Raw genomic sequence first — 67,322 nt, 5'->3', positions numbered from 1 at the left:
AGGCAGTGGTCAGAGAGATCTAAAGCTGCTCATTTTGTTACCTCCCCTACCTCCCACTTCTTTGCTTTTTTTTTTTTTTTTTTTTTCCCCACTTCTTTGCTTTTAATGCAGAGGCTAAGGCAGGGGTGGGAAGTTACCCATTTTTTTTCTTTTTTCTTTTTTGTTTTTTTGGCCATGCAGCATGTGGGATTTTGTTTCCCAACCAGAGATGGAACCCGTACCTGCTGCATTGTACACGTGGAGTCTCAACCACTGGACTGCCAGAGAAGTCCCAAGAAGTCACTCTTGCCTCACTCCTAACTTGGCCCCTCCTTTTTATTTCTCTATCCCCCTTCTCTCTTCCCCTCCACTTCCAGGACTAGATGGGTCCTGCTGGACATGTGTGGCAGGCGTAACATCAGCAAGGAGTCATAAGTCTTTTGGCAAGAAGAGATGGGAAGAAGGAAGTGAGCAGGATGGAGACCAGATGCTAAGAGAAATGACAACTTTGGGAAGCTCTGTACCAAGAGATCTGGAGAACTAGAGAGGGAAAGACAGCTGGTGCTGAGGAAGTGATCAGCAGAGCAGAGAGCTAGCCCAGGGACCCCTCGGGGGAAGTCTGGTTTTGGCCTGAGAGCCTTGGGTACTGGTTGGACCCTGCCTTTCCATTCTGCTCTTCCCCATCACATGAGGGAGGCTTACAACTGAGCTAGACCTGGGAGACAGAAATGTTCCTTCTCTCTTAATTTTCTACTTTCCCAGTGGGAAGGGTGATGGGGCTGGCGTGGCTTTGCACCCTTCTCATTTCTTGAAGTCTCCACAACAGTCCAGATGGCCTCCCCATCCTCCATGCTGGGGGAGGGACTGAGGGACTGCAAGTAGGATGGGGAACGCATTGCACAAAGGGCCTTGTCTCTCGTATGGTCCTGGCACAAAAATAGAAATACAGATCAATGGAACATGATGGAAAGCCCGGGGATAAACCCACACACTCCTGTTCGCCTAATCTATGACAAGGGTAAGGCAGCACCTCACACCGGATGGAATGGGCATCCTCAAAAAATCTACAGACAATAAATGCTGGAGAGAGTGTGGAGAAAAGAGAGCCCTCTTACACTGTTGGTGGGAATGTAAGTTGACACAGCCACTACAAAGACCATAACCGAGTTTCCTCAAAAAACTAAAATTAGAACTCCCACATGAGCCAGCAATCCCACTCCTGGGCCGACACCTGGAGAAAACCATCATTCAAAAACACATGTAGGGGACTTCCCTTGTGGTCCCTCGGCTAAGACTCCCTGCTCCCAATGCAGGGGGCCTGGGTTTGATTCCTGGTTGGGGAACTAAGATCCCACATGCTCTAACTAAGGCCAAATACAGAAATATTTTTCAAAGACACGTGTACCCCAATGTTTACTGCAGCACTGTTTATAGGAGCCAAGACAAGGAAGCAACCTGAATGTCCATGAACAGAGGAATGGATAAAGAAGATGTGGTAAAAAAAAAAAAAAAAGATGTGGTACATATATACAATGGAATACCACTTAGTCATGAAAAGGAACAAAATAGTGCCATTTGCTGAGACATGGATGGACCTACAGACTGTCATACAGGTGAAGTCAGAAAGAGGAAAGCAAATATCATCTAATAACACGTGTGGAATCTAGAAAAATGGTACAGATGAACTTATTTGAAAAGCAGAAATTAGAGACACAGATGTAGGAACAAACATGAACATCAAGGCGGGAAGCGAAGCTGGGATGAACTCAGAGGTTGGGATTGACATGGATACAGTTTGTTGTTGCCATTTAGTTGCTAAGTCACGTCTGACTCTTCTGTGACTCCAAGGACTGTAACAGGCCAGACTCCTGTCCACGGGGTTTCCCAGGCAAGAATACTAGCATAGGTTGCTATTTCCTTCTCTAGGGGAGATATATAATATATAAAATGGGCTTCCCAGGTGGCACAGTGGTAAAGAATCCACCTGCCAATGCAAGAGACCTGGGTACAATCCCTGGTTGGGGAAGATCCCCTGGAGGAGGAAATGGCAACCCACTCCAGTATTCTTGCCTGGAAAATTCCATAGACAGAGGAGCCTGGCGGGCTGCAGTCCATGGGATGGCAATGAGTCCAGCACGACTGACCACACATACACACACACACACGTATAAAATGGATAACTAATGAGAACCTAGTGTATAGCATAGGGAACTCTACTCAATATTATGTGGTGACCTAAAAGGGAAAGAAATCTAAGCATGAGAGGATATAGGTATATGTACAACTGATTCACTTTATTGTGTAGCAGAAACTAATACAACATTGTAAAGCAACTATGCTCCAATAAAACTTTTAAAAATAAAATGGAGCGAAAAAGAAAAAGAGTTGTCTCTCTATGCAACCTTGGACTAGTCAGTTCACATCTTTGGGTCTTGGTCTCCATATTTGTTTATTCAAATAATATTTCTAAAACACATATCGTGTGCCAGGTGCACCAGAGGCACTAAATAAATATTATGAAGGAATAAAAAAAATGACTACGGGGAGAGCCCCATCCTCAGGGAGCCGATGGGCATGTTGGAAGACAGAGGTGGAAACCGTAGAATGCAATTGGTGTAGAGACTTGACCGGGAACTGGTTCCAAATCGGGAAAGGAGTCCGTCAAGGCTGTATATTGTCACCCTGCTTATTTAACTTATATGCAGAGTACATCATGAGAAACGCTGGGCTGGAAGAAGCACAAGCTGGAATCAAGATTGCCGGGAGAAATATCAGTAACCTCAGATATGCAGATGACACCACCCTTATGGCAGAAAGCAAAGAACTAAAGAGCCTCTTGATGAAAGTGAAAGATGAGAGTTAAAAAATTGGCTTAAAACTCAACATTCAGAAAACTAAGATCATGGCATCTGGTCCCATCACTTCATAGCAAATAGATGGGGAAACAGTGGAAAGGGTGACAGAGTTTATTTTTTGGGGCTCCAAAATCACTGCAGATGGTGACTGCAGCCATGAAATGAAAAGACGCTTGTTCCTTGGAAGAAAAGTTATGACCAACCTAGATAGCACATTAAAAAGCAAAGACATTACTTTGCCAACAAAGGTCCATCTAGTCAAAGCTATGGTTTTTCCAGTAGTCATGTGTGGATATGAGAGTTGGACTATAAAGAAAGCTGAGTGCCGAAGAATTGATGCTTTTGAACTGTGGTGTTGGAGAAGACTCTTGAGAGTCCCTTGGACTGCAAGGAGATCCAACCAGTCCATCCTAAAGGAGATCAGTCCTGGGTGTTCATTGGAAGGACTTGTGCTGAAGCTGAAACTCCAATACTTTGGCCACCTGATGCGAAGAACTGACTCATTTGAAAAGACCCTGATGCTGGGAGGGATTGAAGGCAGGAAGAGAAAGGGATGACAGAGGATGAGGTGGCTGGATGGCATCGCTGACTCAAAGGGCATGAGTTTGAGTAAACTCCGGGAGTTGGTGATGGACAGGGAGGCCTGGCGTGCTACAGTCCATGGGATCGCAAAGAGTTGGACATAACTGGGCGACTGAACTGACTGACTGACTGACGTGATGAACTGGGGTGAGGGAACAAAGGAAATTGCTGTATGTTTAAGTTTGGGCCTTTGTCCTCCAGGCAGCAAGGAGCCTTGAAAAGGTTTTAAACTTAACCTACGGTAACCAGATCAGCTCTGCATCTTAGAAAGATAGAACTCAGGTGGGGTGGAGAGGAGACAGTCAGTCATGACCTAATGGCCGATGGGGAGGCAATTGCCACCTCAGAGGTGATGAGACTGGAACCTAGGGGTGGAGAGGAGGGAAGAGTATGAGAATACTTAGGGTGTATCCATTCCAGGAAGAGTGAGGTGTGAGAGGAAGGAGGGGCAGGGAAGACTCCCATACACGTGGCCTGGCCAGGGCAGCGAGGGATGGTGGCCCAGGGATGCTTAATGTGCATGGCTGGGGATCACATTTAGAAAGAGGATGCCTGAAAGGAGTGGATAAGGGGGACTGTGAGCATGGACTAGGTCATTCAGGGAGAGAAGATAGAGGATAGAATAATGAGCTGTTCCCTTCTGACTCTCTGGGTCTGTGGTTTGATGAGCAACTTGCAAAGAAGCAGTCGCCTGACTCGCGCTAAGAAAAGGGGCTGCAGGGGGCGCAGCCACCAGGGGGCGCTATTGCCTCAAGCAACGCTACATTCCTTGGGGAGATCCTGAGAGCGCGCGCAAGGTTTCTTTTTAAAATTATAATATTTAGGTAGTGAGGCAGGTAATATTATCATTGTCATTCATGATTTCCTACAAGGGAAACAACCCAGAGAACATAAGTAACCTATCCAAGACCGCACAAATAGAAATTGAACTCAGAGTTCTGACTCAGCCTGTACCTCCCTATGGGAAAAAAGGTGATGATGCGGGCAGGGGGGGATCGTGGGGTCCGAGGATGAATCAGAGAGAACCACGTGGGGAAGACTATTTTTTTTCACAGACAAGTTTGTGATTCCTTTATTTTTTCTTAATGTACATGATAAAATAATTTTGATACAAAACTTCAACCATGCTGCTTCCATGGTAAAATCTCATCGGGCTAGAATGCATAATTAGTATTTTTTCAAAATTTTATTGTAGTTGCTTTATTTTTTTATTGTAGTTGCTTTACAACGTTGTGTTCGTTTCTGCCGTACAGCAAAGTGAATCAGCTAAACATTTACGTGCGTCCCCTCTTTTTTGCATTTCCTTCCCTTTAATTATAAGGTACCGCTGAGCACTGTTCCCTGAGCTATACAGGAGGTTCTCCTTGAAAGAAAGTGTTAGTCACTCAGTCATGCCTGACTCTTATCCTACAGATCCACCAGGCTCCTCTGTCCATGGAATTTTCTAGGCAAGAATTCTAGAGTGGGTAGCCATCCCTTCCTCCAGGGGATCTTCCCAACTCAGGGATTGAACCTGGGTCTTCTGCATTGCAGGCAGATTCTTTACCATCTGAACCACCAGGGAAGCCCCCAGGTTCCCGTTAGTTATCTATTTTGCACATAGTGTCAACAGTGTTGTCAACTTTTTAAAAATGCACTACAGGAGAGTTGCGAGTTAAGTTTTATTTGGGGTAAAATGAGGGCTGCAGCCCGGGAAACAGCACCTCAGATTAGCTCTGAAAAACTGCTCCAATGAGGCAGAGAGGAAAATGTCAGTATATATGTGATTTTGGTGAAGAAAGAATACATGCCACCAAGCACATATTTTTCCAGAAGGTTTCTGCTAGTCTTGTGAAGCTTTGCTAGTCACGAGGAATAGTCATCAACATGAAGGACTTTAGTGCTTTTCTAGATATGGGGAGATACAAGAACTGGGCTCATAAAATGCCTCCTGAAAATATCTAACTGAAGACCTGTCGTGCCAATTTCCCCCCTCGAGTGCTCTATACCCTGAGCTCGTTTCAGGGGTGTTGAAGGTGAAGGTCAGCAGCTTCAGTAGCGCATGATTTAATCCTTTTCGAGGTATATGGCAAGTGCCAATTTGTAGTTGACAGGGTATATATGTCAACACCAGTCTCCCAATTCATCCCATCTCCCCTCCCCCTTGACATCCATTTGTTTGTTCTCTATGTCTGTGTCTCTATTTCTGCTTTGTAAATAAGATCGTCTATACCAACTTACTTTCATATTCCACATATATGCATTAATATATGGTACTTGTTTTTCTCTTTTTTAAAAATTGTTTATGTATTGGTTGCGTTGGTCTTCACTGCTGCCCGAGGGCCTTGTCTAGTTGCGGCAGTCCAGAGCTACTCTTGGCTGCGGTGCACAGGCTTTTCACTCTGGTGGCTTCTCCTTGCCCGGGGGAGGCCACAGGTTCTGTCACATGGGCTCAGTAGCTGCGGCACACGGGCTTGGTTGCTCCAAGACATGTGGACTCTTTTCAGACCAGAGATGGAGCCTGTGTCCCCTGCATCGGCAGATGGATTCTTATCCATGGTACCACCAGGGAAGCCCTGTTTTCCTCTTTCTGACTTACTTCACTCTGTGTGACAGTCTCTACAAATGACCAAATTTCGTTCTTTTTTATGGCTGAGTAATATTCCAGCGTGTGTGTGTATGTGTGTGTGTGTGCACGCCATGTCTTCTTTATCCTTTCCTCTGTTGATGGACACTTAGGTTGCTTCCATGTCTTGGCTATGTATTAAATGGAAGTTTTTCATCTCTACCGTCCCTCATGCTTCTTCTGGCATCTCACTCAGAGCCACCTTGGGCCACATGGAGCTGGGAAATGACTAACTTTAGACTCAAACCTCTCTCCCCTGGTTAAAATCATCCAGTCTTCACCCTACCACAACCCACCTACCTGGTTTGAGAAGTGGGCAGAGAAAGCCATCGGGGGCTGGACTGGAGCTGGAACTGGGGGGCCAGGGTTGGGACTTCCCTGGAGCCCCAGAATAGACACTGCAGATGCGATCTGTGTTTGGCGGCTCCCCGACGCCCTGCCTGCACTGAGGTCCCCTCAGGTGTTTGCTGACTGATTGTCTAAACCCATGTTGGTCTGGTCACACTCCATAGCTGAGTTTGGCTCCGGGCGCCCCTCTGAAGGGGGGCACAGACACTCCTTAATGTACCCATTGGGTGGCAAGACGGCTAACAGCACAGGCTCTGTGAACTTCCCTGGTGCTTCAGTGGTTACGAATCCACCTTGCAGGGGACGCCGGTTGGATCCCTTGTCAGGGAACTAAGATCCCACGTGTCCACGAGCAACTAAACCTGCTTTCGTTTAGTTTAGACTCTCAGAAGTAGAGAGTGTGTAGGCTTCAGTAAACACAGCACAAGGGTTAGGGTAAAGGTTAGGGTTAGGGTTAGGTACCACCCCGAGAGAATCCATGCACTGTAATGGAAGGTTCCATGTTCTGTAACTAAGACCCAATGCAGACAAACTAATTAGCTGACTGTAAAAAAGAGCACAGGCTCTGGTGGCAGACTTGAGTCCTGGAGAGACCCTTAACCTCTGGTTCTCAGCTTCGTCATCTATAAAATGGGGGCAATAATAACCCCCCCCACCTGAGCACAGAAGTCACCTCTCAGTCTGCCCCAGCGCCTGATCCTCCCAGGTGTTCAGTGTGTGTCTGTGAAATGAATAAATGAATAAGTGAGTGGGTTGTTACCCCCCCACCATGCTGCTGCAAACATTCTTTGCTGGGTCTCCTAGTGCACTAGTGTGTCCTGCTCTCTTGGGAGCCGACTGGAAGGAAATCGCTGCTGGGAGGGAAGGCATGTCTTCACCTCCGCTGTACACTGTCACATCAGTGGATTTTCATTTTGTTTTGTTTTTGGTAGTGAGGCTTGTCTGATCCCGACTAAGCATGGAGGGTTAACCCCGTACCACCAGGGAATTCCCGCCACCTCATTTCATACAGTGGGCATGCTAGCTTACTCTCCACCAACAGTGTATAAAATTCCCATTGCTCCACATTGTCTTCGTACGATCAGATTTTTAAATTGTTCACAGTCGTGAGGTGTGTTCATTCAATGCAACTGTGGAAAGGCATAAACGTGGATGAACCTCACAAACATCTTGTTAAGAGAAAAAAGCAAGCTGCAGTAAAACCTGCCCAGTAAACAGTGTGTTATTTAGAGTTATGTACATATGTAGTAAAAATATTTTTGAAAGGCAAAATAATGGTTTAAATAAAAAAGGAGAGGATAGTAGTTCCCTCTGGGGCGGAGGGAGGAGATGTAAGGGGAATGCAAAGGTACACCTCTGTGCATAAGGTAATTCTTTATTGATGGAGTACGTGAGGGGCTGAGGGGCTCTTGGGTGAAAGGGCCCAGACTTTTCTTAGGGGGTCCAGAAATGAGAACCAGACCTGATGGGTAGAAGCTATGGGCCCAGATGCCAGCCCAGACAAAGGAGGTGACCACAGGACTTGTTTCTGTCCTGGAAGAGGTTGCCACCAGAGGAAGTGTGAGCCCCGTTACTGGGAGACAGGACACTCTAGGGTGATCCATTCTGGGCTCTGTCCTAGAGGACCTTGGTGGCTTCTTCAACCCCGGGGATTCAAACACTTCAAGAATGAAAAACAATCTGTCTTCACCCCAGGGCCCCTCCCATGTCCTCTCTGGAAAGCTGCAGTTCCAGCCAGGAACAATTGTCGGTGGGTTTTTGTGGGGGTTTGTTTCTTTTTTTTTCTGGATGTGCTGAGCAGCTTGTGAGATTTCAGTTCCCCAACCAGGGATTGAACTAGGGTCGTGGCAGTGAAGGTGCTGAGTCCTAACCACTGGACCACCAGGGAACTCCCTGCCAGAGTTCGGTGCTTTGAGCCAAAGCAAGAGGCCTGGAAGTTAATTCCAGGAAGAGCTTTTCTGCCTTGTGGGATCAAGCAGAAATGAAGTGGGATAAGGGGGAGGAAGAAGCAGTGGGCTCTTGGCCACCGGGCCCCCCCCTGGCCAAGTAGAAGAGGGGTCCCAGGGCTGAGGCTGGGGCCAAGGAGGGCCTCCTGGCCAGAGCCTCCTTCCCAGGGCTTTCTCTGAGTCCTGCAGCCTCCTGAGGGCACGCTGGGTGCGATGTCTCAAGAAGGCCCTAGGTGGAGCCGGGACACCAGGGCACCTCCCACCTCATCTACGGGGTTTGGGGGTCAAGTTGTCTTCCTGCTCGGAGCCTAGGCTGGGGAGACCCACTAAGAGGGACTGTCAGGGGAAGGCATTTATCAAGTCTGAGGAGACTGGATAAATGGTGGGAGAAGGAGGGAATCTGGAGGAGGTGTCGGTCTGTCTCGGGCTGCTGGGGGGAGGGGAGGTATATTTATCTTCCGAGCCAAGGGCATTAAAAATAACCAGGGCCCCTGAGTAATCCAAGCTCTCCAGGCTTCTATGGCAGAGTAGAGGCCCACCAGTGGGGACTAGAAGGGCAGAGCAACGAGGAAGCAGAGGATGGAACCAGAAGGGTCTCCTCCCACCCCCAGCCTCTAGGGGGGCAGGGACTGGGCAGGCTGGTGCCCCTTGGACTGGCTGGATGGGGCAGGGAGGGAAGGAGGAGGGGAGTGGGGAGCCAGGCAGGAACAATGCTGGCACCCAGCCAGAAGCTGGAGTCGGGGGCTGAGGAGAGAGGAGGGAAGGGGAGAGGATGCAGGGTGGAGAAGAGAGAAGAAAAGAGGCTGAGAGAGGTGGAGAAAGTGTCCCCATGGGGGGGGGGGACTGCCCACACTGCTCCCCTATCAGTCTCTGAGCCCACTTGAGGAAAGGAGCCTGTCCTCTGGGTTCCAGCTCCAAGTGAGGAGTTGGAGCTACAGCAGGAGGCACTTCAGTTAGCCTCTAGGAAGGACTTCCCTGGAGGAATGGGGGCAAGAGAAGGAGTGAGCCAAGGAGGATCGTGGGAGGGGGGGACTCCCTCCTGTTCTGTTAAGTCCTGGGACTCAGCTGGGTTGTGATCCATGTTCTTGCCTTGACACAGGTTACTGGAAGGATGACCTCACCTTTCTGCCTCTGTTTCCTTGTCTGATTCCTGAGTCAGGGCTGTGACGACAGAAGGACAATTGCAGGAAAGTTTTACTGAAAGCTTTAGCTTCTAGACACACCTGTGAGGAAAGGGGCTGGCGCTGAGACGCGGGCAGCCTAAGAATGGCAGAGGCTGGCTACAGGAAGAGAGGGCCCTCCCTTGTGGGGATTCCATCCTGGCTGCAGAGCTGAGGACAAGGAGCCAGAATGATGTGCTCGGCACCTCCGAGGAGGTCAGAATATATTTCCTCAGTGGGTGAGAGGATGGTTGAAAACCCAGGACTACACTGACCCTGCTCAGCACAGGGTCTGGCACATAGCTGATGTTTTATAAATGTTTGTCAAGGAAATAAACGCCGCCCATCATCCCAAGGCCAGGCCCGGGCCCTGCCTTTGACAGCATCTGCGGAAACAGTGATGACGCCCGTGCCATAGTTGACCCAGCAGGAGGACCGTCTGGCCCATGGGTCCCCTTACACTTTGGTCCAACCCCCTGGGTGGCATGAGATGTATTGGAGTTGGATGATCAGACCTCTGAGGAAGCTCCAGTGCCCCATCCCAGAGCCCGGCCAAGGGAAGGTGACTGTCCCTCTCGGGGCAGCTCTAAGCTGAGCCCAGGAAGATCCCCTCCCCTTAGGCTCCTGCTGAAACTTTAGCCCATAATCCCCCACCTGAGGCTGATGGCCTGCCACACCTGTCCTGGCCTCGTAATCTTCAGCCCAGAAGGAGAGAAGAGGCCCAGCAAGGGGCAGATGCTTGTTCCCCGCATGGGTGAGAGATGGAGGAGAGCCAAAGGGGAAGCCTAACACCTCTCCACCCTGGAGCACGCACGTCCCCAGCTGTGGAGAAAGAGGGTGTGGAGGGGTCGAGCTGACATCCGTGGAGATCAGGCATCCCCCTGTTACCAGGACTAAACAATTCCCCTGCTGCCTGAGAGACCCCCGAAGTGGGCCACACCACTTCCTGGTCCTCAGTTTCTTTTTGAATAAAAGAGAGGCGTGATCCCCGAAGGCCCTTCCTTCTGGGACTCTTTTCTGTGGTTCTTGAATTCCCAGCTTCTAAGATTCCACCTCGGGGCGGCCGGAAGGGAGGGCTCACCGCCGAGGACCATGCAGCTGTCGGGCCGCTCCAGCTTGAGTCACCAGCCTGAATCCCAGCCTGACCTGACACACACCTGCTCACCTCCAGAAGTGGGAGTGGGAGCTGAACCCTGAGTCCAGTCTCCTTCAGACGTCCCCAGATTCCCCGGTGGCTGCCAGTACTGCCTTCTCTCCTTTTTGATCTTCCACTCCCCTGCAAGTGGCTGGATCCCCTGGGGAAGCTGGGAGAGTCTGGCCAACTCTGTGGAGGGCTGGGACACGAGGAATAGGGTTTCTAGAGTGCTGGGTAGGGGCAGAGGTCAGGCAGATGTTTGATGAGCAGGCAGAAGAATGGAGGGGATGACCTTTTAAAGTCCCTTCCAGTTGGAGGAGCGGGGACATGAGGCTCCAAGGGACGAGAATGTCACGGGACATGAATGATGGCTCAGGAGACCAGGGGCTGGGGTTAAGTGGGGTCAGCCCTATCTCACCCGACCTCTCTTGGTGCCAGTGACCGGGCAAGGGGCGGACCCTGCTGTCAGGGAATGACTGTCACAGTCCAGTGGGGAGCGGGTGGGGCGTGGAGGGAGACGGGGGTAGAGACAAACCCCACCGACCCGAACGGAACGGGGAGTGTGGATGGGAGGAGGGGAACCGAGGGCTCCTGGGAGACCCAAGGAAGAAGACAAAGGAGGGACCCTGCCCCCTACAAGTTCCCACTCTGAGGATTTTTCTTTGAGTGGGTATGGGGCTGGGAAGGAAGGTGGGGCTGGACTGTGGGAGGGATGGTGAGGAAAGGCCAGGCCGACCTCAGGTGGGTCTGGGGTGGGGAGCTCTGAACAGCCCAGGCTAGGAGTGGGGGTGCTGTCAGCCAGCCAGGTTTCTGCCTCTGCCTGGGAAGAGCCCAGCCCAGAGATCTTTATCCAGGGCAGGAACAGAACTGGTTTCTCGACTGGCAGCGCCAAGGGGTACAAGGACAGGAAGAAGCCAAGAGGTCAGGAGGGCAGCGGCAGGTCTGAAGGAGAGGTGGGAAGACCTGGCCCCGGGACCCTTGAGCTTCCCTACAGCAGCCGTCTTACCCTCCTGACGCCTCCTGGCACCTCCGTAGGCATCGCTTTTGCATCTTATTCGCACATGATGGATTCACTTTCTGGGCTTCCCTGGTGGCACAGATGGTAAAGAATCTGTCTGCAGTGCAGGAGACCCAGGTTCCATACCTGGGTCAGGGAGATTCTAGATGGGCCGAAGGACTTTTCCAGGTCCCCTGGCTGTCCGGCTACCCTGTCCCTCATCTTTTTCAGGTATGGCTGGCCCACCAAGAGAAATGCCTGGTTGGACTCCTCTCCCCCACCTTGCCACTCCAGTCTCTCCCTTTCCGCTGACCCTTGAAGGGTCCTGAGGTCACTGTGGAGAGGGGTAGGGGAGCCCACAAGAGGTGGGGGACTCTGGAAGACTCTGCTCAGAGCCTGCTCCCTTTAATCCTCTGCCACAAAGGGCCTGGAGGCCACAGTCCCATCCATCTTGTGCCTGTGGTGGTCCTCATGCAGACCTTTGTTGGGACCTGGGGTCAGAGGCCCTGACCAGCATGCCTCCTCTCCTCTGACCCCCAGCCCTGGGGCCCTTTCTTCCCGGCCTCTTCCCCTCCGCTTGAGCATCTCAGCCTCTCCAGCCTAGCTCTCCTCCTATCCCTGCCCACTGCCTTCTTCCCCTCCCCTGGTCTCCTCCCTCCCCTCCCTCTCTCTCCCGCTCTTCCTCTTCCTCTCCCCTCCTCCCTGCTCCACTCTCGGGGCTTCCTGTTAGTGACCCCATTTCTGCCAGACCCTCCCATGTGGGTTCAAGTAACTGGGCTCCTACTGGCACACCTGGGCACAGAGCTGCCCTTAGGTTCTGGGGGCCTCGGTGGTACCCCGGGCCCTGGCTTCCCCCAAGCTTTCTCCTCTCTGGTCTCAGCTGTGCCCTGACTCTCTCGGTTTTGAGGCCTATCTAGGCCTTCCTCTCAGCTCCACGCTCCTGTTTCTTGGTGTATGCGTGTGTGTCTGTGTGTGCGTGTACCTCAGTTTCCCTGAGATGTTGGTGTAGACTGCCTCGGTGCCTATCAGTGCCCCCTGGTGCGTTGAGCGCAGCCCCGACCCCAGGAGAGAATCACACGTGTCTTTGCCTTCCTTTCCTCTTGGGCCCTGCTTGTCCTGAGCCTTGCAGGGGCTCAGTGACCCAGGCAGGCTCCTCTGTTGCTGCCTCAGAGATTTCACCCTCTCCTTCCCCTCTGAGAAGCTTGGACTCTCGAGAAGACACTGCCCAGAGAGATTTCTCAGAGTTTTCAGGATACAGGCAGGAGGTGGGGGCTCCTATGCCTCTCCCCTCAAATGCACCACTAATACGGGCAGGTAACGGAAGAGGAGCCCAAGAGGCCTTGGGGTGGGAGGGGAAGCTAGAGGAACTTTCTCACAGGTTGGGCTGGGCCAGATGGGTGAGGTGGCCGCTCCCTGATCCAATCTCCTATGTCCAGGGCTGTAACTTCCTTGTCATCTCAGGCTGGCAGGCAGGGAAGTGCTGGAGAAGCGGAGCCAGGGGGAGGGGCCCGCCCAAAGTGGGGCCCCCGTCTCAGGGTAGACAAATAGCTACTGTTTTCAGAGAAGCCCCATTCTGAGGGGGGAGACACAGCCCCTGCCCTCTGAGATCTTCTGGGAAAAAGAAATGTGTCTTCTCACTGCCATTTTCAACAGCTGTATTCAGAGACAAACCAGGCAGAGAAACAAGAGCAGATGCCCCAAACAGACAGACGGAGCGCCAGCCACAAGGGCCTGGGAAAGGGGCAGGAAAGGCCCGAAGAAAGGTCTCTCCAGGGTGGGAGTGAGCAGTCGGGTTGAGGGCGGATGGGTAGGCTGGGGAGCCAGCAACTGGAGTCAAGGTCAGGGATGGAGCCAGAGTCAAGGACGGGGTGGGAGGGGAGGAGGTGATGCGGAAAGAAGATAAAGGAAGGGCTCAGGCTGACAGTTCGGGCTCTTCTGGATGAAACCAAGCACAAAACTAGTGTCCAGAAGGCCCAGCCTGATTCAGTTTCCATTTCTTCTTCTTTTAAAAATTTTTGGCTGCTCTGGGGCTTTGTTGCTTTGCGTGGGCTTTCTCTAGTTGTGGTGAGTGGGGGCTACTCTTCATTTCGGTGTGCGGGCTTCTCACCGCAGTGGCCTCTCTTGGGGCACACAGGCTCAGCGGCTGCGGCTCTCAGGCCCGAGCGCACACGGGCTTCAGTATTTGTGGCTCACAGGCTTAGTTGCTCTGTGGCATGTGGAATCTTCCCGTACCAGGGACCGAACCCATGCCCCCTGCATTGACAGGCAGATTCTTATCTGCCTTACCAGAGAAGTCCCTCATTTTTCCATTTCTGAAACCAGCACAAGCAGCAACCAAAGCCAGACAGCCATTCTTTGTTTGTTTGTTTGTTTGTTTAGCAGTATCTTAAAAAAAGGCGTTATTTATTTGGCTGTGTACCGGGTTTTAGTTTCAGCATGGGAACTCTTAGTTGCAGCAAGTGGGGTCTAGTTCCTTGACCAGGGGCTGAACGCTTGCCTTGGGAGTGCAGAGTCTTAACCACTGAACCACCAGGGACGTCCCCAGACAGTCATTCTTGACACCTTCCTTTTTCTTCCCCCTTTCTAACGCACTGCAATCTGCGCCCTCCACCAAATTTCTCGCCACCTTCTGCCTGAGCATCTCATCTGTCTCCTGATGGCTTTCCTTCACTCCCCTGTTTCTCTGATCTATCTACCTGGCTGCTAGAAGAAGCTCCTTAAAACACAAATGGAATGCCATTCCCTTTAAAAAGTCCTTCAGTGACTTCTTATGGCTCTCAAAATAAGAAATACTGGGAATTCCCTGGCCGTCCAGTGGTTAGGACTCCAAGTTCTCACTGCTGAGGACCGGCGTTCAATCCCTGGTCAGGAACTAAGACCTCACAAGCTGCAAGTCTCAGCCAAAAAAAAAGAAAAAGAAATACTTACTGTGGCCCTCATGTCCTTCAGGTTCTCCATAATCGTGTCACCGATGGCCCCCTGCTGCCCTGCACTCCAATTATAAGACCTTGAACTGCCCGAACTGTCCTTAGGGGCTTTACCCTGTGATTCTTTCTGCCTAGAGCACCTTCTCCTCTTCTCTACCCCACTGAGTCCTCCAGAGTATCCCTAAGTGCTTTGTCCTCCAAAACACCTGCTCTTCTGACACTCCACCCACTCCCATTCTAAGTGAGGTCTTCTCTATGACACTCTCTTCCTCCTCTCCCCTTCTCCTTCATAGCACTTACCACAACAGGTGATTGCATATTTATCGGTGCATTTATTTTGAATCATCTTTTCCTACTTGAGATCTACTCCCCCTACCCCCCACATGCCCCATAAGGGCAGAAATCTTGCCCATTTTATTCATTTCTGTGTTCTCAGCATCTAGTGGAGTTAGCTGGATGAATAAATGAACGGGCCCCTCCCCTCCCCCACCCCACACTCGGCGAGGGGACTCACTTGCCCAGGGACTCTGTACACTGTTTCCCTGCTCCCTGGCTCCGGTCCTCTGCCCTCAGCTGCAGCCTGTGGCCTCTAACGGGGCTGTAGCAGGAGGCCCTGGCCCCAGGGCACCCTGGTCTTGTAGACAGAGGAGGCTCCCCAGCCAACTCAGAGTCTGTGAAGCGTGGCCGCTGAGTGTCAGCACTGATGGGAGAGGCTGCTTCAGGCTATGTGAGATGCTGAGCTTTGAAGAAGCATCTGGGTGCCAACGGCCGGTTGAGAGGGTGGCATACGTACCCAGGCGAGGTGGGAGCAGAGGCCTGCCCTGAAGAGCACACGCAGGAAAAAGCAGAGGTCATGTCTTGAAAGGCTTCTAAAACCTGTTCGGACTTTATTTTGGACAAAATGAAGGGCGGCAGCTAAGGGGATTTTGTACCTTGTTTTATTGTTTTTTAAACAGGTAGTGCGCTCTGAGTCACTTCAGTCGTGTCCGATCTTTGCGACTCTATGGACTGTAGCCCACCAGGCTTCTCTGTCTATGGGATTCTGCAGGCAAGAATACTGGAGTGGGTTACCATGCCCTCCTCCAGGGGATCTTTCCCATCCAGGGATCGAACCCGTGTCTCTCACATCTCCTGCATTGGAAGGCGGGTTCTTTACCACAGGTGCCACCTGGGAAGCCCTTTTAACAGGAGACTGACAGAAAACATACTGGGTTGGCCAAAAAGTTTGTTCAATGTTAGAGGAAACGCAAATGAACTTTTTAGCCATCTCAATTTTTTGGGGGGGAGTGAGGTTGTTAAAGTTTATATATTTATGGTTGCGTTGAGTCCTCATTGCTATGCACAAGCTTTCTCTGGTTGTGGAGAGCAGGGGCTACTCTCTAGTTGCAATCTGCTGGCTTCTCTTTTTTCTGTAGCTCCCTTGTTGCAGAGCACAGGCGCGCGAGTGCATAGGCTTTGTTGCCCCACTGCGTGTCCTACTTTCCTGGGCCAGGGATTGAAGCCATGTCCCCTGCGCTGGCAGGTGGATTCTTAACCACTAGACCACCAGGGAAGTGCCCCAGTATGTTTTGAAGGATCTCCTGGCAACATTGTGAAGGATACGTAAGAGACACCAAGAGTTTACTATTGCATTTAACTATTACAACATCCTTGTGAGGTCGATGTTATATATAATTGCTGTTTTCTAGATTAGAAGCCTAAGACTCATAGCAGCCCTCTTCACTGGATAAGCGCTCCTTCCCATCCCATGGGATCCTGATGGGATGATTAATCGCCTTGCCAAACCTGTTCCTTGGCCATGGGTGTGGTGTGAGGTCCAGGCCTGGCCAATCAGTGGGCCCCTTGCCCTGACAACAGCAACTAGTCCAAGGGGCCAAAGGATGGTCATGTGACATAAGCAGAAGCAAACTGAATCCCGGGATGTTCAAGATAAAGACTCTGGGGGAGAGTCCCACTTCTTTTTGGACCTCAAGCTGTAACCATGTAAGCCGGAGGCATATGAAACCCATTTCCTATGACTTAGAGGTCACTTCTATGTGACAGGATTGAAGGGGACCAATGCACCAAGAAACAGATGAGCAGGATGTGGATGCAAAGGGAGAGGCGGATGTAGGTGTTTGAATCCCTGGATTTAGCCACACCTGAAGTTAGACCCACCTGAAGCTTCCCAGTCCTGGTACATAAGCCTTCAATTACATTGTTTTGTGTTTTGTGTTTTTAAAAAGCCAAATAACTGATTCCACAATCCCACAATCCCATACATCCGGAAAAGATGAAAACTCTAGTTTGAAAATATACACATTTCAAAAATATACATGTACCCCCTACCATGTTCAGAGCAGCACTATTTACAATAGCCAAGACATGGAAAAACCCAAGTGCCCATTAACGGACAACTGGCCTAAGAAGATGGTACATATACATATATATATACTGGGCTATTACTCAGCCACAAAAAAGAATGAACTATTATTATTTGCAGCAACATGGATGGATACAGAGATTGTCATTCTAAGTGAAGTAAGTCAGACAAAGAAAAATATTATATCTCACTTATATGTGGAGTCTAAACAGTAATATAGGAAATTTCCTGGTGGTCCAGTGGTTAGGACTCGGCACTTCTACTGCAGGGGCCAGAGTTAGACCCCTGGTTGGCCCGGAAACTAAGATCCATAAACCACAAAGTGTGGCAAAAAGCAAACAAAAACAAATGAACTTGTTTACAAAACAGAAATAGACTCACAGACACAGGAAGCAAATTTATGGTCACCAAGGGGAAAGGGGTGGGAGAGGGATAAATGACGAGTATACTAATGTGCGTTAGGCGCTTAGTCGTGTCCGACTCTTTGTGACCCCACGGATTGTAGCCCACCAGGCTCTTCTGTGCATGGGATTCTCCAGGCAAAAACACTGGAGTGGGTTGCCATTTCCTTCTCCAATGATGTTAATAGATACACACTAACATATATAACATAAACAAGGATTTACTGTATATTCACTATCTTGTAGTAGCATGTAATGGAAAAGAATTGAAAAACAATCACTTCGCTATATACCTGAAACTAACGCAATATTGTAAATCAACTACGAGTGTGCGCGCATAGCTGTGTCCAACTCTTTGCAACCCCATGAACTGTAGCCCACCAGACTCCTCTGTCCACAGAAGTTTCCAGGCAAGAAATACTGGAGTGGGTTGTCATTTCCTACTTCAGGGGATCTTCCCTAGCACAGGGGTAAAGAATCTGCCTACCAGTGCCAAAATCAGCTATACTTCAATTAAAAACAATGACCCAGATAACTGAGGCTCAGGGAAACTAGGTAACTTTTCTGAAATCACAACTAGCAAGTGGCAGAACCAGGATTTGAACCTCTCTTATCACTTGTGCTCACTTGGCCCCAATCACATCATGATAACGTGAATTGCAAACAGGCAAACCAGTTAGGAGTTGCTGCTGAATAAACCAGGTGAGCAATGAGAAAGCAGGGTCTAGTGCAGTGGTGTGTGAAAGAGATCGTGATGGAATTTGGGAAGACAGAGAACTGAGTGTGCAGGCTTAGGGAGGTGCGTGGGAGGAGGACCTAAGGGGCCTGGAAGATCCAAGAGCCCGGGGAGACGGGGCAGAGTGAGAGATCTCGAGGCAGAGATAGGCTTGTCTCAGACACAGAGACATGGGCAAGAGCAAGGCCATCCTGTGGGTGGCGATGAGTCATTGGGAGCCACGTGGGAGGCCAAGGCCAGGCCTGGGGTCGCCCACAGATTGGAATTGGAAGAGAGAGAAGGAACAGTCGCAGGAGGAGGAGGGAGCCATGTCACCATCACAGGAGAAGGTGGGAGTCGGCTGCTCAGCACCTGCTGAGAGTCAGAGGATGAGGTCTTAGTAACTTTGGAAGCCAGAGCTGGGGACGAAGGAGGCTGGGGGAGGGGGAGTGAAGGTGATGGTCATGGATTCCGCAGCAAAGGAAGGGGAGGTGAGGAGGAGGGGGAAGCTCAGGTGGTTCCCTCCCCCTCGTGAACCCTGCACCAGTGCTGCTGAAACATCGGACTCTCTCACAGTGCCTCTCAAAGGCAAAGTTGGACTCAGGTGACTTACCCAGCCCCTTCCCAATGAGCCAGAGACAGGTTTTATTTCCTAAAACATTTTAATAAAATTAACCAATAAATATTCTACACTGTATGGGCTACAGGGACAAAGAGTGGAAGACAGAGGGCCGGTCTTTCCTACTTAGGCCCTCGGGTCCCCTTGCAGAAAAGGAGGGAGATGGTGCTATGGGCTGGTTCGGGGCTAGGACTGGGGCGGGGGCGGGGGAGTGATCCTGGAATCGGTGATCTGGGCTCCATCCATCGTGTTGATATATGGGAGGAGAGGAGGGGTCAATAAAAGGAGAGCCCCTGCAGAAGGCAACCCAGAACCCCCAGAAGTGACTGGGGTGAGGGGAGAGCTAGCCTAGAGGAAGAGGTGGGGGAGGGGCAGGACGCAGGGAGCTTGGGCCCGTGGTGGCTCTGGCGGCTCTCGGGCCACAGCTGCTTACTCCCGGACATAGACCCTGGTGCACACGATGTCATCCGCCGTCATGGTCTGAAAGGAGAAGAGTCACTGTTAGCCTGGGAGGCCCCTGGTTCCTGTGCTTGGGAGCAGGAGGGCTGCGTGGAAGTACTCTTCTTGGCCGCCAGGTCCAAACCTACTTCTTGGCTCAGGATGGTTCACAAAATGCCTGGGCATCATGTGATGGAGGACAATAGAGGCCCATGGTCCATTCTATGTCTCCCTCCCCAAGCCAGGAAGATCCCCCCAGAGAACTGCTGGGGCCTTTCAGAGCAAGTCCTTTGCTCCACACGGAAGGGACACTCTTTTGCATTTGCACGAGGGTACTACATGGGACAGAGACAGCCTAGGTCTGCCCCAGCAGCTCCATCAGGAGACAGAGAGACCAGCCACCGTTGTTCTTAAATTTCCCGTACTGTGGAATGTCCTGGAAAATCTCTGAAGGTAGCCCTGGGCTTGCTCTGTCTGAGCTAGGAGAAAAGCAGGAAAAAGCCTCACCAGGATCAGCTCTCCATCGTTGGTCAGTTCTCTGGTCCAGGAGGTCTTGGGACCCTCTCCCTTCAACAGCCTCTGCTCGCAGACCATTTTGTTCTCACTCTCCCATTTCACCAGGCTCTGCACGAGAGGGTGGCCAGGTGAGTTGGGCCCACAGCTGGGACAAGGCCGTGAAAGGGACAAAGGAAGCGCCACCTTTCTACCCACCAACACTACCTAGGGGCTCTCCCCACCGGAGCTGGAGGAAAGACTCGAGGAAAAGATTGGAAAATGCCATGGTGAGACACCAGGCGATGGACCCCGTGACCCTGCGGGACCCCACCCCTGCACGCACCTTACAGGGTCTCCCATCCACAGTCTGCTCTTCAAACTCCTCTCCGATCTTGAAGTTGATCTCCGTGGTACGCACAGTGGTGGAGGTCTTGATGTAGAAAGTGTCCCCCTCCTGTTTGATCTCCACTGCTGGCTTGGACGCTGCAGCCACTGCGATCTTCCTCAGCATCACATTCACCCCTGTAGGGAGGGGAGAGGATGGACGCTCCAGCCACCTGCCTCACACCCTCCCCAGGGGACAGCAGGAGCAGGCTGAACTGTGAGTCGAATGGGAAGAGAGGGAGGCTTCCTGGGTGTCCAAAAAGCGTCTTGAATGCAGCGTTGGTGGTATAGTGGTGAGCATAGCTGCCTTCCAAAAAGTGTCTTGAAAGGAGGGCAGGTGGTGCAGCCCTGATGGCCTGGGGGGTCAGGGAGGAGGGGCAGAGAGGCAGCGCCCTCCCCTGGGAGTTCTGCTTCTAGCCTGGATGAGTCAGCAGCCCTGGATTGGGATCCCCAAGTCTCAGCTTTGCACTCAGTTCTCCCCTGTCCCTTCATCCTGCTACAGCTCCCCTTGGCTCCATTCACATCACTTTTGGTCCTCTGTCCACCTTGCTTGAGACCATCTGCTGGGGTGGGCTCATCAGAGTCACTGTGTCTGCACCCCCACCCATGTGCAGGGCAGACCCTCCTCAGCCAGCCCTCACTACTCATGTCCTGAAGTAGGGGCCACTTCGCTCTTTGCCTACTCACCTCCCCTGTCTGGTGGCCTTGATTTGCTGAGTCTCTGTCCCTCCCAGGATGAGAAGGAACAGGGATTCTCAACAGGGGAAGGGGTGTGGCAGCTGTGTCCCCCTACAGAATGGTCTGTAGCCTGGGGAAGCCACAGGCTGTGAAATAAGATCCATTAGGCCATGATTTCCACCTGGCTCACCCTCCCTTTCAGGCTGGGTGACCCTGGGCTAATGGCTTAACCTCTCTGAGCCTTAGATTTCTCAATTGTAAAATGGAGACAATAGTTTCTTCAAGAGCCTATCAAATGGGACGATGTGTGTTTAGGCCGGAGCACACACAGTACCAGGCACATCTTTAAGTTTTCAAACAGTAGCTACTCTTATTTTTGCTGTTTTTGCTGATTAAAGGAAGGCAAAGAAAAAGCCATAGTTGGGGCTCAAAGTTCCATGCATCAGACTGCTGTTCGCCTGCCCTCCTGGAAGACATCTACGTCCCTCTCCCCTCAAGGGACAGAGAGGGACACTCGCCTCCCCTCCCGTGATGTGCCCCGACTCCAGGATCACCCACCCTACTTCAGGGCCCAGCTCTTCTCATTCAGCTTCTGTGGGTTCAGAGCCCCTGTGCCTGTCCCCCTGTCCTTTCCCAGACTGGACCCCTTCTCTCTGCTCCCTAGCTATTTAAAAGGAATGGGGCAGCCGGAGAGAGCAACCCTCTGCCAGGAAGTCAAGCAGGCCGGGAGGCACCTCTAGTCGGGGCCCAGGTCCAAGCCCTGCACCACTTCACCTGGCCTGGCCTCCAGCCCTGAACTGGAGCAGAACCATTCCGGGAAACAGTGGGTGAGGATGAGGGGCCAAACTGGGCTGGGCCAGGTGAGTGGCCTGGGATTCCCCTGATGCGGGCCAGACCCCCGGCTCTCCTCTAGACTTGGATCCCTAGAGAAACACATTCCCTTTCCCCTTGGCACCAGCACAGACCCACTCCACTGCAGGCAGAAGGGAGTAAGAGGAAGGCCTGTCCCTCAGGAGCCCAGGGACCCGCTTCCTGGTTGCTGATCTCTTGGGACCAGGGAGCAATGACTGAGGTTCCTAAGACAAATTGACCTGTAAAAGAGACACATCCTGCTCCAACTCCTTGAACAAACAGACTGCTTCACTCCCTGGTGCTACCTGGGAAGACCATCCTGCTATCTAACAATTATTTTTCCCGTTACAGAAACAGGAGCTGCTCGCTATGTGCTGTGCATATGTGCTAAGTCGCGTCCAACTCTTTGTGACCCTATGGATCATAACCCGCAGGCTCCTCTGTCCACAAGATTCTCTATGTAAGAACACTGGAGTGGGTTGCCATGCCCTCCTCCAGGGGATCCTCCCAACCCAGGGATCGAACCTGCATCTTTTACACCTCTTGCATTGACGGTCGGGTTCTTTACCGCTAGCGCCACCTGGGAAGCTACATGCCATGACCATCATATTGGAAGGGACAAAGAAGTGAAGTGAGTTAGACGTGAAAGTCGTCTCAGACTCTTTGTGACCCCATGGACTCTACAGTCCATGGAATTTTCCAGGCCAGAATACTGGAGTGGGTAGCCTTTCCCTTCTTCAGGGGATCTTCCCAACCCAGGGATCGAACCCAGGCCTCCTGCATTGCAGGAGGATTCTTTACCAGCTGAGCCACAAGGGAAGCCCAAGAACACCGGAGTGGGTAGCCTACCCCTTCTCCAGAGGATCTTCCTGACCCAGGAATTAAACCGAGGTCTCCTGCATTGCAGGCAGATTCTTTACCAGCTGAGCCATAAGGGAAGGGACGGGTATCCTCCAAATACCTGAGCATCCCTCCCCAGGAGAGAGACCCCTGAATAGGACAAAGAGGAGTAGGAAGGGACTGAGGTTCCTGCGGAAGCAAGGCTCGGTTCAGAGGGGACACCCCTCCTGTCGCCTTTGGTGCTTGTGGCGCTGGGGCCAGGCTCAGCTGACCTTGGCTGACTCAGGACTGTGTTTGTCTAACGGGTCTGTTTTCGATCTGTCCCCTCAGCAAGCCCTGAGGAGGGCACGTGGCTCTGAGAGACCCCACAGGGAGGACAAACAGACTGAAGACAGACAGACAACAGGGTTGGGTTTAGGATCTAATCCTCCAGCTGGGGCCTGGGGGTGCGCTAGGTCACTGCCTCGTTCACTAGGGAGAGGGGCCAGCATCCAGAGATGATGGGGGAGGGAATGGCATCCAGGCTTTCTGAAGGGAAAACTTTTCTCCTTTCCTTTCAACAAGGGTAGAGCAAGAAAGGCTGACAGAACTGTGAGAAATACTGTGGTCAGATTGCAAGACAAACTAACAGTAAGGTAGGGTGTGGAAATCCTTGCTTTCCTCACAGCATTCCAGACCTTTCCTCATTCCTAGCTTATTTCTTCAGCTCCCTGCCCCACGCAGGGTGCCCCGTGACCAGGCCAGCCAGAGTCCCTCTGTTCAGGCCGAAATGGAGGGCTCCAGGGTTTCCAGGTGGCTTCCGAGGGGCTGAATTCTTGACTAATCTCCATCTCTCTTCAAAACCCTCTCCCCAGCCGGTCCAGGCGTTCTCTGCCCCACCCCACCCCACAGCTCCCCAGACACCGAAGGGCACCCAGGAGTTGGGACAGGCAGTCTGAGTAGGTTCAACTTCTTCCACCTTCAACCGGCTGGGCTGCAGCCCGGCTCTCCAGGGAGGGAGGGAGAGGAGAACTCCGATTTTCCAAAAAGGAGGGGGTGGCTGGGGTTTCACACGAAGCCATTTGTTGAAATCTAAGAAAGTGATAATTATCCAGAGCGATTTTAGGACTCTAGTTGCCCGCTGTAGGAAAGTATTTGTCTCACAGATGGAGGGTGGGGGGAGCACAGTGGAAAAGTTCTGAAAGGGGAAGAAAAGGGAATCTAGGGGCCCTGCTGTGACGGATCACCTAGTGGGCGGAACCCGCGGCAAAGAGGTAAGGAATCTGCCCCCGGAGATTGGGTTACCTGCAGGGGGCAAAGGGGAAGGAGGCAGGAATGCCTCCCGGGGGTTCGGTTGGGTAGAGACCCAGGCTCTCAGGCTGGACGCGGTGTGTGCAGCTTCTGAACAGCGGAGAACCCCCTTGCCTCACCCCAAGAGATACCGACCTCGTGCTTCTGGTTTCTACTTGATTCAGAGGCTGAGTCACTGCAGCAGCTGGCACTGGTGGGCGCCCCGCCGGAGAAAGAAGGATTTAGGTATTCGGGCCCAGCGCCCCAGGACCCAGGCGTCTGGCCCCTATTCTTGGGAATGTAGGCGCTCAGCTTCCCACGCCCCAGTTCCAGCTTCCCTTTCTTTCTCATACTCACCTCCGATGCCTCGGCACGCCCTCTCCCCTCCCCGGCGATCAAAAATCTTACCCAGAACTTTGAGCAAATCCTCGAAGTTCTCCGATCGGATGATTTTCCAGTTACCAGAGAAGTTAGGCATGGTGGCGGCGCTAGTGGCGGGCCCCTTAGATCTTTCCACTGGAGCACTGGACGCTGAGTCTTTTAGTCAAAAGAGATGTCTCCGCCGCCTTGCGGGACTCAGGAAACGGGGAACGTCCGAGGACAACCCTAAAGCCGGCCTGGGCTCCCGCGCGGACAGCTTTTATACCCTTCGCGGACCCGCCCTTGCCCAAGAACGAGGTGGCCCCGCCTCCCGTCCCGCCCCCCTCCCCACCTGTGGGGGCCTTGAGCCCCGTCCCTTCATTACCGTCCCACCCCCACCCCCACTACGGCCTCTGGATCTAGACCCATGCGCGGGTCCAAAATTCGCTGAGGGGGCCCGAGATTGCTGGCTCCCGCGCCAGTGGGTGGATGAGGAGGAGGCGGACGGAGGGCGAGCCCTAGGACTGGGCTCTCAATCGAGAAGAGAGGGCGCCGGGTCCCGGGCACAGAGGCTGGGGTCTCAAGTCTGCAGTCCGAGGCGCAGGGTCGCATCTCGTCTGTTCCCCGTCCCTCCCCAACCTGATACTGTGCACTCTGCTTCTTGGTGCCGGACACCCGGCGACACCACCAGCTGGCGAACCACCCCTCGCGAGTCGGAGCTGGGGCGGCCGAGCTCCGCTCCGCTGCAGCTGGAGCTGGATCCCGGGTGACCGCTCCGAACTCGAGAGAGGCTGGGGAGTCCTGGGGTGCAGGGACCAGGCACCTAAGTGAGGCAACGGCGCCCCCTGCTGGAACAACTCGAAGGCGCTGGGAGGGGGTTCACCCCCGCCCCCCGCCCGAGACTCCCCACCCGGGTTTCGGGCTCCAGTGGTGCCCGGTGGGCTTTGAAAGTTGGCGCAGGGAGACTCAGTCCTCTTAAAGAATTGGGCGGGCGTCGAAGGGTTAAACAGGAGCCTTGAGCGCGAGGCTGGGGAGGGCAGAGGTCACAGCCAATCACTTGACACGAGCTCTTTATTAAGGCTCTTTCTCTGTCGCTCCGCTCCCCAGACCCCCGAGGGGATCGCAGTACGCGGCAGGGAGGGGAGGCGGGGACAGGGGCTCTGAGCCCCCGGCGCGCCGAGCTGCCACCTCCGGGTGGAGGGGAGCGGGGGCTCGGTGCCCGGGGAAGGGGAGGAGCAGGGTCTCAGGTGTCACCGTCCTGAGCCGTAAAACGGCGGAAGGAGCGGCCGCCCCTCGGCAAGCGGCTTTGAAGTGGGAGATCAAAGGAAGGGGGTAGGGCACGGTTGCACGCGGAGACCCAAGTGGGAGTGGGCGAGACCCTGAGGGAGGGGGCCGGGAGACAAACAGAAATGAAGTCAGGCAGGAGCTTCGGAGACAGGCCAGGAGGCCGCAGCCCGCCGACCGCAGAGGAGCGGGGTCGGGCGTGGGGAATACGGCACTCCCGAGCGAGCCGAGCCCGGGGGCGGTTCCGCGTGGAGGGACGCTGCGGCCCCGCTGCCCCCGGCGGACCGGTGCACGTGGTCCCGATGCCCTTAACGCACCCCCAGCCCCGCCACCCTCCCGGAGCTGTCCTTCCAGCTTCTTCCGAGGCGGGGAGAAAAATCCCCACATCTGGTCCCAGCCCTGGGTTCCTGCCCTGGCCCCGCCCTGCCAGCGTGGCCAAGGGTGGGGCAGAGGACCAGCTCTGCGAGATTCTGGGCCCTTTTCTTTAGAGCCCTGGAACAGTCTAGGAGGTTAGGGGCCTTAGTTGGGGAGGACCCCCGAGGAGGAGAGCCAGCAGAAAGGGGCTGGAGGATTTACCAACAGCTGGAGAACACACTGGAGGTCCAGCCTCTGTGCTGTAAAGAGGAAAACCTCTGAATAATGGGTGTGTAGGGAAAATAATGCAACTAGGGTGACTCTGGCACCGGAAGGATGGAGATTAGACTGTAGAAAGGGCTATTTGACGCCCCCCCCCCCTCAAGAACCAATAAAATGTCAATTCTGAAAAAGGAGCTGGAGGCTTCAACCTGGTTTTAGGGTTCCAGGTTTTGTGTAGGAGAGTTTAATTGCAGGGAGCGGGGTGGGGGTTGGCCTGGTCTTCGGCAAGTGAGGGGGCAGCGGGTGGAAGGGGTCTGGGAAGATGGAGAGACAAAAGCAGAGATGGAGGGAAGGGGTGGTCCCTGGGGGGTGCTTAGGACCTGGGGTTGAGGCACTGCTCCTCCCCCATCAACCGGCTGCAGCTTCGCTGTAGGTAAAGGGAGGGGGATTAGGCTTTGACAGTGAAATCAGGCTCCCAGCCAAAGGGATGAGGAGAGGCTGGGGGAGGGAACAGGGCAGACACCAGACTCCTGCTGCCTCTCCCTCCCTCTCACTGCCCCCTGCCTCTTCCATCCAGGCTGCCTGTCTGTCTCTGCTCCAACCTTCTTGAGCCCCTAGCCAGTCTCCTCCTCAGTAGGCATCTCTCCTACTGCAAAAAAAGAAGGGCTAGGGCTGACCCTCTCCTCCTCAAGCTTGTGACTAAGGATGTAGAAACCTCACCCAAAAGATGGTCACCAGGATGAGGGGTGCCTGGACCTACAGGAGCACAGAGGAGAGATGTGGTCTGGCTGAGGGAACTAGAGGGGCTGGAGGTGGGGGCTCCCTGGGTGGAGGCAGGCCAGCCTGGGCCCACTCCCCTCCCTTCACTTCCTCACTCCCCCCACCCCTACCCCCATCCCCGCCACTGGCCAGGCAGCCAGAATTACCAAAGAGACAGAAGTAAGACAAAGGGAAGTTGGGCTGGGAGGAGAATTTTTTCCAGATGTGAGTGTTTGTGGTTTGGCAGCTCTTGGCCTGAGCTCCAGCCCCTGCACCCCAACCCTGGCTGAGAGAGTTTGGGCAGAGGGTCCAGAGCATGGTGCTGAGCAGCCAGGCTAGAGGTTTCAGCCTCCAGCCGCCCTATTACCATAGGAGCATGGAGGCGCATGTGTAAGGGGTACTTAGGGAAAAATGCAGGGGAAGGGAGTTGGGGGGCATGAGGTTGGGGAGCAGTGGGATGAGAGGGCTGGGAGACTGGGAAAGGGGGCTAACACAGGAAGCTGGGGGAACCTGGGGGGCAAGGGATAGTGGCTAGAGCCCTGGAACCAGGTGATGGGGAGGAGCTTAGCCAGCATCAGTCACTCAGTCACAAACAACTGGCTTTAATTTCCCGCTGGGATCCATAAGTAGAAGGAATTTCCTAGTGTCGCTGGCCTTTTAATTATGACCAAATCTGCTGCAGATCTGCCTGGGGCAATGTGTTCCCCTTTCTAAGAGCCTGGGTCATGCCTCTCTTGGGGCTCCCCCAGGAATTTGGAGACTCAAGTTGGGGGGGGGGTGCCAGATTGGTGAGACAAGGTGGGGGAGCAGAGGTAGGATAGGGATGAGGAAGAAACAGACAAGCTAGAGTTAGGAAAGACACATTCTGGAGCTTTGTCCTCATTGCAGTGTGGCTATGTGGAAAGTGGCTAGTTTTGCAGAAGGAATGCAGATGGGCAGGCTCCTGAATGGTTGCAAGAGTGTGGGTGTGAGTGGATGTAGATGGGTGCACAATTGAGGGGTCTGGGGGCTTGGGAAGAGGAAGCTGCCCCACTTCTCTCCATCATTCCCTTGAGGCTGAGTGGGGGAGAGTGATGGAAAGAATGGGAGTGTTGTGAACCCCTCACCCTCACCCCCAACGGGGACAGGGAGATTCTCCAGCCAAATGCAGCACTTGTAGAAGGGCCTCACCCTGCGCAGTGTTATTGCATCTGCTGGATCAGAGAGTTTGTTGGCGGAGAGTCATGTAGAAATTAAACCCAGGTGGGGCTGGACACCTGGGTCTCTGCCATTTAGGGTAGGGGCCGCAAAGGAAGCAGGAATTCTATAGAGGGTGGGAAGGGGAAGAGTAGAAGAGAGGAGCTGGGTGTTCCCCTGGGCAGGACCGCTGTATCTCCTGGCCTCCCTGGGCCCTCAGGATTCCATGCAGCACCGAGCATAGACTTAAGCATCCTGCCTCCAGGTCTGCTCTAATCCTTGATATTGAAGGAAATGTTCTATTCGTGTGTCTCCCTGGGCTTAAGGATCCAGCCTTTTTCAAATCTGCTAAGACCCGGCTCTGGTCCGCCCCAAATGAAATTGCCATTGCAACAGGATAGATGCAAGACCAAAAAAAGAGCTTCCAGCAAGCTAAAGTGCAAGCTGGGAGTCAGAGAGTAGAAAGGAGGCAACTCATTCCCAGGAACATCTGGGCACAGGAGAGAAATCTTGGGAACTAGGGAAGGTGTGGTCAGAGAATCTGAATGATGGGGGAAGGGGCAGCCAGACTCAAAGGAAGGGTATGACAGCGGCCTCCGGAGCCAGCCCTGGGGCCCTGGCAAAGGGGGAGGCGGGTGGGGTCAGAAGCACAGCATGGGAGGAGGGAGCTGCCTGTGACAGGAGGGATCACAGTGAGGCCAGGGGGATCTGCAGGCACCCGGGCAGCCCGGCGGCTCCTCTGTTGTTTTTGGCTCTGCTACCTGGTCTCCAGCTCCAGCTGCCAACGCTCTCCTCAGGGCTGGGCTGGGTGCATGAGCCGGGCAGGCTGAGCAGTGGAGGGGGAAAGGAGGAGGTGGGGATGCACCGGCGGAAGACGTGTCGGGAGATCGAATCTCTGTCCCCTGAGAGGGGCCCCTGGCTCTGTTCTCCTCTGCAGGGGCAGGCGAAGAGGTGTGGGCAGTCACCGAAGAGCCTGGAAACGAGGCCTGGGCTCTTTGTTCGTCTGTTCCTCTGCCCTCCCTCCACCGCCCAGACTGCGCTTCTTGCCAGTCCACCGTGGTAGCTCAGTCCCTTCCCCCATGTAGGCCCCTGCTCCATTTTTTTATTTTTTCTTTTATTTATATTTTTCTTTTTATATTTTTTATTTATTTATTTTTTTCCCTGCTCCATTTTCTCTCCTACTGCAATTAAAACCACCACATTTGATTCCCCTTCCTCTAGAGCCTCCTTGCTTCTCAGAGAACCTCCAGGCTGAGGTGGGGATTCAGTGTGGCCGGGATTGTTGGCGGCAGCTGCCAATATCTGAAGCCACGTGGCCCTGGCCTTGACTCTGGCCAACTGTGGCCCCTTCCCCGCTCCGGAAGGAATCCCCCCAGGGCAGCACTACTGGACGAAGAAGACAGTCAGCCCTGTGACCTGCTGTTAAACTCTTCTTGGCTTTTACGATGCAGTGACTAGGGCCAGACCCCTCTGCCATTTCCACTCTCGCACTGGCCCCTTAACCCCTGGCAACCCAAGGCAGGAGGGAGAAGGCTGTAGCTATGACAAGCTTGGCAGAGTGGACCTTGGGTTTGCATGGCACCTGGGGACAGTGGCTAACCCTGGAAAAGATGAACAGCCTGAGGTCCAGCCCAAGACTTTTTCTGGGGATCTCAAGCCCCCTCCCAGATATCTCCTCTCCCACTCTCTGGGGATGAGAAATGGAAGAGCCAGAGCTCCACAGAACCCCTCTGTCCATTGAGGCGATCTGGAGTTTCTGGGGGAAGAAAGAAGTCGTCAGGGCTGCAGGCTGAGTCAGGGCTACATTCCTCCTCTGGCCCGAACTGCGGAAGGTGGGCACTGGGCCAGATAATCAGAACCTGAGATTGAAGAGGAAAGAAGTGGGGTGGGGGTGGGGGGAGAAGGGTGAGATCCCAGAGAAGAGACTGAGGGGGCCCTAGGTCTAGGCTTTGAGGTTCTGTATGGAGATAGAAAGAGGGTATTGGACCCACTGTCCCTGGGGTGCAGGGTAAGGGTGGCTGATGGATCAGATTCAGGAACATCGGCCAGCTTGGGGGGAGCACCTCTTCAAAACTCCTTAGCGTGCCCATTTCCCTCCTTCTCTAGCCCCCCAAATGCCGCTACTGTCTCCAGATAAGACCTGCGGCCCCCAGCCGGGCTCCTATGGAAGCTGGCTGTGCTAATGGTTCCAGGGAGGCGGCTGGAACCCCAGGACCTGGGTAATAAGGACCAGCTTCCCCAACCCCAGGGCCCTTCTTGCTGCAGACAAAGCCCAGGAGAGAGGGCGAGACTCCCCAGAGGTAGAATCAGAGCTGCAGGGGGATTTGTGCAGAATAAGGGTGGGCCCCAGGAGCCCAGATTCCTGTTCCCTGCCCCCATCCTCCCATCTTGAGCAGGCAGGGAATTAAGAAGGGATACAAGAGTTCAGAGTCTGGCCCCTTCACCAGGCTAGGGCCTGTCCTTCCAGTGACCCCACCAACCAACCCCTCCTTAGAGTAGGGCTGGAGACATGGGCGGGTAGGGGAGGCCCCAGACTGACCTAGCCCTAATGGCTTTCCCTGGGCAGCATGAACAAAATGGGAAAAAGATGTGTGAGGTGGGAAGCTCTGATTTCCTTTCCCCTGCGGGCGCCAGCTCTGGAAAATGTTAGCTGTCAAAGAGAGACTGTATAGTCCCCCTGCCTCCCTCAACGCAGTACCCCTTCACCCCTCACTATCCCCCAGCAACCCCTCCCACTGCCTGCCCAGATTCCCAGGGGGCACCAGGCTGGCTCGTGCCTGTGAATTTCAGTTCACTAGGCTGAGGACGCACACTGTCTGGATGAAGCCCCCATCGCTCCCTGCCTGTATCTTCTCCACCAACCTGGGAAAGACATCCAGGCAGGAGCTTTGGCACTTGGGGATCCTCAGGGACATGTCCCTGAGGGGTCAAAAGAGTCAGCAGATCCTGGATTTCACAATTGCCAACCTCCTCACCACGGTCTCACGCCTCTTGAATTCCAGCGCTCTGGGACTGTTGGCTACACATTTCCAGGTTTCCAGATGATCTGGATTTCTTGTTAGCCTTTCAGCTGAGCTTGCAGTAACTGGCATAGAGAGGGTGCCATCCTGAGTCAAGGACACACAGGGTGTGCCTTTCTCCCTGACTGGGGGCAGTGTGGTCTCTGTGGGCCAAGTCTCCTCTGATGAGCTCCCAGACCCCCTGGTACTAGGTTCCTAGGAGTCCCAGGGAATTGATTCCAAAGCTGGGAGGAGGCAGTTCCTGCCTTGGAGTGGAGAGTGGGCATGGGGGTGGCTTCTAACCTAGCAGGAAGGCAACAGAACACTCTACCCTTGCTCTAGCCCAGGCTTCTTTGATCAGACCCCAGATCCACCCTCCCAGCCTTTAGGAAAACTTCCCAGACCTACCCACTCTGCCAGCCCAGCCCAGCATCCCAGCCCCAGCCTGAGGCCTCCAGCTGCCAGGTTGGATTATCTGCCTTTGACTTCCCGTTGGTCATGGGCATGGGGTCCATCTCCTCCTCAGCTCTGAGGGCAGAGGCAGTCTGCCTTCTCCCTCCTTTGGTTATGGTTTGGATCCATCTCATGGAATCTTTCCAAAGAAGGGACTGAGTAGGATTTCACAAGATAGAAGGGAGTGAAGGACCTGGACTTTAGGTGAAACTGCCTCTGGTCTGGGGATGCCAGACAGTTTAGGTTCCTGGTGTTGCATTGGGACAGGAGGGTCAGGGTCACGGGCAAGGGCCCAACCCTCAGTGCCCAGGTCTGGGAGAAGAGTGGCTCTGAACCCACCACTGTGCAAGAACTTTCTCTGTGCTGCCTTGGGTCTGATTCTAAAGCTTGTTCTTAAACACTTCAGAATGGAATCTGGTTAAGCCTGGGAGAGGATTAAGATGTGCTTGTCTTTCCATGCCAAATTCTTAAAAATATCTTCTTTCTCTGCCTCTCCCTCCACCCCCACATCTCTCCAAATCCTATGCATTATATACACTCTTTCAAAGAAAGCACGGAGTTGATGGTATCCCTAAATAAGGCTAGGAACCTCACATATTAAAGAAAGAAACAAAACCAGCAAAGTCAGCACAGTGAAGCGGTAGGAGGTAGAGAGCAGAGCGGACAACAACCTGCGCAGCAATTCCCAGAGACCAGGGGCTGGGGTGGCCAGGGCTCACCAGGACCCCTCCCTCAGCTCAGCAGTGCCACCAGATGTCACTCACCCATTTAGTCACTGCCTGGAGGAGATGGCACAACCCTGACTGTCCACCCAGAAACGGTGGCAAACCTCCACCCCTGACCACACTTGGGTCCCCTACTGGTGAGGGTGCGTGTACTTCCTGTGCTATCTGGTGGGCTAGTATGTAGAGGAGCTTGGGTGAGAGTTGAAAGGCCAAAGATGCCAGTCTTGGCTTAAACATCCATTCAGCATCAACCTTGCACAAGAGATCGTCCATGTGTGCAAAGTTAAGCAGTTTCAGATAAGGCTACTTACCACCTCATTGGCCTCAACTCCCGTCATCTCTTGCCTAGATTACAGCAAGAACCTCTGCTTTGGTTTTCTGTCCCCACTCTCTTCCAGACACCACAGACAGGGAGAGTCCTTTAAATCCTGAGTCAGTTCACACCATTGTTCAAAACCCTGCACTGGGGCCCATTTCATGCAGATATTAAGTCCCAGTCCTTACAATGACCTACAAGGGTCTGTATTATGGGCCTATATCTCCCCCTGCTCGCTGACCCCCCAGCCCCTACCCCCTTCCCCTTGGCTTCCCCTGTTCCAGCCTTGCTGCTCCCTAAATATATCAAGCATTACTCCGCCTTTGCACTGATCTCTTTCTCTGGAATATTCTTCCCCCAGATATTTACTTGACTTGCTCCTTCACTTCTTTCAGGTCTTCTCAAATGTCACTTCCTGAAAGATGCCTTCTCTAAACAAACCATCTAAAATTTTGTGTACACATATATGCCTTATCCCCTTACTTTTCTTCGTATTACTCATCACCCCCACTACAAGGGAGGTCCGTGCAGAATTCACTGGCCTACAACAGCACCTGGTTTGTGCTCAGTAAATATTTCTTGAACAAATGGATGAAAAGTGAATGACTTCAGCCAAAAGCAATGACTACTGAAAAAAATATCTGTCTTTCATTAGTACACTTGTTCTTGATTTAATCATTTATTTGACTGTCCTCGAAGATTGAAGGCAGGAGAAGGGGACGACAGAGGATGAGATGGTTGGATGGCATCACCGACTCAATGGACATGAGTTTGGGTAAACTGTGGAAGTTGGTGATGGACAGGGAGGCCTGGCTTGCTGCGGTCCATGGGGTTGCAAAGAGTCGGACATGACTGACCGACTGAACTGAACTCATAGGGGCCTGAAAGAGGCGCTCTGATAAAAATCAGGTTTGAAGATGAGAGGGATACAGCCATTTGGGAGCCCACGCCCACTGGCTTGGAGAGTTCAGAACTCTTCATGCTTCTCCATGATGCCTCAGCTGTCCTCTTAGAAATCCTGACCCAGCTCATTAAATCACATGACCCAGCTCACCGTGTGTTTATTACATCTTCAACTCCTTGTTTCCGCCTCAGGTCCCTGACGATCTAGCTCAAGCTCCCCATCCTCCTGTTTCTAGTCCTGAGGCTGGGGAGTTCCCTGGTGGTCCAGTGGTTAAGACTCCGGGCTTCCACTGCAGGGCACATGGGTTCCATCCCTAATCACGGAACTAAGATCCCCGCACGATGCGTGGCACGCCCCCCCAACCTCTCCCCCCACTATGTATGTATATATATATATATATATATATGAAATCCTGTGGGCCCCTGGGGGCTTCCAGCACTTACTCAATGGATCAGCATCTCAGGTCCTTGACTCCACAGACTCCATCGACCTCATCTCCATCTCGGTTCAGGCACTCGCCTCAGGGACCACACACTGTCAGCTGTGAGCATTTAAACACTTCACTTCTCTGTTTGGGTTGCTGAATGATGCTAGGAGAAAAGTGTGACAAGCAGTCTGCAGGGGCCCTGCAAACTCCGTCTCTGACCTTCGTCAGGAACGCTGCGGTGGCTCAGAGGCCTTTCCTTGTATTCTGTCAGCTCACTCTCCTGTCTCCTTAGTGGCTGCTCCACACTATCTTTATTCTAAGTTTCTGTCCCTTGGCTTCCCCCTCATACTCAGCCGACTACTCTGCCTCCAATTTAATGAGCAAGCAAGGTCACCAGATCCTAATCACTTTATTCCACCATCATCCCAAGCCAGCTCTAAGAATTACCTTGCAGTCAAATGGTTAGGACTCTGCGCTCTTAACACCAAGGGCCTGGTTCAATCCCTGGTTAGGGGACTAGGACTGCACGAGCTGTCATGTGGCCAAAAAGCACCCAAGAAAACAAAACAAAAAGCCAACCATCTCCATCTGCCATCTGCCTTACCCTCTCCTCTTTCCTCTCTGACCCAGCAGACAAGGAATCCTGATTGCTGGCCAAGGCTAGGCTTGGCATCCCTCCCCTCTACTCTTCCAGGATCCACCACAGCTTAACTCACCTGCCCTTTCGCAGCCAAGTTACACTCTGCTGCCTTTGTCTATTGGCACCTTCAGACTTCACGCTCCTGCAGCAACCCTCATCTGCTTCTCTTCAGAGCCAAGAAAGAACAGCCCACAGTCACTCCTCTCCTTCCTTGCCTCCAGTTTATTCTCCAGCCCACCTCAGCTGAGCTTCTGCTGCCCTCTTCAGACATTGCTCAGATGAAGGGCACCAGATTGCTACAAAATAGACCCTCTTGATTGCTCTCAGCGGACTGGCTGTCCATGCTGTTAATGCTACCTCCTCCCCCCGGGGGGAGTCTCCTTAGCTGTCCTCTTACCTGATAGTCCTCTCTCAGGCCTCTCTTCCTCCAGCAGCTTATGAGGATGGGTACTTCCTGAGACTCTGATTTTGGCCTGCTCTTTATATACCTTTATATATAAAGGCTTCAGTCCAATCTAAGGCTTCTGTCTCACTGTTATACTCTTGTCTCTTACATTTTAGTTTCCAGCCCCAGATCTCATTTACTCTGCTAAACTCCAGTCTGGTACATCCAGCTGCTGGTTGGACATCTACACCTGGGTATCTTCAAGAAGCTCAAAGTCAACCCAATCAACACCCAAGTCATCTTCCTCAAAAACCTGCTCTCCTGCCCACCATACACTCTGTCTTGGTTAATGGCACCACTGCTGTCTATTTACTGTAGTTCAGAAATATCAAGGCAACCTTTAATCCCCTTGCTCTGATCTCTAAGTTTTATCGATTCTACCTCCTCAGTGATGCTCATATGCAGCTTCCCACTTCATTAATTCAGGACTACATCATTGCTCATCAGATTACTCAAACAGAAGAACTCACGTTCTGGCCCTACTCCAATCCTGCTTCCATTTGGCTGCCAGCATTGTTGTCCTAAAACCGAAATCTGATCACATCACTCCCCTATTTTAAATTCTTCAGTGACTCTAGACAGTACTTGCCAAAGGGCACTGATATTAGTTTACTGGTCTCTCTTCTTCAGATCACTGTAAGCAACTGGGGGCACATGCCATTTCTCTGTGCCTAGCACAATGCCTGGCACATAGCAAGTATTTAATAATAAACATTTGAGTGGCAGGATTCCAGCCTCATCAGATGCTGCCTGGCTGTGTTACCAACCAAGTCAGAGAGTGGTTAAGAGCTGAGGCTCCAGACAGACAGACCTGGCAGGTCTGAGTGCCAGCACTGCCAACTTTCAGCTATTTAGCCTAGGGAAGGTTTCTTACTTTTTGTCAGCCTCAGTTTCCTCAACTGTTCAATTGGAATACTACCGTCTCCCTTACAGAGAATAGGACCATGCTCCTAAAGGACTCAGCACAGTACCTGACACAGAGAAGCACTCAGTGGTTGCCATTATTATTATGAATGATAGCAACCACCAGCTAGACTTCAAAGTTAGAAAAGAATCCCAGGGTTTAAACGCTAGAACCACTGAGGCTCCCAAGAAGCAAACTGACTTACCAGCACAAATGGAGTAAGTGGCAAAATCAAAATTGATGCCTAGGATCTACACAGCAATAAAATGCTGTTCTGCTATCAACTGTTTGGTGGACTTGCCCTATGTTACGGAGTAAACCAAAGTGCACTGTGAACAATACACAGACTGTAATGCAGGATATTCATAAATGCACTTGGCATAGCGCACTTGCACACACGGGAATTTGTGTCTCTAAACTTGGACTTGGGCTAATGTGCCTTGGGGCAAGTTCATAATTATAGTACTGTTCACCTTTCCTACTGTCAGCTGTAATCATCTGTTAAACTAGGAATCAAATGATTCCTTGTTAAGAGTCTTGATTCAATCAGTTTTTTTTTTTTTTGGCTGTACCACATGGCTTGTGGGATCTTAGTTCCCTGACCTGGGATTGAACCTGGGCCCTCTACAGTGAGACTATGGAGTACTAACCACTGGATTCCCAAGGAATTCCCTCAATCAGTGGTTTTTAAGGGTGAGAGAATGGCAGCACTATGACCTGAAATTTCAAAATACACTTCCCCTTCCAAGAATCACTTTACTATATGAAATTTTAAAAGATCAGTATGTTTGGCAGGATATACTTCTCACACTCTTTTGCCCTTTATCATTCTCACCCGCAGAAGGGGGTTCAGCATTAGAAAATACCAAGACATGGAAACAGTATTATCACAAGAACATTTGTTTTATTGTGCATATGCTCCACTATAAAGGGCCTCAAACCTAAGGCAAACCAGGACTTGCTGATTGGTATTTAGGTAGCAATCTGCAATGGGGCTTATCTGTCATCAACTGGATGAAGCCTGCGAACAAAGGGGCAGAGAAAGAAGGGGATTAAAGTACAAGGATCCCCAGGCACCCTACAGGGTGAGTTGGGCTCTGACCAGGAAGTATGATATGAGAAAAGAGTAAGAAAAGAGTAAGAAAATGGTTGCAAGGTCCTCTGGTCTCCAGGTTCCTTTTGGTGAGCAAAAGTTCCCAATGCTGGACTGAGGGTGGCTGAGTGGGGGCGGGGGGGTGGGGGGTGAAGTAGAGCATAAAAGCCAACTGCAACTAGAGATTATCATACTAAGTGAAGTAAGTCAATAAGAGAAAGACAAATACCATATGGTATCACTTATATGTGGAATCTAAAATATGACACAAATGAACTTATCTGTGAAACAGAAACAGACTCACAGAGAACAGATATGTGGTTGCCAAGGAGGGAGGTGGGGAGGGATGGATTGGGAGTGTGGGGTTAGCAGATGCAAACTATTCTATATAGAATGAACAAACAAGGTCCTACTATATAGCACAGGGAGCTATATTCAACATATGATAAATCACAATGGAAAACAACATGAAAAAGACTATATGATTGTTAGGTATAACTGAGTCACTTTGTTGTACATCAGAAACAATATTGTAAATCAACAGTATACGTCATAAAATAAATTACAAAGCCAGGTACCCTAAAGCCTGAACTCAAAGGAGAATTTTCCACTTAGTTTCCAGTTTCCTGATTGCAATGTAATTAAGACTCACCTTCATTTCAATTAAGACTTGTAACCCCAGTTTTTGGTGTGGCCTTCCTACATTATTCCCACTTAGAGGTGTGTGAGAACGCCTAGCGCCTCTTTGTGAAGTGTCATGGACATTGCTTATGTTGGGTTCAACAGGAACCAACTTGCTCAGAGCTGAACAGCTGCCCGTTCAAGCAGATGCCGCAGTGCAGGACACAGCAGCAAGACCACGTCCGAGGTCTCATCTGGCTGCAGCAAATTCCCTTCTCGAGGCAGCCACACTGTGACTCTGGCCTCTGGAGCCAAAATAGCCACTCAAGAGGGCATGAGTCTCGGTGTATACACGGAGTCTGCATTCTCTCAAGACAGAGCGCAGACAGTGATCCCAGCCACAAGGTCAGACCTGTGACTCACTTTCCCAACATCAGGGTGTGTACCACCAAGGAAGAGCTGGCAGGAGCAACCAGGCTGGCGTCACCGAGCACCTTCTCCCCTGCTGCATCCCTCCCACACGCCCACTCTGAGTCACCCTCCTGGTCACATACCCTGTGTGAGGGTGTTTGCGAGGCTTGAAGTGTCATTTTAGGTGTGCGTGTTGATTAGTGGTAGGGACGAGAAGGCAGCAGAGCACATGGGTTACATACAAAGGCTTGGTTAGCGCTTCTTGATGACTTCCAGCAAACCAGGGTCCATTCAGTGTCATCCACAGAGACCCTAACCCCCCTAGCAGAATTACAGCTCTAAGGAGTCTGTGACACAGTTATTTAAAGTGAAGTTATAAAGAAAACACCACACAACTGTTTTTCCTTTATAAAAAAATTTATCAAGGGAATAATTTGTGTTTTCAGAGCCTTGGTTTAGCAAAGTAAAAGACTAAAATTCATTGAAACACTTTATAATTCTTCTTTAACCTAGCAAGCAGGGTTTAAATTAAATAAATTTCTCTATCACTTTAGGAGACTGCTTTCCTAAATCAGAAAAACTGATTTCCAAGTCTTCTCTTACCTCTACTGCCCATAACCCTAAGGAGAACTAAACCTCACCAGGAATGGCTCCTCTGGAATTCAAGGTGGAAAGAGCAGGTGGATATATCCCAACACAAACCAGATGTAGACTCTGAGCAGAAAGCAGAGTCTGAGAAATGCATTGTGATCACACAAATTATCATCCAAAAGGATACTTCTGAGAGTGAAAGAGGGTGCTGTTAATTGCTTGAAAGGAAAGGCATAAAATGAGACACATGACCACCCGGGTGATAAGGCAGTTTGGGAAAAGACATTTCCCGGTTTGCCGTGCCCTTTGAAAGTCAAAAGACTTTCCCAGAAGCAAAGCACCTTGAAACACATGGTTAGCACCATTTAAGAGGTAAACGGCCTAGGGCCGGGTTCTGACATGGAGGCATCCTCCTTCCATGGAACGGTTAACCAGACACACAACAGAACACCTGAAATGAAATTTCAATGGATGTTAAGTCTGGGGTGTAGCCTCCCTCTCCCCAGAAACCCTAGCTTCCAAAGGTGTGGGGCTGATGGAGCTGTCCATTGGCCCGCTGCCCTGCTCTCCCGGGCGTGATGCTGTTTCTGCCTGCCCGCATCACCAGTGTCCCCACTGGTACTAGTCTTTAGGGGGATTCTGGGCCAGGTGTTGTTCCCATTCAACTTCAACCAACTTGTACAGCTCCATGGTGGCCTGAGCATCTTCCACTGAGGAATGTCCGCTTTTCCCAGCCTGAACAAGGGAGGAAGAAAAGATCATGAGGCTATAAGAGACCAGATCATGAGGCTACAAGAGACTGTTTCCTCCCTTCCCAACTGGTTCTCTCCAACCTCAATGATGCTGCTGCTTCTGCAGTTAGCAGGCGACAAAGGCAGACCTCTGGTGGGGCCCCACTCATCTAATTTCAGGGGTCCAACTCCTATACTACTGTCTGCCTCAGCCCTTTCTGTGCCCACAAGTACACACCATGTTGTTCTACACTCTTCTGGAAAAGCAGAACAGACCAGATCATAGACAGACCTTCTGAGTCTTCCATCTTCCCTAGTTCCTTAAGTAATCTATGAATGACATGTGTCTATACCCTCATGCCAGGCAGACCACTCCCTCTTTGACTGTCAAACATATGAAATACATAAGAGGCCCTTGAAGCCACTATCTGGTAATTTAGGCCACCACAACTACCTACTTCCCACTTTTCTTACTTAGGGCTTTAGCCCCACTTTCAGGCTTGTTTCCTTTTTCAAGTACCCTGTGGAACACTCTGGGAGGTAGGAAACAAGAACTATTATCCCTAAGTAGAGACAGACCTCTCTGCCCAAAGCTCTTCCCATCAGAGCATCTCCCCTTGGATCGCTCTACAATCAGAGGAATCTGAGTGTCAGAGCCTGGAGACAGGCAGCAGGCGGGCCTTTCCTGTCCAAGCCAGGGGTCTGGCAGCATTTGGGGAGACGCTACCTGGATGTCCCGGTTCAACAGCTTCTTGGTGAGACTCTTCAGAGACATGGTGGCATTCTCTGGGCAGTCAGCCTTACGGTTGAGGAGGGGGATATGAGAGGTGTCTCGGGTAAGGGACTTGGGATGAATGTACTGAAGGGCTTTGAAGTCGTTGTGGATGGCATGCCCCACCACTATCTTCCCTGTAAGAATCTTCAAGATCTGAAACAGACATGGAAGAGGAGGTGGTGAGGAGCATGATTCATAGATGCAGTCTCTGCATTTTAAAAGCCCAACATAGCTGTAAGTCTTTCTAGGCTCTTTTCACCACTTGCTCACCTGCCTCATCCTCGAAATGCCTTCTCCCACAAGTTTTCTTTCACCTGAAATCCATCTCCTCTCCCCGAAGTAAAAGTAAGCATTTCTTATGCTGTAACCCTGTTTGGATGTACCTAGCCAGTGGTTCCTTATCGTTGCATTAATTTCTACCTCAATGTGATGTTCATGTAATTACCTAGTTCAGTCCTGGCTTGATACCTGAGGTTCTTTAACCATGATAATTGTTACAGTGGCCTTAGATACAGGCTGGGACAAATACTGTAAAGATGGGCTTCAGGGAGGTAATGGAAGCCCCAAATTATATGCAAATTGATATGCATATGTTTCTGTGTTTGTTTTTTGGGAGGGAATTGATGGCTTTCATCAGACTCTCAGAGGGCCTACAAGCTATAAAAAATTAAAAATTGGGAATTAAGAATCGGCAGTCCAGTGGTTAGGACTCAGCACTCTCCCTGCCAGGGGGACCAGGTTTGATCCCTGGTTCCAGAACAAAGATCTCACAAGCCTCGAGGTATGCCCCACCCCCTAAAAAAGAAAAAGACACACTTCCAATGAGGACAACTAAAGAATATGCCATGAACTCTGAGGGCCATTACCAAAATGGGGTTCCAAACAGATTGCGAAAGAGTTAACAGGCCTGGAATCAATGCTTGGCCTCCCAATGGGACCCCTTGGAAGGGTACAGACTCATCTGAATGTACCTTATTCTCACACCCCAGCTTGGGCAGTGATTTTTATGATGAAAACCAGATATAGTCTAATCAATTTGGTATTTAGTTGCCCCTACAGTTTACTGACCACTAACACCTTTACTTCGCATTAATTTCAACACACAGCCTTCATTAAAGCTAAGTGGATGTGCTGTTTCAGACCCACCCTATCTCCTGACTCTCCTGAGCCTCTGCTCAGCTATGCCCCTGAGGGTGCACAGGATGTTCTTCAACTCTTCATGTCCTTTCTAAAATCCAGTTGTTCTACCTCTGATGAAATTCCTCCAACTGACTGCTCTGGCATATGAGAAATTACTGGAACAGTGTGTCTAGACAAGACAAGGAACGTGGAGCTGAAATTACAAAGTGGACCAAGGGTGCCCTCTGGAGGCCTTCCAAGACCAGCAGGCTCCTTTCCCCTTCCCCTCTATTAGCTCATCCTCCTTTCCTGTTCATTCAGCGTGCCTCCAGTTTTCAGCATAGAGCTTACAGTGGCTAAGATTGCTCAGTGAATGAGATGAGAACCCCAACATATCAGCCCTGTGTCTTTTACCCCCTTCATTGCAGGCTGCCTGTTCCAGTTATCCACCAACTTTCCACACTGCCACGGGCCACTTCCTGCTCGGGAAGCGCTCTCCACCTCTGTTCTCAACCCTAGCCCCACCTCTACAAGGTATTCTCAGATTGAGCCCTTTCCCCCTGGCACTCATGCCTGCTACTCTGTCCATCACAGGTTGCTCTTTTTCTAGCAGAGTCCCAATTATTCAGATGAGGATTCCACTTGGGATCTAAAACAGATCTAATACAGTTTATTACATCAGCTACTTGTAAGTTTCCAGGTTCTTACCACTCTTCATCCCAAAAGAAAAGCTTTCTTTTATCTGCTACTCCATACACTCCAACCCTCCCTCCACAATCCTTTGGGGCCTTCCCAGAGTGATATCCTGTGCTGAAAAATGATTTGGACTTTGCCCGTCTGCTTCGATGCTACCACCATCCCTCATGCCTCTTACCTGGTTCCGAGCAATCTTGAAGGGTGTAGCATTTACCATGTGCTGCTTCCGGATGCCACTCCATCTGGTGCGGTAGTCCACAATGTGGCAGGGGGGGAGGATGTACTCATCATAAAGCACATCTCCATCGTAGCTGACAATGCTACATCGAGCCAAGGAACTGACATGCCCCTTGGGTCCAGTACCCACCATCTCACAGTCAATTGCCACCATCTTCCCTGGTATCTTCTGGGATGCCCCAGAGTATTTACTCTCTGAATGTGTTTGGGTGGAGTTCTGTGGGCCATTCTTAGGTGGAGGATTCTTCTGGGAGCCCTTCTTCTGGGGGTGAGTTGGGTGGCTCTTAATCTTTGGTAGGGCGCTCTGGAACTCCCCCAGCAAATCTACTTTAGCCACAACAGAACCAGCCTTCTGTGAAGGTGCAGGGGTCAGCCAAGGCACTGCAGTTTTCTTGTCCAGGGACTGCTCTGACCCACTGCTGGAGGCAGCTGTTGTCTTCTTCTTTGGAAGGGGAGCGGCCTTCCAAGTGCCATCTACCCTGGGAGCTTCCCCTTTCTTTGAAGGTTCTGAGTGCAACTTAGGCACCTTGCTAGGGGGCTGCTTCTTCTTATTGAGGAAGCCTTTCCGTTCCAAGAGTCGCCGCTTCTTGACAAATTTTCGGTGCTTGGCATTTCCCTCTAATGCCTTTTTGGGGGGAGGCTCGCCAAAATCCAGATTGAGGAGTAAGGTAGACATCACTGGATGTTGAGAGAACAGTTGGGAAGAACAGCTTACAGATGAGAGAAGGATAGAAGACTCATCTGCTGAATCCCACAGACCAGCATCTAGAGGTTTGCAGCATACCCTAGGGAAGAGAGTGATCCTGATAACAGAGCCCATAGACTTGGGAATCAATAAGACCCATCTTTGCAGGACTTAAGAGAGAGGAAAGACATCAGAGTAACCTCTCAAATGTTAAATGACAGAAGGAGAACTTCATTCTGAACCAGGAAGCCTGGATTCTAGAAAGCTCCACAATTCACCAGCTGTATGGTATTAGGAAGGCCATGTCTCCTCTCTAGATCTCAGTCTCATTTGTAAACTTAGGGGGCCATAGGGCCAACTAGCTGTAACTGCGATCTACAACGCCAGAATAGGTGAACTCCATCATCTGCCTAGGGAGGGAACGTCTAACTATGCTCAAAGGCAGTGACAGGTTTGGCAAAGTTGACCTCTGGATTACCCTAGCATCCCCACGCGGATCCCACGAGTAGAGATACAAATTCAGGCACTCATCTCCCTCGTTTCCAGGTGGGGGAAATCTCCACATGCATCTCACTCAAATCTTTGTCTCACGAAAGGACTTTTGACAACACACATTGGGAGGGGAAGGAACCGAGTCTAAGGGACTGCACACTTCTGCCATCCACGCCGCGGAGCCAGCCTCGCACGCTCACTCACCTACCTCCTAGATGGGCCCGCTAAGACCGGAAGCGCCAGGAGCCGGATGCGGAAATTGGCGCGCGTCGGCGATGCCCGGGCCGGCAGGCCCGCGGGTTGGAACGCGCCGGAGGCCGGCGCCCGCGTACCCGCACGGCCCCTGCCTCCGGGAGCGAGGCCAGGGATTCTGAGTGTGTGGGCAGCGGCAGTGGCGGCGGAGGAGGGGGCGGTGTGGGTGGGGGCGGGGGCGGGATGCGCTCCCCGGCCCCTCTAGCCCCGTGGAGGTACAACTCGAAGGTGTGGGGAAGCCGTGACAAACGGGAACTGCAACGCGCCTGACACCCCACCCCGGCCTCACTTCCGGAGAGGAGAGAAGTGTACGGGAAGGGGCGGGATCTGGAGGCGGGACCTGGAACATGGCCCGCCCCTATTCGTGAGCTGGGCACTGCGCCACGCCTCTATGGCGTCACTGCGCTGGCACCCCCGCCCCGCTAGTCTCAGACGTAGACACCTTGCGGCAGTGGGACGCCGCGACCTGTGACGTCAGGAGCGCGCCTGAAGTCTTCAACCCCAGCCTGGAATCCCGGAAAGGCAACATCGGGGACCAGATTCCCAACATTTTTTCTTCTGAGACCACCCGAAGTGCTGAACCCGACCGGGATCCCGGACCCGCGTGGTCCTAACCCTGGTTCTCTCCTCATTGCTTTCTCGCTCCCCGCGCCACCGTCTGGGCCCCGGAATGCCCGGGGTCTCCGCCCGGCGCCTCTCTCACGAAGAGAGGAGACAGCTAGCGGTGAACCTCACCCGGGTCGTGACGCTCTACCGTTCCATCCTGGACGCCTACATCATCGTGAGGCCACAGGGATGTGGGTGGGGTGCTCCTGGTTGTGTGATTGGCTACCTAGCCACGACTAGGGGAGAATCTGGAGAGTTAGCGTCTGATCTTTTTTTCTAATAGGTTTTTTCAGTCTTTTGTCTGTACAAGAAGGGGTTAAAGCTGGGCAAAACGCCCGATTCTTTTTTTTCCCTGATTACCTAAATATTAATATTTCTAGCATCTAGGGTGTTTTTCTAACTTTCTGGTGTCCAGAGTAATAAAGCGCATGGACATTTGAGCCATGCTGCTGCGGCAGTGTTGAACTATCCCAGGAACATGTGAGCTGTTTTCAAGAACACACATGTTCGTTCATTCAGGTTTTGAATAAATTCCTGGTTTTTCCGTGTAATGGACAGTTCCAACTTGGAAGTTGACAGAATCCGACTAGAATCCCGCCTTCCCTATCGTGTTAACATTAGGCATAAAAAAAAAAAATTCCTCCTAGCCCCAGGTCCTCAGCTGCAAAATGGATCCCGTTTTGAAGGATCATTGTGAAGAATAAATGAGATGATGTATAAATGCCACCAGCATCCACTGAATTATTCACTTCCCAAACCCAGAAGCCATCCTTGATTGAGCTTTTTCTGATTCAGCTCTTTCAACAAGTCTGTGGATTCAACCTCCAGAATAGATACCAAATTCACCCATGTGTCTCCATTGACACTGATACCACCCTAGGCCAAGCCAACATCATCTCTCTTCTGGTCTACTTCCTAACTGATTTCTGTATTTGCTTCCTCCCTTCCATACCCAGTTCTTCACAAAACAGGCAGACTGTTCTAAAAATGTAAATCGGATCATGACATTTCTGGCTTCCTAGGTACTCTGGGATTTCCCAGGTGGCGCTAGTGGTAAAGAATTTGCCTGCCAATGCAGGAGACCCAAGAGACATGGGTTCAATTCCTGGGTTGACAAGATCCCCTGGAGTAGGAAATGGCAACCCATTCCAGTATTCTTGCCTGGATCCTAAGTATAGGTAGTGGTAACTACAATTACCTACAAGCTCCCTTTTAAACTGGATCACATTTCATTCTCTCCCACATTCACTATACTACATCTACACTGGCCTGATCAGGGCCTTTGCACTTACTGATCTGCCTGGAATGTTTTTTCTCAATAGAAAGGCAATTGAGTAGGGTGGTTAAGAGCAAAACTCTAGGGTTGAATTGGTTTCAGATTCCAGCTGTACTACTTACTCGCTTCTTGACTTGGACAGATTAATGAAATGCATTAACATATATAAAATGTTTCAGACAGTATCTGGCATATTAAAAATATTCTGTGTTTGCTACTACCTGAATTTTTAAAAGTTGAGATAAAATTGACATGTAACATTTTAGTTTTAGGTGTGTAACGTAATGATTCCTATTTGTATATATTATGAAATAATTGTTGTTCAGTGGCTAAGTTATGTCTGACTCTTTGTGACCCCATGGACTGCAGCACACCAGGCTTCCCTGTCCACCACTGTCTCCCAGAGTTTGTTCAAATTCATGTGTTGACTCAGTGATGCTATCTAACCATCTCTTGCATCAGTTAATATCCATCACTGTACATAGTTAATTTTTTTCTTATGATGAGAACTTTTAAGATCTACTCTCAGCAACTTTCAGACATACAATAGAGTATTATTTACAACAGTCACCATACTGGACATCTCCATGACATTTACATTGTAACTAGACATTTTTGACCCTCCTCACCTATTTTACTTACCCCCACCCCTGCCTCTGGGCAACCAATGCAAGCAGTGTTTCACTTCTGCTGTATTACTCTAAGAGTACACTCTCAAACTCTCCATTATGTTACTGTCTCATTTGTGTTTTATTGTCTGCGTGGCACTTGATGTTACTTGAAATAATTTCTTTCAATGTAAACTCTGCAATGCAGGGATCTTGTCTGTCTGTTTCATTGTTTGTATCCCCTGAGCTTAGGACAGAACTTGATGCCTAAGCAAAGCTCCAGAATTTGGGTTGAACAAATAAATGAATAAAAATACATTCTGCCAGGGAAGCCCTGGTGGTCCAGTGGTTAGTGGCGTTTTCACTGCAGAGAGCCCAGGTTGGGCCCCTGGTCAGGGAACTAGGATCCCACATGTCACATGTGGTGTCCAAAAATAAAAACAAAAACAAACATTTTGGCATATATAATGTCTGGCATCTATGGTGTCTGGCGCATGTAACAGTAGGTTACTAGATGGTAACATACTAATAGTGTGTTAGTCACTGCTGTGTTAAGGAGGCAGGTGCAAAGCCACCATACACGCCCCTAAGTTCAGTTGAGTGGAGGACACGCATATAAATAAGAGGGACATTTCTAAAAGAAGTGTGTCCAGAATGCAGTTTGGGTCAGGAAGGAGGGGAAGGTTAGAGCAGACTTCAGAGAAGTAACTCCCAACGAGGAGAGGTTCCTGCTAGTAGCTGGTGGCCATGTGTTGTATGGGTAGGGAAGAATGGGAGGGGAAGTAGCCTGTTGATTGCTTCTCCCTTTCCCCTACAGGAATTTTTCACAGACAACCTGTGGGGCACACTCCCTTGCTCGTGGCAGGAAGCACTGGATGGACTGAACCCGCCACAGCTGGCCACGCTGCTGCTGGGGATGCCCAGAGAAGGGGAAGTGGCCAGGTATGGGCAAGAGGGACCCTGTGCTGGGGGACTCGGAGCCGAGCCCTGCAGGGAGCCATTGCTCAGTCTCACAAGGGCTTCCTGGGTTGTAAGCTGGCACACTCAGGATGCAATGGGACTATTCACAGGGGGCCTGGGCGGGCTATCTCAGGTACAGGTCGGTGTGGCCACTCACCCTGCTGGCCCTGAAGTCCACAGCCTATGCCCTGGCCTTTACCCGGACGCCTGGGTTTCAGACCCCCTCAGAGTTCCTGGAGAATCCCAGCCAGAGTTCCCGGCTGACAGCTCCATTCCGGAAACATGTCAGGCCCAAGAAACAGCATGAGATTCGGAGGCTGGGAGAGGTGAGGAGATGGCTGGGGTACAGGTGGTATCTGGGGGCCTTGGGGACTCCTTAAGCCTAGGGGTTACTAAGGTTTTGGGCACCTTTTATCACCTATAGGACCAGAGGCCCTAGAAGGTCCCTTCCTTGGCAAGTATACTATAATCCTATCTTCATCCTTTTGCTGGGTTGGTTGGTGGCTATAGTTGAATCACTGTCTTATTCTTGTTCTGATAATCTTCACAATCTGCTCATGGCGTCACAGCAGGGCTCTTGTTCTGTGGGGACTGAATCACTGTCCTGAGAGGAGCAAAGACAGTAGCCTGAGCCAGGGGGTCAGCACACCCTATTTAGGTCTCCATGTCTCTTGTCTCCTCCATGGCACCCCCTACCCATCTTCCCCTGCCATCCTTAGCTCCTCTCCGCTCTCATTATGAGTGTTTGTCCTGGGAGCCAACACCCAATGGCCAGGGGACCTTTGTTCCCTCTCCTTTCAGTTGGTGAAGAAGCTGAGTGACCTCACAGGCTGCACCCAGGTTGTGGATGTAGGCTCAGGCCAGGTGAGCCAGACTCATAATAATCTGCTTTTGTTTTTTGTGTTTTTTTTTTTTTTTGTCATGGGGATAGAACAACTAGAAGGCGGGTTATCAGGCCACATGCCCAGAGGGGCAGGTAATAAGGAGCGCAGGAAGTAAGCTGCGCAGAATTTAAGCCTCTGGGGGCCTGGTACCCAAGTGTCCAAACCATAGGTAGGCGTGGGGACTGTGTAGGGGGCCCTGAACAGGGCTCTTTACCCCCCTTCTCTTGACTCCAGGGCCATCTCTCCCGCTTCATGTCCCTGGGGCTGGGGCTGACGGTAAAGAGCATTGAAGGGGATCAGAGACTGGTGGAGAGAGCCCAGCGCCTAGACCAGGAGCTCCTACAGACTCTGGAGAAAGAGGAGAAGAGGAACCCAAAGGTAGACCAGCCCTTCCTGCAGCCAGGACCATGAGAGCAGGATCGACTTGGCTGAAACTAGGCACCAAGGCTGAATTCTCTCTTTTAAGTGTCTCAGCTCGAGATGGTGTCTGTTTCTGCTACCTCTTTCCCAAGATCCCTCCTTCACCAAAGCCTCATCTTAAAGGCACTTTCTAGTTAAAAAGTGCTTTCTACACTGCTTTCTTCCTTCTCACAGCCACCTGTACAAAGTGGTCAATCAGGTATCAGCCTCATTACAAATGAGGAAGCTGGGACTCAGAGCTGAAAAGATTTGCAGTTAGTAATGACAGACGCAGAATCTATCCCATTTCCTCTGCCCCAGTTGCTTTCCCACCTTCCTCCTTGGGAAGGACCTCAGGACAGATCCCTTCCTGTGGCCTGAGGTGGCGTGAGGACAGGAAACAGACCTCCCGTCTGCCTCTGTTCTACCTCCACAGGTGGTCCACACTGGCCCTCGTCACCCCCCACACCACGTGGTTAGGTGGGTAGACCCCACGGCCCTGTGCGAGGAGCTCCTGCTTCCACTGGAGACCTCACCTCAGAGCGGGGCCCGCCTGCTGCTGACGGGCCTCCACGCCTGCGGGGACCTGAGTGTCGCCTTGCTGAGGCACTTCTCCCGCTGCCCCGAGGTGGTGGCCCTGGCTTCAGTGGGCTGCTGCTACATGAAGCTGAGTGACCCTGGCGGCTACCCACTCAGTCAGTGGGTGGCTGGGCTGCCCGGCTGTGAACTGCCCTACAGGCTTCGGGAGGGGGCCTGCCACGCCCTGGAGGAATATGCTGAGCGGCTACAAAAAGCAGGCCCCAGCCTCCGAACCCACTGCTACCGCGCGGCACTGGAGACCGTCATCCGGTGTGCCCAGCCTGAGCTCCGGCGGCCAGGCGTGCAGGGCATTCCCAGGGTCCACGAGCTCAAGATTGAAGAGTGAGGCTGGGGGCCTGGGGGGGTGAGACGGGGGGCATCACCTACTGGGGGTATGATTCCCCTCCCACCCTCACTTGTTAGCGTGTCCTAAAGAAAATCTAGATGTGCTGGGTTGGGGGAGGGGGTAGTGACTGAGTTCTGAGACAGCTTCACATTTTCTTTAAAAGGTAGCTGTCACTCTTTTATCAAATTTTTGAAATGATAAAAATATGGCTAAATAATTGGACATGTGTGCGCGCTAAGTCGCCTCATGTCTGACTTTTTGCAACGCTATGGACTGTAGCCCACCAGGCTCCTGTCCATGGGATTCTCCAGGCAAGAATACTGGAGTGGGTTGCCATGCCTTCCTTCAGGGGATCTTCCTGACTCAGGGATTGAACCCCACGTCTCTTAGTCTCCTGCACTGGCAGGCGGGTTCTTTACCACTAGCGCCACCTGGGAAGCCCAAATAATTGGACAGGTTTGTCTAAAAATAAATTTTTGGATTGATTTGCTATTGAACGGACAGTTCACAGCCAGAAAACTCTGTAAATAAAAACGCATCTTAAGGGACTTCTTTGGTGTTCCAGTGGCTTCTATGTAGGGGCCCCAGGTTCGATCCCTGGTCAGGAAACTAGATCCCACATGCCACAACCCAGACCCAGCACAGCCAAATAAATATATACTTTTAAATGCCCTTAAGGTAGAAAAGCAGAGCTGGAATTGAATTAGAAACGGACAGTTTGAATGGAGGAGTGACTTTCTAAGCTGAGTGCTGTCTGTCACCGACCCCACAGATATGTGCAGCGGGGGCTACAGCGGGTGGGGCTGGACCCCCACCTGCCACTGAATGTGGCTGCCCTTCGAGCTCACCAAGCCCAGGAGAACCGTGTGGTGGCCTTCTTCAGCCTAGCCTTGCTGCTGGCCCCACTGGTGGAGACTCTGATTCTACTGGACCGGCTGCTCTACCTTCAGGAGCAGGGTGAGGGGGGCCGCACCAGGGACCCAGGACTAGAGGGGCTAGAGCTCTAGGGGTCTCCTTCAGGTCCCCGCCCCTACACCTGCTGGGACTTGGCCCATCACCATGGTGATTCTAGGGCCAGCAGCTGTTTCAGCATCAGACAGGGGGAGGGTGGGCCTGTTCATGCAAATTCCTGCTGAATCTGGATGCCTATCACCATAGGATAGGTGATACATCCCCGAGGTGCATCTTAAGCCAGCATCCCTACTATGTGCTGAGGCTTGCCTCCTCCCAAGTCAGCATCTCGGGCACTCATGTTCCTGGTAGAAAGCGGGGTTTCCTTAGATCCTCCTGGGCCTCTCCTATGTGGAGAGGAGCTGTGTGTACAAGTTAGGCAGGAAGTGGCTACGAGTTTGTTTCATTTCTCTCCTGAGGAGCCCTGCTTTTCTCACAGGCTTCCACGCTGAGCTCCTACCCATCTTCAGTCCCGAACTCTCTCCAAGAAACCTGGTTCTGGTGGCCACCAAAGGGCCTCTAGGTGAGGCCTTCTCTCTTCTGGAGACTGAAGACAGCTGACACAGACAGAGGAAGGGCGCATCTCAGACCCCATCTGAAACTGCCAGGCACCACGCTGGGAGGCAGTCTTCGCCTCCTCAGCCAGAGAACCAGCATCCTGCATCCTCCCTGGCATCTGGGTTCCTTACAAACCAGCGTCATACCCTTTCTCTCCCTCTGTATGTTATATAATGTTATGCAGAAGTTTATTTTCAACTTATTAAAAAACTGAAATCTGTACTTGTCTACCATTTTATTAGGTATAAAGGACAGACCAGCACCCTCCCTACTGAATCCTGCTGAGGTTCTAATTTAGGTCTCATACTCCCAGTCCCTGCGGTCTTCCTAACAGGCAGTGTCCTGTTATTCAGAGGTCTCTGTGAGGGGAAGCTCTCGCCCTTCGATCTCCATCCAAGAAATCTACAGGCCCTGCCCTGTGGGAGGACCCCCTTAAGATTGTTAACTTCCATCCAGGTTTTGTCATGACACCAGGACAGACGCTCCCTCCCTCAGTCCCTGAAACAGGGGTTGGGGTGCAAGTCTTACCAGAAGACAGAGGACCCAAGGCTCTTTATTAGCGTCTGAAGAAGAGGTGGTCACAACCTTCAAGGCTAAGACAAGGAGGAGAGAAGTGGCTCCCCCAGACTCAATACCAATAGACTTTCTTGTGTCTCCGAGTCTCCTGGATCCCCATGGCCTCCATCACCTCCTCCTCCAATGTCTTTAGACGAGGCACATAGGTTTTTTCTAGAGCATCTTCTACTGATGTGTCTTTGGGGCCATCTGTTGAACCGGAGGAAAGAAGATGGGTGGGCTTCTTAACATCTCTTACCCCCACTCCCACTCTTTACCCTGCCCTTCACCCAGCCTCACCAATCCATGTTTCAGGGACGATGCCATCAGCTCTGGGAACATCAGGTTTCGGGATGATCCTTCCTGATCTTGTGGACACTCGTACTCGCTCTCCTGCCTCAGTGAATCTCCACTCCACTTCAGTGGGTTTCCTAGTAGATAGAAGAAGTGAGACCTCCAGGGAGCAGGTCTCCCTGCTATCTTCCAGCCCCAAAGTCACCATCTTATTTCTCTGCTACCCCTTGACTGGGGCTTCCTACAGGGGGTCATGTCCATGAGATGGCCCCTCTCAATTTCCAGCACATCCAACCCACCATTCCCTTTGGATAAATATGGTCAACAACTTGCCAACAGAAGGCAGGAAACCCTCTGACCAGAGCCCCTTATGCTTGCCTGTCCATAGGATCCACAAGTTTGACTTGGCTGTGGAGCAAGGGTGCTTCGCTGGGGACCATGGTTCCCCGGAAATCTACAGTCTTGCCAACATAGCGGTAATGCTGTCCAAAAGAGCGGGGGAGGGTGGCTATCAGAAACCAAGGGGTGTGAAGGCGGCTTGTCTACCACAACTCAGAGCATTCAGTCCAAGGTGAAAAAAAGGGTCAGAGGTTCGGTTGTCGCACCATCCCCTCAGCCAGTCTCCGTCCTCCCTGTGCTGCTTTTAATGGACGGATGGCACAGGCTTCCCGAGCATCACCACCCTCACTCTTTACTTACTGTATTCAGCCCCTCGACAACCACCCAGTTTCGCTGCCGGATAACTTGAACCACTTTGCCTTGCTTCCCGGCGTCCTTGCCTTCTAGGATCTCTACCTGTGGGAAGATAACGAGGGTAGGGAGGGAGATCCTTGCCCGGGAGCACTCCACCACCCAACCCTGTCTGAGACTCTCACCCTGTCTCCACAGAACAGATGCCAGTCTTCCTCAGGGATGGGCTCCACAGCCACCCGGCGCCGCCTGGTCCCTGGAGGGTTCTTCCTTTTATCTGCCAAGGAGCCTGGGCGGCTCATCCCATAGCGGTAGTTGGGAGGCAGGGTGACCTTAGATGCCAAGGCCAGCAGAGCAGAGAGCCTCATGGCTGGAGGCTGTGAGAAGTCCCCTGGCCAGCGAAAGACCCAGAAATCTTCCTAGTCAGCTCTGAGGTAGACAGAAACAAGAGGGCAAAGAAAAAAAAAAAAAAAAGAGGGCAAAGAAACAGGGAAGAAACATCTTTTTAAGCACCTATTCCATGGCTCAATGGACTTCATCCTACTGAATCCTCATAAGATACTATCTTCACTATTACAGATGATGATATAGACTCAGATAATTTAAGTGACTTGTCAACGGTCATAAAGTTACTATGTGGGAGAATCGGCATTCAAACCCACAGATACCTGACTTCAAAGTCCAAAAATGTTCATTGAGGCCAGAACCATGTTATCTAGATCGCCCCTGAATCTAGAAGATCCTAGTAGGGTCTAGCACCTATTGTTTAGTCGCTCAGTTGTGTCTGACTCTTTTGTGACCCCATGGATTGTAGCCGGCCAAGATCCTCTGTCCATGGGATTTCCCAGGTAAGAATACTGGAGTGGGTTGCCATTTCCTTCTCCAGGGGAATCTTTCTGACCCGGGGATTGAACCCGAGTCTCCTGCATTGGCAGGTGGATTCTTTACCACTGAACCACCTGGGAAACCCTTGGCAAGTATTAGGTACTCAATAAAAAGTCTTTCAATAAATACACCAACAGAAAGATGTAAAGAAAACACTGGCATAAGTCCAAAAACCAGGCAATTATAGGGTAAGACAAACAGGTAGCAGAGATAAAAATTGGGATTAAGATGTCCCTATGTGCATGCACAGTCGCTCAGTCATGTCCAAAATCTTTGCAACCTCATAGACTGTAACCTGCCGGGCTCCCCTGGCCCTATAAGACTTCCAGTTCCTAATCTCAATCAGGAAACAATCACTTCCCCCTGAGATAGTTTCTTTTCTAAAGGAAAAAGATCCAGAGCAAGACTGTCGGATTACAGAGACCTACAATTTCAAACTAAGTGTGAACGCTAAGCCTCCCAGTTCTTGAAGGGAAATGGACTAACCCAGTGGGTACCTGCTACCTTCCAGTGGCCATGCTAAGTGCGTTCATGGGTCATCTCATGGACATCATGACCCATCTCATGGGTCAACCCCAAGGACAACTGACAAAGGAGGTACCATTAACCTTGCTCCATAGCTAAGAATGAAGCCTAATTCAAAGAACCATTAAAGTGCACTACGATGACATTAAAAGCTCTGGACTGGGTAGTCAGAGGGCCTGAGATCTAGTCTCTGCTCCACCATCAACTCATTCTGGGACCCTTGTCTTCTGAGCTTCAGTTCTGTTATCCATACAATTTTACAGAGCTGTTTCTGTCATTCAAGTTACTTCTAATATTTTAAGAAAGCAAGACAGAATTATGTGGATAGTACTATCCTTTCTGTGTAAATTTAAAAATACATATTCTGACATAGGCATAAATATTTACCAGAAGGAAACAGGGAAGAGGCAGTTTGGGAGGGCTGTTCCTTTCCAAAACATTTGCATTTTCTAACTACATACATTTAAAAATATATATCAACTGGTTTATCTGAATACTGAGATATTGGGTCATTTTTCTTCTCTATACTTCTCAATATGGTAAACAAAAGACCTAATACTATTTTTAATTAATGCTGGATAAAGCAGAGGCCACAGGACTGGAAAAGGTCAGTTTTCATTCCAATCCCAAAGAAAGGCAATGCCAAAGAATGCTCAAACTACCACACAATTGCACTCATCTCACACGCTAGTAAAGTAACGCTCAAAATTCTCCAAGCCAGGCTTCAGCAATACGTGAACCGTGGACTTCCAGATGTTCAAACTGGTTTTAGAAAAGGCAGAGGGACCAGAGACCAAATTGCCAACATTTGTTGGATCATCGAGAAAGCAAGAGAGTTCCAGAAAAACATCTATTTCTGCTTTAATGACTATGCCAAAGCCTTTGACTGTGTGGATCACAATAAACTGTGGAAAATTCTGAAAGAGATGGGAATACCAGACCATCTCACCTGCCTCTTGAGAAACCTGTATGCAGGTCAGGAAGCAACAGTTAGAACTGGACATGGAACAACAGACTGGTTCCAAATCAGGAAAGGAGTACATCAAGGCTGTATATTGTCACCCTGCTTATTTAACTTATATGCAGAGTACATCATGAGAAACACTGGGCTGGATGAAGCACAAGCTGGAATCAAGATTGCCAGGAGAAATATCAATAACCTCAGATATGCAGATGACACTACCCTTATGGCAGAAAGTGAAGAAGAACTAAAGAGCCTCTTGATGAAAGTGAAAGAGGAGAGTGAAAAAGTTGGCTTAAAGGTTAACATTCAGAAAACTAAGATCATGGCATCTGGACCCATCACGTCATGGCAATTAGATGGGGAAACAGTGGAAGACTTTATTTTTGGGGGCTCCAAAATCACTGCAGATGATGACTGCAGCCATGAAACTAAAAGACACTTACTCCTTGGAAGGAAAGTTATGACGAACCTAGACAGCATATTAAAAAGCAGAGACATTGCTTTGTCGACAAAGGTCCGTCTAGTCAAGGCTATGGTTTTTCCAGTGGTCATGTATGGATGTGAGAGTTGGACTATAAAGTAAGATGAGCTCAGAAGAATTGATGCTTTTGAACTGTGGTGTTGGAGAAGACTTCGGCAAGTCCCTTGGGCTGCAAGGAGATCCAACCATGCCAACCTAAAGGAAATCAGTCCTGGGTGTTCATCAGAAGGACTGATGTAGAAGCTGAAACTCCAATATTTTGGCCACTTGATGCAAAGAGCTGACTCATTTGAAAAGACCCTGATGTTGGGAAAGATTGAAGGCAGAAGGAGAACGGGACGACAGAGGATAAGATGGTTAGATGGCATCACTGACTCAATGGACATGAGTTTGGGTAAACTCCAGGAGTTGGTGATGGACAGGGAGGCCTAGCGTGCTACAGTTCATGGGGTCGCAAAGAGTCGGACACGACTGAGCGACTGAACTGAACTGAAGTTAAGGGCCTCAGTGTTCGTTCATTCAAAATAAAAAAATGCTTAGGGAGCACCACTACGTGACAGATCTAAGGTTAGGAACCTTACTATTCCTGGCATTTGATCGTCACACTGCTGTTTGGGGGAGGTTGATAAGAGACGAGGAAGCCAAGGCCCTGAGAGCTGGTGACTTGACCTAGTTCACACAGCTTGATAGAAGCAGCGCGAATCTCAAGACCTGAGTCTCCTGCGCGATTGCCACAAGACGTCCCTTAGCCTCAGCCGTTCTAGATGTGAAGCTCAGAGAGGCGATCCCAGAAGCCAGCCCCCTTAGGTCTTTTCCTTCTTTCTCTCCAAGCCCTGGAGAGGCTGGTGACCTTCCGCAGTGGGGCTTCCACTGCACGCTCTAGGGGAACTGTTGTGTAGATAGTGATCACTCAGGCCCCAGCTCCAAAGACTGCTTCCACCGCCAGTCCCATCCTAGGTGCGGGTAATGATCAGCCCCCCCAGAGGTCTTCAGCACCCAGCCGCTCCGAGCTTCCGATGCTTGGAGACCCCAGACGAAGCAATTGAGCCATGCCGGGGCAAAGGACCTTCCCGTTACCACCTCCCCGAACAGCCCAGAGATGCCGAAACCTCTGGTTCACGAAATCCTCACCTCCGCTTCCCGCTGATCCGCTGGCCTCCGCGGGCCCCGTAGCCACGTGGGACCTACGCCCCGCCCAGCTCCAATCCCTCAGATTTCTGGGAACCGTAGTCTAATTGTACAATGGACGCTCAACAACGAATCTAGCCTCTCTGCATGCTGGGAGTTGTAGTCCACCGCTACGAAGCAAGCGGGAAGCAGGAAATTTGACCGGGTAGGAAATCGAGGAAGCGTAAGAGCACCGTGAAGCACGTCGGGAGTTGAAGGCAAAGTCGGATAGGCTGCGGCGCCAGGCACATTCCTGCACGTGCTCTACGTGGAGGCCGCTGGGAATTGTAGTTACCAGGGACCGTGGCTCCATTTTCTAGGTGATTGCGGCTTCTCCAAAGCAGAGGGCCTCACCTTCTAGTGAGACCACCGTCAGTACTCTCCACGCCCGCCCTTCTCTGCTGCAGGGGGCCAAGGCAGATGACCAAAGTGTCATTGGCTTTCTAAAGAGATGAAACCTGGGCCTTTCGGTGCCAGTGGATGAACTAGTCACAAAATGTCAGACTGGAATAAACAGAGAGGATGAAATCCAGCCATTCCACTTAATTCAGGAGTATTGGGAGGATTCCATGCTGTGGACCTCCTCATCCTTCAACAGTTATCGGTAGCAGGCATCCCTAGCTTTGCCCTTGAGCGTCCAAGTTGTTTCTACAATCAGACTCAGGCCTCCCTTTCCTGGCCATTGTGAACCTACTTCTTGTGCAAACTTAAAAAAAAACTTTCCCAGGTGCTTAGGGGGAAACTATGTTAAACTGGCTGGGCAGAACCAGAGTACTGGGCGCAGTATTCTGTGACTTTGCCCTCATGTGGAAATTTCGTTGTTGTTCAGTCTCAAGTCATGTCTGACTCTGCGACCCCACGGACTATAGCATGCCAGGATCCTCTATCCTCCATTATCTCCCAGAGTTTGCTCAAATACATGTTCATTGAGTCAGTGATGCTACCTAACCATTTCATACTCTGCCATGCCCTTCTCCTTTTGCCTTCAATCTTTCCCAGCATCAGGGTCTTTTCCAGTGAATATTCAGGGTTGATTTCCTTTAGGATTGACTGGTTTGATCTCCAGACTCTCATGAGTGAAATTATATGTGAATTTTAGGTATTTCTAACAGACTGAGGATGGAGGAAGCTGGCAACCCCTTACCTGAATCTGAGAAGTGAATTTGGAAACCATTTGTAGTCTCTTTCCTCACTCCCCTGCACCATCAGTTAACCCACACACCTCCAAAGAACCAGTCAAAATCCAATGTAGTAATCAATGGGTTTTATTTTCCTAGAACTGAAATCATCTACGGTTTTCAGAGCTAAACTTCCAAAGCTACAGTCAGCAATTTTTCATCAGAGCCCAAGGGAGAGGGGCAAGGGTGAAAGAGACAAGAAACCAAAAAGGCAAAGAAACCACTAGAAAGAGGTTGGGAGAGGGCGATTATTTCCCTCTGGCCTCTCAGTGGGTTACAAATCAGATCTGGTGACAACACTGAGTGGACCAGGTCGGGGGTGTGTGGATGGGAAATGACATCAGCAGGAACACCAAAGCTCCAACTACAACAAGAAAAGTCATCAAGCCCCAAACAGAAGGGGAGCCTCCCAGTGCACCTCAGAAATGGGGGCAAGAGTGGGGGGCACACAAAGGGATGGGGGGGGTCTTTAAAATTTTTTTTTGTAATTTTCTTTTATTAAAAACATTTCCTAAAAAATGTGTCTTTTCCTTTATGTCTGGGTGACGTGTGTGACTGTAGGCTGGCCTTGAGCACTGTGAGAAGAGGGAAAAGGGTAGCTAAGGGTCTCCCCAGGGCATCCCATCTCTGGCCTGAGATCTAAAGGGGGATGGATACTCCTCAACACTCCCACCCCAAGCTGGGTGAAGTCAGTCCTTCAGATCTCAGGTCCTTGACCCAAAGAACTTGGAAGACCCCAAATCTTTTGATGATAAACTGTAACTCCCTTAACACCTGGGGTCTGCATAAGTGAGACAATTGGGCACTGTCAAACAAAGATATGGAAGGGAGCGCCTCTCCCACTCCCCACACCCCCACCCCCCACCCCAGCTGTCCCACTTTCCCTGAATCCAGGCAGCTGGGATAATAGGTGTAGGAGGAAGGGACAGGAGCTCAGGGAGATGTCATCCTCTTACCCAACCCCCCACACCAATTTGAAGATTGCCCCTCCCAGACCCCAGAAGCCCACCCTGCTATTTATTCTCCATCCCTTCCATTCATAGCCCTGATCCCAGCTAACCTAGACATCTAGAATGCCCGGGGAAGGGGGCGAGGGGTGTCAGGAGATGGAAATAGCCGGTCCAGGCCCTAACAAGTACACTGGGAAACAACTCCAGGCAGGGAGGGACACAATGGCCTCATCTCATCCCACAGAGCAGAAGACATGGACCTGACTCAGGTCACAGGTGTGTGGGGACACTGAGGTGAGGGCCATGTGGCCTGTCCCATTGGGGTCAATCTCCAGGGTCTGAGCTCAGAAGGGGAGAGTGAGTGGGAAAAGGAGAGTGGATTGGGGTGGGGAAGGGGTTCCCAGTTTGGAGGCCATGGCCAGTTTCCCCAGTAGCACCCAGACAGCAGCAGGAACGGGGCGGGGGCTCCTCTTGAAACATTGGTGGCTACAGGCTGCAGGGGAGGGTTGGAGGGGAGAAGGGTTAATGATGTGGCCTTGGCCTGGCCAGGCCCCAGCCAGCGCCGTTCTCCTGGGAGAGCCCCGCCCTGCCTCCCGAGAGGCTGACTGCTGCAAGCCCTCCTCCTCCTACTCTCAGCAGAGGGCTGGGCCCTCCCAGCCCAGCTGCCAAGGGGCAGGGGGCTCACTCACCTCTCGTGATCTCTCATGCCCGGGGCCTCCGAGTCTTCCTTGGCAGCCTCTTCCTCTTCTTCCTCCTCTTCTTCCTCCGGAGGAGGCCCCCGGCCAGAGCCGGGCTCAGACGGGGTACTGTTCTTCTCTGCCTCCACTGGGAGGGGCCTCTCACCCTCCAAGGCGGCCCCCTCCTTCTCCTCGCCTTCAGGGTCTTCTGCTTCCTTAGGACGTTTGGGGGAGTCCTGCGCCGGATAGGCAGAGATGAGGGACGGCTGAGGCAAGGCGGGGAGAATGCCAGCCTCCCCCCCTTTTCCCCAGAGGCTCCTTCCCGGGCAGCCCAGCACTCTGCCAGCTCTACTGTCTCCTGCAGCCCATCTTCTCAGGAGGGACTCCCCCCCCCAGGACTAGGGGCTGAGTCTCTCAGACTGGACACTCCCTGAGAAAGCAGTAACTTCTCTCCTCAACACTAGGAGCCTTGCTTCTGGGAGCCCAGGTAGGGGGCAGTTACCTCCAGCAGGTCCCCCGCTCTCCTCTTCAGCGCTCCCTTCTCGTTCTTCTCCTTGGTTGGCTCGTCAATGACTAGCTTCCCTTCCTCATCGCTGCTTCCCTCGGCGTTCCCCTTTTTGTCGCCGTCACCCTCAGTGGCTTCGGGCTCGGCTTCGGGCTCTTCCACACAGCTCTTTTTCTGGGAGGACTGCGGTGGAGACGGCGCAGGCTGAGTGGCACCAGCGGCTGCCGCGCAGGGCCCCCTCCCCAGACCCCTCCCTCGGCCACTCACTCCTTCCTTCGCCCGCCTCTCCCCCGCCCCCACCCAGGTGCCCAGTCTCACAAGTGATTTGAGACCCACCTCTGTCGGATTAGCCCCGGGGTAAACCCACTGGCCGGGCAGGCAGGGCTCTGTGCAGGAGGGGGGAGGGCTGGAGCAGGAGGCAAAACCTCGGGTCAACTTCTCCCAAAGGGAGCTGGGACCCTTTCCCCGCCAACCCCCGCCCCCCACCCTCCCGCCTCATCCTGCCCGGCTCACGAGCACCTCCTCCTGGAAGCCTTTGTGGAAAGAGTTAAGGCCACGTCTTCTACTGACTCTGGGCCCGCCGAAGGCCTGCCCCCACTTACCGCCTTGGTCCTGTTCTTGCCCCTCCCAGGCGCTGTCTAACAAGTGGCCCCTCACCACAGCTACATCGCACACCCATAGCCCCATGCCCTCTTGCAGGAAGCCCCCCACCCCTCACCCCATGAGCGCCTACTCTGAAAGCCCTGGTGTTGGTTTCTGAGTCCCCCTGTTCATGAAGACTAAGCATCACACGTGGGTCCTGTGTGATCACACCTATGGCCACACCTGCTTTCCAAAGAGTTGGGGGGGGGTCTCTGGGGGCGGCTGGCAGCTCACCTGGTAGCCAGAAGCCTTGACGGTGGGGTTGTTCTCGATCTCCCACAGCCCCTCGCTGAACCCTTTCCTCTTGTTGGGCTTGCCAAACTTCTCCTTGGACTCCTCGTAAGGGAAGAGGTCTTTGGGGCCCAGGAATGCCCTGGTGAGAGATGGGAGACTGTGCTCTCGAGCCCCTCACTGCATCTGAGCTGTGCAGCCCCACAGGCAAGGGGTGGTGTCACCACCGCTCTTCCCCCCAGCCGGCCCTCCCTACCACTTCTGCCCCCTCACTCACGTCTCGTGGGTCCCGAAAAAAAAGACTTGGTATTTGTTGGCTGTAGATTTCACAGCAGCCTCCGGCATCTCGTCAATCTGAGAGCAAAATGAGGAAAGGGAGCATGAGCTGGAGTCCTAGGGTCAAGAACTGGGGGCCAGAGGATAGGCTGCGGGGGCTGACCTCTAAGGCACATATGTGAAAAATCAGACTGAGAGGGACCCAGGAGTTCACCAAGGGGGTTTCTAAACCATTTTTAGCAGTGGGACTTTGTTCAAAGGAAGTCAGACACAAAAGGCCAGCAGAAATCCTCCCTCTCCTTCACAAACCAAACAGCATCCCTCAACAGATCCCGTCCAGAAGGCTCCATGTCTCTGCCATCACCCTGGCCGGTCCACACACGTCATGCCTCTGGCCTGGACGGAAACCACAGCCTCCATTCTTGGTTCACTACAACCCATTCTCTATGCTGCCACCAGGGGGAGCCTTTCCAAGTGCGGGTCTGAGCATTCTTTCTCCCTGCTAGTGGCTTTTCAGGATTCTAGGGACCACCCATTCACCATTATCCATAATGTCAAGGACTGAATTCCAGAACTGCCACTAGTACTTGTATGACCTTGGGCAACTCACAGAACCTCAGTTTTCCCATCTGTAAAATGGAGAGTGTCACAGTCCAAGGGCTGTAAGGCTTAAATGACCATAAACTGGTCTGTCCCACATATATGTTTGCTATCATCATCTTCTCCCAGAACACTGTCGTTCTGCTCTCTGCTCCAGCCACACTGATCTCAGTCGTTTATACTCACTAACTCCTGATCAGCCTTCCGACCTCAGGCCCATCATCACTTCCTCCAGAAAGCTTCCCCATCTCTCCCAATCTGTTCAATTTCCCAGATAAAACTCTCAGCACGTCTCCTTCACAGAGCTTTTTACAATTCCAATATTAATGTCTATGTGGACTATACCTTCCCCAAGATCAGAGAAGTCTGTTCACGTGTCCAGCACAGCGCCTAGCACACAGTGGGTACACAATAAAGAGTCACTGGATGACTATGAAACAGACAAAAAACAGACTGCTCTGACTGAAAGTGAAGCGGTGAGGCCAAGAGGCTGCCTACTTAGTATTACCCAGCAGTAACAGCTCCCCCAAAGAATTCTGGGCAACTCTTTCTGAAAGTCGCGTGATACAGACTCTCATTTTACAGACAAGGAAACTGAAGCTCAGAAAAGTGATTTACCCAAAATGACAGGACAAGTTAGGGAGGGCCAGATTTCAGAAACAGAGCTCCTGACTTGATCCTCTGCCTCAAATGTCCCTAGGGGGTGAGGGATGCTGTGATGGAGAAGGTGCAGAATGACGGAGAAGGCCAGGGAAATAGTGAGATGCGGTGGCCTACACAGCTTCTCCCCATCAGGCCCTAGAAGCCCAGGCCAAGTTGAGTTGGGAGAGGAGAACTACAACTCCCAGCAACACTTGCAGCAGCCCCAGCGGCCTGGCTTCCCGCCGGACAGAGGCCAGGTGGCCATGTTGACTGGGGCCCCAGGCGCAGATAGGAAAGAGAGAAAGGCCAAGGCAGTGATTAAACACTCAGAGAGTAGAACAGTGTGTCTGAGTAGGGGCTTGGGGAGACAGGGAGGCTGGGTGGATGGAAATAAGCTGACACACACCCAGGAGAGGGGGTGGAAGCTGGGCAGGAGTCTGAGGGGCATCTTGCTCCAGACATGGAGTCTTCAGGCTCCTGAGCACCTCCCCCCTTGCCCTGTGGCCTCTGGGGACAGAGGTCCAGCCCCTCCCCCCAGGAAGGCCCAGCACAAGCTGCGCCCTCCCCGCCACCCAGAGACACAGGGGTGGGAGAGCAGGAGGTGGAAAGGCATGCTGTCCCCCCACCCCAGCTCAATCCCCATCGCCATGACAACCCAACCCCGCCCCCGGGGCCACTCAGCAACCAGGAATGTGACTGCTCCTCCCCCCCCCAGGCCCTCTCTCCAGATCGGGCAGGAGGGGACACTAACTCACACCCCACCCCCAAGCCTGGAGTCTGGCACCTGGGTCCCTGGCTGTGCCTGAAACCCCAGCCAGGACTGAGGGCCGGGGCCCTGCTCAGGAAGCCAGAGCTGGGGTGTGGGCAGAGGAGGAGCCGCCTCCACCAGGACACCTGGGTCCTGTTGCCAGCTAGTTCCCCACCCGCCTCTCAGAGGGGGGAACAAAAAATAAAATGAGAGGCTCCAGGGCTCAGAAATCCCAGGAGACAGGCATTAAGACAATAATAGCAGAAGCCCTTTCCTAGGCCTCTTCTCCGTGGATCTTTGTGCATCAGGAAAGAGAACTTGGGGTGGGGGGTGGGGGATATCTAAGGGTCCCAGTTAGGAACTCATCTGGGCTCCATGTTTTTAGCACCACACTTGAGCCGGGTAGTAACAGGCTCCTAGGAAACATGTGATGAAAGGGGAGAAACTGAGGTCCAGGAAAGGGGGTTGGGTGAGCAAAGGGGTCAGAAACAGGAGACACGCACGAGGTTCTCTCAAGGAGCTGAGACCAGGCAAAGCGGCGCTCCGACCTTCAGTCTCTTTCCCGTGGGAAACAAACTCAAAGAGAGAGGTAGCCGAACACTGTGATGGGATCCAGGAGGCCACCAGCTGCCCAGCCTCAGGGGCGGGGGAGAAACAAAAGAATGGATGGGAATTAAAAATAGAACGAGACACACCACATATACCCACCCTGCTGACTTCTAGCAAAATAAAGGGTGGGTTGAGAGGAAAGAGGGAGGCCAAGGACCTAGGCAGATGGGTATCTACCCCCAAAAGGGTAATGCCACTCCCACCCCATCTGACCTTGAGAGTAGGCACCTGTGGGGAAGGGCCAGGAGAGCAGTGCTCTTTTCACTTAATGGAATTCCCAACCCCTCACCCTAAAAAGGGGAGACATTCCTTCTCCAGTGGACCCTTCGTCCTTCAAGCCACAAAGGAAATGTCTTATCTTGCATTTGGAAGTGAAAGGCAGTTCATCCACAACATAGAGGATATGAGGTCTCAGGGGAGGCCTGTACCCCCAGTATAGACATGTGTCTCCCAGGCGGTGCCTTTATATCCAGACTGTGACTCAGAACAAGTGAGTCAAGGCTAAGTGGGTCAGGGTGGGGCCAGAGAAGTGCTGGAGACCCCACTGCACCTCCTCCCCTGGCCAATAGGGAGGGGGCTCTGCTACTTCCCAGCCATTCTAGGAATCCTGGCAAGTTACTTCCCCCTGCCTGGGACTCTTCCACTCCCACGCCTGCCTACTGCCTCTGCCTGGCTCCTACAGATGGGCCTGCACACAGAAGTCCCATCCTGCCAGAGCCCATGGACACCTTCTAAGGTCTTAAGTTCCCAGATGAGGAGTGGTGAGAAAAGATTAAACACTTTTTCTCCCCCAGCCTCATACGCAGTCCAGGCCCAGGGGCGCCCGGCTCAGCACACAGGAAGGCAGCAGAGGAGACTAAGCCCACACTGACTGCCAGTCAGGGTTCTGACCACCACACCCAGGGCCCAGGCCTGACCTGACCCAGGAACCGGAAAATCTGGGGCAGGAGACAGTTGGGGCCAGGAAAGTGTGGCAAGCTGGAGAGGCAGAAAAGGTGGTGCCTGGACGTGGGGGAGGGGCAGAGGGAGGAAAGATGGGTGAGGCCCTCTGGCTGTGCAGGTTTTCCGGGACTGTGAAACAGGAAGTGGAGAAAGGAGGAAGGAACCTAAGGGGAAAAATCCCTGAGTCTTGGAGGTTAATTGTTAAGTGCTTGGAGATCCCCTGGGGAAGTTAGGCAGAAGGAAGAGGAAAGGAGAAGGTTAAGATGGAGTCACACCATCCTTCCAGGCAGGTCTTGCCTACCACGTGGTCCCTCTGGCTGGACCCTGCAAGCACTGGGCTGTTCCAGTCTCACCCAGAGTCAGTCACCCTCCCCAGAAGCAGGGCCTAAGGAAGAAACGTCCACACAGTTGCCTTCACTATGGCTGAGGGCTCTGGTTGCCTATTATATGGAACGGGTAGCAAGGCTCCTCTATTCCTCCACCATCTCAGGAAGCGCCAGACCCCCTTCAGGCTCTATAGACTAAGACAGCATCCAAGGATGGTAAGGAGACCCCAATTTGTCTGCTCTTTTGGCATTCAAGGAGAATGTATTTGGAACATAACAACCTTGGATGTACCACTCCCTCTAATTTTCATAATCAAGACCCAGAGCACAGGCAAAGGGTGGGGTCCTATCTCTTTAGGATTCAGTCTGGTCTCCCTCCAACTCTAACTTTATCTAAAGGGTCCAGCCCTCAACGGAGCAACAGGCTGCCCCCCTGTCCTAGAGGCCCGGGATGAAGAAGAAATAGCATTCCTAGCCCCAGGTGCTGCCCTTACTCCAAGGCCACCAGAAACCCGAAGGTCTTTTTCATATGGGCCAGTATGTGTCCATATGGGGCCCTCCCCTCTTTGCAGCAAGGGGTCCTCTGCAACCCACATTCCAGCTGAGCCCCCTCCCCAGTCTCTGGTCTCTGAGTCTCTCCAGAGTCTCTCCCCAGGAGGTAGGAGCAGTAGAGACCTGGGTTCAGTTCTTGCCCTGCTCATCAGGACCCTGGCATCTGAACCAAGAAGCCAGATGGATCAAAGGTGCAGGGTAAAGTACATGAGTGTTCACACACCACACACAGACATGCACACACAGCTGGCCGTGGCTACTTGCTCACACTAACCCCCACCGCCGCCACCACCCAAGTCCCCTACGAGGCCCTGGAAGTTGGGAAAGCCCTGCTTCACTCTGGACTTCACTCCCACTCCAGAGGCCAGACATCCAGAAGTTTCCAGGAACAAGGAGCTCAAGGCATATGGGATTAGGCACATTCCTGAGGAGAGGGTACAGAGTGAGGGTCTCCTGGATTTTCTCAGACTGGCTCCAAAGTTGGTCTGCACACTCTGAACAGGACCCCGGGGGCCTGGACCAACTTTTCTCACAGCAACTTTCCTCAGGGTCTGGCCCAAATGAAGACAGACTCACACGGAAAAGAGCAACCCACAGCCAAATAACACAGCTCTGCACTTGGCCCCCTCGCCCCGAAGACTCCTTCCCTCTACTTCTCTCTACCCTTGGATTTCACTCTTCAGGAGTCCTATACTCTAGGGCCAAACCCAAAGGCCCTACACCAACTTTGAAATAAGTTTCCGGAGGCACTGTCCCTTGTGACACCCCCAACCTCCTCCAACAACCTCTGGCAACCTCCCATACTGTTACTTCACCTGTCTCAGTTCTTAGGGGAAACACGATGAATGCGCCAGGCTGGGCTTTTGGGCCCCACCCTCCCACCTGGCCAGGTGCTGGGCGGAGGTGGTGGTGGGGCGCCTCATATTGGCGGGCTGAATCAACCACATGGCAGACTGGACCGTTCTGGCGGGAGAGGCTTAAGAAATGGGGAGGAGAAGCAACTCGGGTTCCCTCCACTTCCACTCACAGGGAGGGCAGCCCGGGCTGGACTTCTCAATCCCACAAGGGCCCTGCCACCCTCAACACCAAGTCTGAGTTGGCAGCACACGAAGGAGTATTTTCGTGGGGTGAGGAGTGAAGGGTACTAGCGGGTGATTTCCAAACCAGACAGATTCCCTCTTCTTCCGCCCCCTCACCCCCAACGATTCCTCGACCCTCTCAGCTTCAGATATCTTACGGATGCCCCAAACCAAAGTTTTGTAGAAGCGAACTCCGCCTCCGTTTATCCCTTTCTGGGCTGAGATCCTGCTTAACCATCTAATCTAGGAAGAGGAGAGTTTGAACCAGGGGTAACAATCAGTGAAGAAACTGGGGGTCTCTAAGGGGGTCCCTGAGGGGGGTAGCGGTGGCGCTTGGGGGGGTGGGAGGAGTTACACGACTGGCCCGTGCAGCGCGCCCGAAACCGCTGGGAGTATGGGGGCTGGGGGCGGAACTGAGCACGCGGAGCCGGGGGCCGGAAAGTGACCGGCGCTCTCGGTTCCCCACGCCGCGCACACGCCACTACGCGCGGACGCCGTGTGGCCAGGTGTTCGCCGCCGCCGCCGCCGCCCCACCACCCCGCCTCCACCATTATATAACCGGCGGGTGGGTTTGGAGTCGCTTGGCTAAGCCTCCGGGACTCAGAAGCCCCCCGCCCCCACTCCCAACCCCTCCGCGCGGAGCGCTCGTGCCCTCCCGGGTGTTATGCAACCCAAGCCTGGAGGTGGATAGGAGGCGGCGGGCCGCGCTGCTCACCCGGGCCGGCCAGTGTGGGTAGCCCTTCATCTTGGCAAACACCAGGTCCCCGCATTTGTACTCCTTCTGCCGGTTGGATCGCGACATGGCGGGGCTCCGGGCGCCCCGGGCTCCGCGCCGGGCCGGAAAGCGCGAGCCCAAGTTTGCGCGTGCGGCGGTAGCGGCGCCGCTCCGCTCCGGCCCTCGCGCGGCCCCCGCCTCGATGGTGGCCCCCGGCCCGGGCTCCGGCGCGGCCACGGCGACTCCGCCCGCGCGCCGCACGGACGGGGCGGGCGCGGATCTGGGGCAACGCTCCGGTACGAAGGGTGCGCGCTTGTGCAGTTGTTTGTGTTTGAAATTCAATTGCTCCCTCCGCTGCGCGAGGCCTCTTCCTCCACCCCCCGCCCGGTCCCCACTCCTCCTCCCTCCTCCTTTTCCCACTCCTCCTCCTCCCCCCTCCGCGCTCCCTCCCGCGGCGGTTTGATGCGTGCAGCTTCTTGACGCCCTGTGCCTGCCACTGCCCGCCGCCCAACCTGGAGCCGCCTGGCGGCGCGCGGCGGCACAGGCGTGAGGAGCCGATCGCCGAGCGAGCCGAGTAGGCTTTGTGTGCCCGCTGTCGGTGGGTGCCGGCCCGCCCGCGCGCCCGGGAGGAGCTGGCGCCCGGCTGGACGGAGCGGCCTGGCGC

At 52.3% G+C, this 67,322-nt stretch overlaps 5 protein-coding genes across 9 annotated transcripts; 1 reads left to right on the top strand and 4 right to left on the bottom strand.

Moving 5' to 3' along the window:
* Positions 1–18,655: 18,655 nt before the first annotated feature.
* Positions 18,656–24,218, bottom strand: CRABP2 (cellular retinoic acid binding protein 2). Its single transcript, XM_065926107.1, has 4 exons — positions 23,996–24,218; positions 19,908–20,086; positions 19,577–19,693; positions 18,656–19,111 (listed from the first exon to the last, which is right to left on the bottom strand). The coding sequence occupies exons 1-4, from the start codon at positions 24,063–24,065 to the stop codon at positions 19,061–19,063; spliced, it is 417 nt and encodes a 138-aa protein (XP_065782179.1). The 5' UTR covers positions 24,066–24,218; the 3' UTR covers positions 18,656–19,060.
* A 13,860-nt stretch (positions 24,219–38,078) lies between these two features.
* ISG20L2 (interferon stimulated exonuclease gene 20 like 2) lies at positions 38,079–43,354 on the bottom strand. 3 transcript variants are annotated; one of them, XM_065901847.1, is made up of 4 exons: positions 43,215–43,354; positions 41,771–42,614; positions 39,730–39,930; positions 38,079–39,006 (listed from the first exon to the last, which is right to left on the bottom strand). In XM_065901847.1, the coding sequence occupies exons 2-4, from the start codon at positions 42,503–42,505 to the stop codon at positions 38,893–38,895; spliced, it is 1,050 nt and encodes a 349-aa protein (XP_065757919.1). In that variant the 5' UTR covers positions 42,506–42,614; positions 43,215–43,354; the 3' UTR covers positions 38,079–38,892. The 3 variants fall into 3 exon arrangements, with proteins under 3 accessions (XP_065757919.1, XP_065757928.1, XP_065757910.1); XM_065901856.1 differs by having other exon boundaries at positions 43,211–43,352; XM_065901838.1 differs by lacking the exon at positions 43,215–43,354 and having other exon boundaries at positions 41,771–43,202.
* A 91-nt stretch (positions 43,355–43,445) lies between these two features.
* METTL25B (methyltransferase like 25B) lies at positions 43,446–50,645 on the top strand. Of its 3 annotated transcripts, XM_065901809.1 has the most exons (8): positions 43,449–44,039; positions 46,566–46,690; positions 46,842–47,034; positions 47,510–47,572; positions 47,827–47,970; positions 48,428–48,912; positions 49,689–49,873; positions 50,307–50,645. In XM_065901809.1, exons 1-8 carry the CDS (start codon positions 43,929–43,931, stop codon positions 50,426–50,428), a joined length of 1,428 nt encoding a protein of 475 aa, XP_065757881.1. In that variant the 5' UTR covers positions 43,449–43,928; the 3' UTR covers positions 50,429–50,645. The 3 variants fall into 3 exon arrangements, with proteins under 3 accessions (XP_065757897.1, XP_065757888.1, XP_065757881.1); XM_065901816.1 differs by lacking the exon at positions 47,510–47,572 and having other exon boundaries at positions 43,448–44,039; XM_065901825.1 differs by lacking the exons at positions 47,510–47,572; positions 47,827–47,970 and having other exon boundaries at positions 43,446–44,039.
* A 315-nt stretch (positions 50,646–50,960) lies between these two features.
* On the bottom strand, positions 50,961–56,056 carry MRPL24 (mitochondrial ribosomal protein L24). The gene is made up of 6 exons (XM_065926092.1): positions 55,951–56,056; positions 52,150–52,393; positions 51,974–52,069; positions 51,653–51,756; positions 51,281–51,411; positions 50,961–51,190 (listed from the first exon to the last, which is right to left on the bottom strand). The coding sequence occupies exons 2-6, from the start codon at positions 52,330–52,332 to the stop codon at positions 51,054–51,056; spliced, it is 651 nt and encodes a 216-aa protein (XP_065782164.1). The 5' UTR covers positions 52,333–52,393; positions 55,951–56,056; the 3' UTR covers positions 50,961–51,053.
* Positions 56,057–57,235: 1,179 nt separating this feature from the next.
* Positions 57,236–67,039, bottom strand: HDGF (heparin binding growth factor). The gene is made up of 6 exons (XM_065901802.1): positions 66,659–67,039; positions 60,447–60,523; positions 60,173–60,311; positions 59,294–59,479; positions 58,804–59,027; positions 57,236–58,607 (listed from the first exon to the last, which is right to left on the bottom strand). Exons 1-6 carry the CDS (start codon positions 66,743–66,745, stop codon positions 58,601–58,603), a joined length of 720 nt encoding a protein of 239 aa, XP_065757874.1. The 5' UTR covers positions 66,746–67,039; the 3' UTR covers positions 57,236–58,600.
* Positions 67,040–67,322: the final 283 nt, after the last annotated feature.

This window comes from Muntiacus reevesi, chromosome 1 (genome assembly GCF_963930625.1).
Source record: "Muntiacus reevesi chromosome 1, mMunRee1.1, whole genome shotgun sequence".
Classification (NCBI taxonomy): domain Eukaryota; kingdom Metazoa; phylum Chordata; class Mammalia; order Artiodactyla; family Cervidae; genus Muntiacus; species Muntiacus reevesi.
Note: the sequence above shows the minus strand (reverse complement) of the source record. Positions and strands in the feature narration are given on the sequence as shown.

Excerpts from the sequence above, each read along its gene's own strand:
- ISG20L2 (XM_065901838.1), bottom strand. The coding sequence starts at position 42,649 with ATGGGCTCTGTTATCAGGATCACTCTCTTCCCTAGGGTATGCTGCAAA. Across the intron at positions 39,931-41,770 it reads TCAAGATTGCTCGGAACCAG|ATCTTGAAGATTCTTACAGG; the intron begins GTAAGAGGCATG and ends TGTCTGTTTCAG. Across the intron at positions 39,007-39,729 it reads TGTTGAACCGGGACATCCAG|GCTGGGAAAAGCGGACATTC; the intron begins GTAGCGTCTCCC and ends TCCCTTGTTCAG.
- MRPL24 (XM_065926092.1), bottom strand. The coding sequence starts at position 52,332 with ATGAGGCTCTCTGCTCTGCTGGCCTTGGCATCTAAGGTCACCCTGCCT. Across the intron at positions 51,757-51,973 it reads TTGTCGAGGGGCTGAATACA|CATTACCGCTATGTTGGCAA; the intron begins GTAAGTAAAGAG and ends TCTTTTGGACAG. Across the intron at positions 51,191-51,280 it reads CGTCCCTGAAACATGGATTG|ATGGCCCCAAAGACACATCA; the intron begins GTGAGGCTGGGT and ends CCGGTTCAACAG.
- CRABP2 (XM_065926107.1), bottom strand. The coding sequence starts at position 24,065 with ATGCCTAACTTCTCTGGTAACTGGAAAATCATCCGATCGGAGAACTTC. Across the intron at positions 20,087-23,995 it reads GGATTTGCTCAAAGTTCTGG|GGGTGAATGTGATGCTGAGG; the intron begins GTAAGATTTTTG and ends CCCTCCCTACAG. Across the intron at positions 19,112-19,576 it reads ACGATGGAGAGCTGATCCTG|ACCATGACGGCGGATGACAT; the intron begins GTGAGGCTTTTT and ends TTCTCCTTTCAG.
- METTL25B (XM_065901809.1), top strand. The coding sequence starts at position 43,929 with ATGCCCGGGGTCTCCGCCCGGCGCCTCTCTCACGAAGAGAGGAGACAG. Across the intron at positions 44,040-46,565 it reads TCCTGGACGCCTACATCATC|GAATTTTTCACAGACAACCT; the intron begins GTGAGGCCACAG and ends TTTCCCCTACAG. Across the intron at positions 47,971-48,427 it reads AGGAGAAGAGGAACCCAAAG|GTGGTCCACACTGGCCCTCG; the intron begins GTAGACCAGCCC and ends CTACCTCCACAG.
- HDGF (XM_065901802.1), bottom strand. The coding sequence starts at position 66,745 with ATGTCGCGATCCAACCGGCAGAAGGAGTACAAATGCGGGGACCTGGTG. Across the intron at positions 59,480-60,172 it reads TCAAGGCTTCTGGCTACCAG|TCCTCCCAGAAAAAGAGCTG; the intron begins GTGAGCTGCCAG and ends TCTCCACCGCAG. Across the intron at positions 59,028-59,293 it reads GAGCGGGGGACCTGCTGGAG|GACTCCCCCAAACGTCCTAA; the intron begins GTAACTGCCCCC and ends TATCCGGCGCAG.